Source organism: Haliotis cracherodii, unplaced genomic scaffold, assembly GCF_022045235.1.
Source record: "Haliotis cracherodii isolate W230 unplaced genomic scaffold, xgHalCrac1.p SCAF_12, whole genome shotgun sequence".
NCBI classification, from domain to species: domain Eukaryota; kingdom Metazoa; phylum Mollusca; class Gastropoda; order Lepetellida; family Haliotidae; genus Haliotis; species Haliotis cracherodii.
Window position 1 is genome coordinate 29,113,388 of NW_027266267.1, and position 72,089 is coordinate 29,185,476.

General features: G+C 38.4%; 1 protein-coding gene and 1 pseudogene across 1 annotated transcript; one reads left to right on the top strand and one right to left on the bottom strand.

Moving 5' to 3' along the window:
- Positions 1–887: 887 nt before the first annotated feature.
- On the top strand, positions 888–47,195 carry LOC139457267 (uncharacterized). Its single transcript, XM_071238672.1, has 10 exons — positions 888–944; positions 36,474–36,949; positions 40,882–40,976; positions 41,190–41,348; positions 43,055–43,192; positions 43,518–43,631; positions 44,159–44,179; positions 45,057–45,194; positions 45,475–45,588; positions 46,862–47,195. Exons 1-10 carry the CDS (start codon positions 888–890, stop codon positions 46,984–46,986), a joined length of 1,437 nt encoding a protein of 478 aa, XP_071094773.1. The 3' UTR covers positions 46,987–47,195.
- A 17,768-nt stretch (positions 47,196–64,963) lies between these two features.
- LOC139457753 (uncharacterized) overlaps positions 64,964–72,089 on the bottom strand; it is an 8,694-nt pseudogene continuing 1,568 nt past the window's right edge.

A 72,089-nucleotide genomic window follows, 5' to 3' on the forward strand; every position in this document is an offset into this window, starting at 1 on the left:
GTTTAGTATGTATGGGTTTGTGGTGTGTGTGTGTGTGTGTGGTGAGCGTGCGGGTGTATGTATGTGTTTGTGTGATATGTGTATTAGTGTGTGTGTTTGTGGTGTGTGTGGTTTAGTGTAAGGTTGAGTAGTTGTATCGGGTGTAAGGTATATTGGGTGTATCGGGTGTAGGGTGTATTCGGTGTTGGGTGCACTTATACACGGGTGATGCAAATAAAAGGTAGATATTTTAAAACATTGAGGACCCCAGTTATAGTTGGTTTCAACAAGGGCGAGGAGTCATGTTCGCAACCCATGCGCAGCAAGCACTGGATACCACTGAACTGACATCGTGATAGCCGATAATCTCTATGAAAATTGTTTTGTCGCGTCATCAAAGTGGTAAGGGGTATCCATTTTGTCCCGAGTGAGAATTAACATAGGAACTATCCATCTTCACGATCTTTACCTGATGTAGGTGATAATTACAAAGGAAAACTGCTTTAAAACAGATTATTATGCCATAGTAATCCTCGTACATCGTGACGTGACCGCCGGAGAGCGGAAGGTCGGTGCTTCAATCCCAGGCTGCGTCTTATGGAAAGGCGTTAAAAGATGATATTTGTTGTTACACTGCCTGGCGTTCGGCATTAAGGGGCTGCAACAGCGACTGGCCGGCTTGGAGTCAGTATACTGTGTCTGAGTGGGGTATTCATGCTCAACTGCGGCGTGGTATCTCAGTGGTCGAGCACTATCATGTCGGCAGTACGGACTTGTACAGTGCTAACGAAAATGGGGTGGCACCTGCTTGTACTTCACTGGAATCTCCAGTATGACGAGATTAAGACTAAAGCCTTTTCCCTCATATGTATGATGCTGGCAGCTGAAGGATGCTTATCGAGACGAATATGGAGTTCGAACAGGCCAGCGGATCCTTCAGTCTTAAGGAAGAGATTCTGCAGACCGTATACCACTGAGCCCCTGTACCGCTAAGTTGGGATGAGAAAGTGACCGAATTGTGTTCGTGTTAGCAATGAGTGAGTGAGTGAGTACTCTTTGAGGCCACCGTCAGCAATATCCCAGCAATATCACGGCGGGGGACACAGGAAATGGGCTACACACGCTGTATGGAGAATCGAACCCTGTCTTTGGGAGTTCGAGCGCAGTATCTCACCGCTGATAATTAGCCAGATGCTCTGGTAGGTGTCTTCCCATTATGACTACTTCCATTATGACTGCTTCCCATTATGACTGCTTCCTATTATGACTGTTTCCCATTATGACTGTTTTCCATTATGACTGCTTCCTATTATGACTGCTTCCCATTATGACTGCTTCCCATTATGACTAATTCCCTTTATGTCTACTTCCCATTATGACTGTTATGACTGCTTATGACTACAACTGCTTATTATTCATATTCAGGACACACTAGCAGAACATACTATTCACCTTCGGTTGCATCTACATTATGTTGCTGACAGTAATCACAATATCTACAATTTGTTTCAAATTTTAGCTTATGACAAAATATTCCGAGGGGCAAAAGAAACTAAACCCCTCAGATGAATTTATCATATGTTTGATTTTCAATTATAAATATATCTTAAGCGATATTATGTTAAAAAATGAAAAGTACTGGCGCTTTGCACTCAAAGAATTTTTTAACGTGGTTTTATGTTTTAAAATATAATTGGATTTAAAAATAAATAAAAAATATGAATTTCGCATAATACACTACTGTTTTACACCATTTCAAACATCTTACCCCGTCTTCATTGAACCAATTCATGTTTACACAAATTTACCAGCCACAGAATGCCTTTTACAAATTGTTGCAGGAATGGGTTAGCATATGATAAGCATATGTTGATACCAGTGTGCGTATGAGCTGTTATGATAAGCATATGTTGATATCAGTGTATGAGCTGTTTGAATTACCATATGTTGATATCAGTGTTTGTATGAGCTGTTATGATAAGCATATGTTGATATTAGTGTGTGTGTATGAGCTGTTATGATAATCATATGTTGATATTAGTGTGTATATGAGCTGTTATGATAAACATATGTTGATATTAGTGTGTGTATGAGGTGTTATGATAAGCAGATATTGATATTAGTGTGTGTATGACATGTTATGATAAGCAAATGTTGATATTAGTGTGTGTGTATGAGCTGTTATGATAAGCATAATTTATGTTAATATTAGTGTGTGTGTATGAGCTATGTTATCATAAGCATATGTTCATATCGGTGTGTGTATGAGCTACGTTGTGATAAGCATATGTTGATATCAGTGGGTGTATTAACTGTTATGATAAGCATATGTTGATATTAGTGTGTGTGTTTGTATGAGCTATGTTATGATAAGCTTATGTTGATATCAGCGTGTGTATGATCTGTTACGATAAGCATATGTAGATATTAGTGTGTTTATGAGCTGTTAAGATAAGCATATGTTGATATGAGTGTGTGTACGAGCTGTTATGATAAACATATGTTGATATTAGTGTGTGTATGTACGCTGTTATGATAAGCATATGTTGATATTAGTGTGTGTGTTTGTATGAGCTATGCTGTGATAAGCATATGTTGATATTAGCGTGTGTATGATCTGTTACGATAAGTATATGTTGATATCAGCGTGTGTATGATCTGTTAAGATAAGCATATGTTGATATTAGTGTGTGTATGATCTGTTACGATAAGTATATGTTGATATTAGTGTGTTTATGAGCTGTTAAGATAAGCATATGTTGATATCAGCGTGTGTATGATCTGTTAAGATAAGCATATGTTGATATCAGTGTGTGTATGATCTGTTACGATAAGCATATGCTGATATTAGTGTGTTTACGAGCTGTTAAGATAAGCATATGTTGATATTAGTGTGTGTGTTTGTATGAGCTATGTTATGATAAGCATATGTTGATATTAGCGTGTGTATGATCTGTTACGATAAGTATATGTTGATATCAGCGTGTGTATGATCTGTTTAGATAAGCATATGTTGATATTAGCGTTTGTATGATCTGTTACGATAAGTATATGTTGATATTAGTGTGTTTATGAGCTGTTAAGATAAGCATTTGTTGATATCAGTGTCTGTGAATTGATGATAAACCATCGTTTCTGTCCACGAGATCCTACCTGACAGCCCTGTGTGTGTGTGTGTGTGTGTGTGTGTGTGTGTGTGTGTGTGTGTGTGTGTGCGTGTGTGTGTGTGTGTGTGTTGAATTTGTGTCTTATGAATGGATATTGATACTATTTACATCACCTGCTATCACTAATTGATAGTGATTCGTAAACACATGCTTTTGACTGTTTGCAGCAGAGATTTCTTATGATTCTGTCCCTTCAGTATACTATTCCCGATACTGGTATCATGAATCCTAATATAGGTTTTCCCATATTGCACGAAGGTAAATATCTAATTGTGGAAGTCATATCTCTGGTTGTAACATACAAATAGAGTGTATGATATGAACCGCTTTTGACCCACACATATAAGCATAAGCTTACCAACGGCTATTAAACGTAACAGAATAACACGACAATAGGAACTGGCATATGTTGTTAGCTTCAGCAAAACTAAGCTAAACATTTCAAAAAGGTATGTCAGAGGTGTTTGGTAGGCAAGTGTTTCCATAATGTCATGTCTTTGACTGAGCATGTCTTTGACTGAGTTTCGGGATGACAAAAGACTCCCCCCAAGGCTTGGATGACAAGTAAGATGACTTTGCCCTTCCCTTTATGTAGTGCAATAATTCAACAGCTCGAGCTTTAGGTGTACATATTTCATAACTTCTATATTTTAGGACTGACACAATCGAGCATGCTTTCAAAAGTATTTGATCATGTTTATTAAAGCTTTCAAAAAGTTTGATGATAGACAAGTGGACATTTCAAGATTTGATGCATGAGACAAACATGATGTCTGAAGCAATTTCTATTTTGACTTGTGACAGATGTTTCCGTTTCTTTCAGATGAACAGTTTATTTGCCTTTGCATGTGTTTGTGACGTTTTACCAACGATGGGGCCGGATACGCTCACCTTTTCCGCAACACCTGGTATCCTCACAATGCGATAGTGATTCATAAACACATACATTTGATGTAGTCGGAATCGTACACTGGAGATGTCTTATGATTATGGAAAGGGGTTGATCGCTTACATTTGACCTCAGCCGATTTTCTTAGGAGCTTGGGTTACGGGCTTGCTTATTTTGGGATGTTTCATTAATTTTAGCACTTGATCGCATCAGCAGTATATTCGTGCACGTGTTAAAAAAAATAGAAAACTAGTTGTTGGCTATTTTCTTATTTAAAACCAATATGTCAACATTTTCCTTTTATTAAAAAAAAGATAAGTAATATAGGAGAAATGATAAGGAATCTTTAGTAAATGTGACGGCTCATAAAATTTGAGTTATCTATGTTCCTTCTGAAGTTCCTTCTTTTATATCTACACATGAGACAGCAGATTGAATTTTGTAATTACGCTTGACAGAGACTGGCGTGTACTCATGTTATGCATCAATGACCAAAATGGTGTCCGATGCAATTCCTTATTTGGACTTGTACCACATGTTCCTGTGTTTTGTTAGGTCAACAATTGACTTGCCTTTGCATGTGGTTGTGACTGGTGTCACCGATTGGGCAGGATACATTCACCTTTTCTCGAACACCTAATATCCTCACTATTTCATGTTTCATAATTACCATAATTCATAAACACAAGCTGGTGATATTGTCAGAATCTTTCAGCAGATACTTCTTATAATTATGGAAATGGAATATATTTGTGAATAAGGTGAATCATAAACTTGCCATCATTACGTCATATGGCGGCGGATGGCCATGTGGTTACAGCATTCACTAGAAAACGCTAAAGGTTCGGTTCGACTCCCTGCCTGAACTTAATCCTATCTTCTGTGATTGGGCTGTCATGAGAAATCTTCACACTGACTGTCGTGCTTACTACATTAATATGAAAATTCCCAACAATCTAACAATAATAATATTAAAAGGAGCAATACATTATTTGTTTTTGTCTCAGTTACGAATATTCTTTCTTGTAAATATTAACATACCTTTACCATGAATAGAAAATAATATTATCAAAATACTCCAATCTGAAAGGTGCATAATTTATTTTCCTCATCGTGATGAAGAATTAACGGAGTGCAAGATGGTCTCCAGCATACATCGTGTGTCCCACATTTGTTTGACACGACAGCAGACTACCGTAAGGTAATCTCAGCGCCGTGTCAACAGATCTGTTACCCGAGGCAACAACATATTAAACCGATTGTAGCATCAAATAATTTAAAGCAATATTGTCCCCCTGGGTAGAAGGTTTAAAGACAACCTAACATGCACATTTGATCTCTACCAGGGACTTCTTGGCGGAGTAGCTACCCGTGTTGTTGAGTTCGCGTCTATTGTGTGTGTGTGTGTTTGTCTCTCTCTCTCTCTCTTTCTCTCTCTCTCTCTCTCTCTACCTAACATGAACGAGAACATGAAACCTTTGAAATGTTTAAATGTAAAGTAAAGCAGCGCTGTTGACGGAGAGTAGTTGGATGGGTGACCGTGTTCAGCATCTTGTCTCCTGTGAGTTTGAGGGCTCAGATCTTGTCCCATACTGAAGCACATGTAACACATGTGGTGCTAGCCACCGTAGGTAAGTGACTTTGTTCAAAATATACCTCTGTTCATCCAGCAGGGAGTGAGTGAGTGAGTGAGTGAGTGAGTTGGGTTTACCATCGCTTTTAACAGTATTCCAGTTATATCACGGCGTGTCAGCTTAATGTGGGAGGAAAGCCCGGAGTGATGCAGGTCTCAGACGTTTACCACTTCGGTGAAACCCACGAGCACGGGTATGGTGCTGACAAACCTAGAAACATAATCGGGACGAACCGGGATTCGAACCCACGATCATAGGTTTCTGGCGTGCCCAAGGGACGCAACTCTGCACAGCGAATCGCGGCGCCTTAGACGACTGGGCCACCCATGCCCCCCACCCAGCAGGGAACGGGTACCAGGTAGGATGAGATGGTAATGTTGAATTGTATATTCCAAAGGGAGCTGAGAATGCACACTGAACCATTGACCGGGGTAAGATTAATGTAGCGCCATAAGCATGCACTTGCTTAGAAATGTAAATGGACATATTATCAATGTCCGTTAAGTAACCGTTGGAATGTCGGATGTCCGTACTAACGATGTACAGGGTTTCGCCGTACAGAGTAAAAGAACAAGCGCGTGAGCTTGGTTTACAGAAAATAGTAGAATGTGATAAATAGTTCAAATAATAAATAGTTGGATATTACGAACAGTGACAAATAACGGAAAAAATATATTGATAAAATTAAGGCGAATAATTTGAAATGATCAATAGTCGGATATAAAAGATATAACGAGTAGTCGGGTAGTGAATTGTCGAATATAGCTATATTGTCGGATATAACTTGTTGCCGAATATAACGAGCAATTGGATATTATAGGATCTATCTATCTATCTATCTATCTATCTATCTATCTATCTATCTATCTATCTATCTATCTATCTATCTATCTATCTATCTATCTATGTGTAATGATAAGTAAACTATCCACAAGTATATTTATGTGCATCGCCGTGACATGTATTTGACATGTAATACTAGTAATATATGAAAAGGAAAAAATACAGAACAGTCTCATTACATCATGTGTGAATTATTCTTCTTCTTCTTCTTTTTGAAATAATAACCAATCTATACTACCAATAAGCACTCATTGTACAAAGCATATTTAAATGCCAATCAACACCTTCGTAATTTTGTTTGAAAATGCTATTAAGTAGTTAAGTCTTAAGAATATGATAAAATAGTGTTCAATATATATTGGCAGTACCTTATACGTATGACATAATGTTGCATCTGACGAAATACACATACGCTGCAGTAATACATACTGTCGACATACTATAACGACGTACTAACACAACGGTCAACACTGCATGCATATGCATCAATGTTAATATACACGTTAAGTTGCTATCTAGATTATAAACGATAACGTCAGCACGAAGGAGGTTGAAGCTATCGACACACATCATTCTTTTAAACAATATAAGTACGAAACAAAGCAGAAAATCAGTGTTGTGTAGGTTGAAACTCTATATACCATGTAGGTTAAAATGCACATAAAAAAGTCCATTTCTTAATTCTGTCTAGCTTGTTTAGTGATGAGTCAAATATGTCGCGTATGAATACAGCTGCAGACGTCACGTGATAAATGCCCTTCCGTTGATTGGCCGTTGATGTGATCATACTTTATGCAGCGGTCGCCTATTGGCTGTTCATTCATGAGGAGATTCTGTCTGCTACGCTAGCTCCGCCTTCGTACATTTTTGCAAGGGCCATGAGAAGGCGTGTATATTTATAGGAAGCTATGTGAATGTTTCGTACTTACGAAACGACAGACAGTGGTATCCAGTTTCTTGGAAAACGTACAAAAGCAAACAAATTTATGACATTGTTTCGTAAAGTTCCAGGAAAGAAGATTGCCTTTCACATGACTCATTAGCCCGTCGATTTATTTGTCGTTAACTGTACCATGTCTGCATATAGGTATGCATATATAGAATATTCTTTCAACACTGCTCATGGGGACTTGAAATGTACCGTATGCCTCCTTTTGGAAACCACTAACGGCAAACGGCGAAGGGGAAATGGCTTCAAGCTCAGAACAATACAAACAAAGCCATTGTAACTCTCACGTATATTTGTCTGCAACCGTTATAGATTTTTTATCCGTTTCGGGGCTTTTGGTGTAAAGTAATTTAATGCTATGTTGTAAATGTATAGTCGTAACGAAGATAGTATCTACATATACGTTGCCATCCAACGTCACGTATGGTCATGTGGGTATAGCATAAACGCATAAACACCTTGTTTATTTATATTTTCTCCGTTCCGTTTTAGCACCTAAAAATGCCTGCCCCATCACATCAGTGAACCTTCCCCAAGTTTCATGTACATGTCGTATTTTGGTGGCTTGGATGAGCCCGTTGAAGGACTTTGCATGCTAATTATCCGACTACACACCACTAAATACTGAATATATGTGGTCAAAGGCTTGTTGGACATGCATTAGTTTACATCTGGTATCATGACTATTTGAAAAAAAATTAAAAACACATGCTTATGACAGTGCTGGAATTGTAATGGACAATCGATATTTCTTAAGCTAATGGAAAGAGTTATGTTGTTTTACTGTCAAACAAGCCGATTTCTCTTTGGCGATGTCGATATTTGGTGAAACATTGATCTTGGGTCACGGGCTTGATTATTGTTAGATATTTTCACTCATTTCAGTACTTTATGAAATAATATTGTTATTGACATACTGACCACTAACAACCAATAATGATCTGATAAACATGAAAAGAACATATGCATTTATATGATCAAATGAAAGCATTTTTAAATTATGCATGTCGACATGTGAGAATATTGGCTTGCATTTGACAGACAGATGCGTTACACAACGAAGTAGACAAGCAACAATGAAATATTTCTTAACTGTATATAATTAGACACAAGTATAATTTACGTTAGAATAGGGGAGCTAACTCTGATCAGTGTACTATTTGATTCACATATCCAGTAATTCATAACGGGGCGATTCGTTGAATACTCAAGTTTCCGGATAAGCGGGCGTATACTGTATTTCCATCCAAGTTTTTATATTGCAAACATAACTGTGAGATATCTCTCGCCACCCATCCTAGAACTAGTAAACAAAAATGTGAGGGGGAAGCAAAGACCCAAATGTTGACATTTTATCATAAATTGGTAAAATGGTACCATAGCATTTTCTAAATCCAGTTGTCAACCATTTCTTTTTTTATATTTCCTTTCAAGTGATATGTTACAGATGTGTATCTTTATTTCACATGTGTGTACCTCTAATGATAAAGTTTGAAATGACATGGTGTGAACTTTTCATGACACTGTCTGCACATGTAATGAAACCGTCTGTACCTCGATGATACAGTGTGTACCTCAAACGATACTGTTTATATCACCACACACACTATATATCTATAACGATAGTGTCTGTACCACCATACGACATGAAAATACACTCAATGATATACTATCTTTACCACCACACCGCATTTCTATTCATTTAATGATACTGTCTCAACCACCATACTGCATGTCTATAATTTAATGATACTGTCTGTACCACCACACTGCATGTCTATAATTTAATGATACTGTCTGTACCACCACACAGCATGTCTATACATTAAATGATACTGTCTCAACCACCATACTACACGTCTATAATTTACTGATACTGTCTGTACCACCATACTGCATGTCAATACATATACTGATACTGTCTGTCCCACAATACTGCATGTCAACACATTGAATGATACTGTCTGTACCACCATACTGCATGCCTATACATTTAATGATATTGTCTGTACCACCATACTGCATGTCTATACATTTAATGATACTGTCTCAACCACCATACTGCATGTCTATACATTTAATGATACTGTCTCAACCACCATACTGCATGTCAACACATTGAATGATACTGTCTCAACCACCATACTGCATGTCTATACATTTAATGATACTGTCTCAACCACCATACTGCATGTCAACACATTGAATGATACTGTCTCAACCACCATACTGCATGTCTATACATTTAATGATACTGTCTCAACCACCATACTGCATGTCTATACATTTAATGATACTGTCTCAACCACCATACTGCATGTCTATACATTTAATGATACTGTCTCAACCACCATACTGCATGTCTATACATTTAATGATACTGTCTCAACCACCATACTGCATGTCAATACATTTAATGATACTGTCTCAACCACCATACAGCATGTCTATACATTTAATGATACTGTCTCAACCACCATACTGCATGTCTATACATTTAATGATACTGTCTCAACCACCATACTGCATGTCTATACATTTAATGATACTGTCTCAACCACCATACTGCATGTCTATACATTTAATGATACTGTCTCAACCACCATACTGCATGTCTATACATTTAATGATACTGTCTGTACCATCACACTGCATGTCAATACATTTAATGATACTGTCTGTACCATCACACTGCATGTCAATACATTTAATGATACTGTCTGTACCATCACACTGCATGTCAATACATTTAATGATACTGTCTGTACCATCACACTGCATGTCTAAACATTTAATGATACTGTCTGTACCATCATACTGCATATCTATACATTTAATGATATCGTCTCTGCCACAATACAACATGTCCATACTTTAATGGCACTTCTATCTGCCAACATTATTTCTATATTTCTAAAATGCTTCGGTGTACCAACATATTTCTCTTGACTCTCCCTATGAACGTGTTAAAGCTGTGCACGTAAACACTAAATTCTATGCACATTCGCATAAGATTAAGGACAAGCAGACAAAGCAATCAAGAAAAATACACATGAAATATGCTTCTAAGGATATTAATTTTACACACTCGATTTAAAAAACATTCATCATCAAGATGGGATGAAATAGGGTTTAACGCCGTCTTCAAGATTGTTGAACTTATTTTGAGACAATTTCTCAAAAAGGCTACATTGTACGCAGTAAGAGTACCTTCACATATCCATGTGGGAATTCCAGAAGAGAGTAGAGCAAGGGTATCTCACGTCTGTCACATGCATAGAGGCAGCCTAGTTGATAAAGCGTTCGCTCGTCACGCCGAAGACCCGGGTTCTATTCCCCACATGGGTACAATGTGTGAACCTCATTTCTGGTGTTCATCGCCGTGATATTGCTGGAATATTGCTAAAAGTGGCGTAAAAAAATACTCACATGAATTGACGGGAATGGGCATCCGATGGTCAGACTCAGTGATCATGTCATTGTACTCCGACGACGCTGCTCATGCTATCAGTCACTGGTTTGTACTCGACTATCTATAAACCACGGTCGCGTAGCTGGATTAGTAGTGACTGTTCTGTGAAACGTTTTCATTTTCATTCACTCACAATATAGTATGTAGTATAAATATTTTTCTTCCCGTATTCAATGTGTGATGTTACACCATGAAGAAAACATCCTACATACCATACCTGTAACCGACCCGAAACTAAAATAAACAGTTTATTGTTTCTCTTTCAATATATAATTGTGAATAATGTTAATATAAATGGCGACATTCCACATTAATAAGAACAAAATGTGATACCAAAAGAATTTTACTAAACGCAAACTCAATGCAACATTCCTAGGTGTTTTAGGCACGACCCGAAGGAAATCTCGTTAGCGCGATAAGTTACGAGATGTCTTATGAACATGGTCGGCCATCTTTAAATTATAGGTTGGCCCTCCTGGGAGGACGCATTAACATTTAATGAGTGGTTTCGCCTAACAGAGATAGGGCTAACAATAATTATTATTCACTTTCTGACGGGATCAGATGTACAATTGCAACCATTATCGTCTAAGCTTGATTTTGGACGGTGATACAATTCTTAAGATTTCTGCAGGCAGTTATACATGATTACAAGTATGATTTATAATCAGACTCAGAAAATATTGATGTTGGTTTTATATTTCCCTGAGTTTTACTCTTCCAGGCACATACACCTCTGTCAATCAGATGTATGACCATCTGTACACTTGCTTCGTGCTGTCTGATATCATATTCTTGATAATTGCAAAAAAAGAAATTTAGTGTTTAGAGTAAAGATAGTGAACATTACTTCCAGATATGCATTTACCTCCGTTTCTGTTGTTCTTGAATAATGTACTTGAATTAATCGGATGAGTTATGCAAATAATAGATAATATGAAGGACAGTACTGTCGAAATGAAGATCGAACATTAGGAAGTAGCCAAGGAGTAAAATTATTGACTGATTGTTTTATGCTTTAATTGAGGTGGTCAGCCTTCTAACGACGTCGGACATAAATTACATCATTTTCGATAATAGAACCCTCATTATATAGACAACCACTGGATTGTCCGGTCCAGAGTTGATGGTCAAAGGCCGCCGTCATATAGCTTGAACATTGCCAACTGATGCATTAAAGCGATGCGGTAAAGACAAAAAGTTGATGTTGTGAATCTTCAACTCTTAATATGAATACTTATACGTGTACATATGTGGTATGTGGTATATGGTATTTTCAGACTATTACTTACATTACTATACATCTGGTCGGTGCGACCTCATGACAAGTACACACTTACTCGCCAATGATTATGTTAAATCTGCTTCATCAAAATATTACAAAAAGTATCACCGCCCAACAAAAAAGAATAACTCGTACCACCCCAATTTTGACAAATACAGAGTTAATACGGAAAATATAAACATAGCAGGCTTTAACTATAAACACTGGAAGTGCGGTCAGTATGAAATTAAATGTCAGCACCTAGATAGTTTCCCAATATATGATTACTACTTAAAGATTCAATCCTACCTTTCATGTTCCCTTTGGTTGCAACTGCTGCTGCTGTTACCTGCCCTGTTTGTGACGGGTATCATCATTATTTGACAGTAATTCATAGACACATTGTCATTATTCACTCGAGACACAATAGACTCGATACACAATAGACTCTGCTTTCAGCAGAGATTTTTTATCACTGCGAAAAAGGTTTTGTCGCCTTAATATATAATTTATGTGATGTTAGTCAGTGAGTGAGTGAGTATGGTTTTACGCCGATTTTAGCAATATTCCATCAATATCACGACGGGGGACACCAGAAATGGGCTTCACACATTGTACCCATGTAGGGAATCGAACCTGGGTCTTTGGCGTGACGAGCGCACGCTAACCCATTAGGCTGACCGACCGCCCCTTATGTAATGTTAACACGAAGGTTTACACGAAGGTAAATAAAGTACACAAAGCCAATTGCATAACATTATTATTATTATTATTATTATTATTATTATTATTATTATTATTACGTCAGTAGTATGTAACACCAATGCTTAATTTAACTCTGTTGTTAATTATATTTTTATGGGAATTTTCCAAGTGCTAGCCAGACTCAAAGTCCCAGTGTGCCCTCAGAACCAGTGATTAGCATCAGGACCAGCTGCGTGTCTAAAATGGTGCTCTCCTCACGACTTATAATCATCCTGATCACTATTAACCATTACTTTACCGCAGAAAATGTCCATACGGTTTAGTTGTTGCATCTGCTTCTATCGGAGGTCCTTAATTGCCAGTCTTGTTCAACTGACAAGGAGTTGTAAAGTTTATTTGTTGTATATTGCCTGTATTCGTTGTCACGTGATGCAGTCTGGTTGAGTAACGGGGCCACTTAAACATAACTTAAAGAAACAAAGACCCTTTGGGAGTTTAATTAAAAAAAGTTTACTTTTGTATAATTGATTTAATCAAAGAAGATATGTCGGTAAATATATTAGTAATATTTATTTTAATATTCCATGTCTATGCATGTTATATTACAGTATGTACAACCAACTACATGTCAATACATTTAATTTGATGTCTTTACCATTATACTACATGTCTATAGACTTAACTATACAGTCCTTAAGTGACTTAAGTGATGATAATAAATAATAGTTATTTTTGTAAAGTATGTATTTTGTGATCATCCCATTCATTCCAGATATATTGCATTTGAGCATATCATAAGAAATACATTTGTTCCTTCGCTTTTAGTTCGTGATTTTTAATTCAATGCCAACATATATGGTTGTACGATTCTTTCTGCATGTCAGTTTTGGTTAGGGGGTCTATTTTGGGTAACCAGTACTCTATCAACATTACACATTGTTTAAACCCACAACCACACACTCTAACATAGATCAACACAGTCGGCACTGCAGTACAGTGTTACAGGCTGTAGACTTTCTACGAGCATTGATGTAACTGAATCCTGCAGATAGTTATCTCCTCACACCAGGCTATAAAAGCAACAACCTTTTATTTGAAAGAAACAATACAAGCATGTAATTTAATTGTCAAATGTTCTTGTCCAAAATGTCTCTTATACTAATTGCCACATGGTGGAATAAGCACCCACGTCCTTGATCCATGCAAGAAATGCTCACACTCTTTGTGGCAGACATGTACAGTGAAACCTGACAGATCGGATCAGTGGTACTCTGGACTATAGTTAATTCTCCTTGTTTCATGTTAATGAGCGACAGCTTGCTTCAGCAGAATTTCATGAAATTGATGTTGCAATTTTTGACTGACAATTATTGTTTGATACTCTGTGGTAAGGAATTGTAACCTAAGTGTCCATATATTAATTTTTTAGTTTCTTTAATTAATGAAGGGGTAAAATGAAATGATAAAAAGCAACTAAAAACTGAATCACATGTTTGGATGAAACAAGGGTTATATAAACATATTATCGGCGGAATTAGGAGTGCATGTGTACGTTTCTCCTTTGTATGCAGCATTTTAATGGCGAGCTAAGTAATAGTTCTTGCTTGATAAACTTTGAAATTAACACATCAATTTCTTTGACAATGACAATAAACATACATCTTATGGTTTGGATCATTTCAAAACATTCAGTTTAATGGGGAAATGCATAAGAATCACTTTTATAACTGATGCGTCAAATTTGAAATATAAACAATAATTATTCGCAATGATTATCTTGTAGGAGCAAAGTTAAACAAATACCCATCTAACATAATATTTTTTCTTTCTTTCAAAGTGTATCCTTACTCAACTCCAAGTAACCCAAATAATTGCTGTACCAAAAATGAATTGAGAAAACAATCCTTATATATTTCCTATTAATCATTCACGCAAACATAGTTATCATTGAGACCACGCTTTTTAAACTCATAAATTATTCATGAATTCTCATAACAAACTATGTTTAGATACTACGGAAACTCATGAATACAGACACCCTTCAATCCATACAAATAAAAAGTATTCAGAGAACAAGCTTCCACTATCCCACTATTGATGTTTGTATCAGGGTTTGTATTTGGGATTATTTAGATAGTTAATCCACCAGTGCCATGGGTATACATTTGTGATGGAAAAACATATTTTCTCATATTAATACCATTTATATTTGATTAGCCATGTACATATAGTCATTTAGGCGATCCTTACTTATAAAAAACCCATAGAAAATCTAACGTTTTCGTTTCATCTTTATGATTGGTAGTAAATGTTTAGACAATAGTAATGCCCACATTTTGAAATGCATATGAACGTATTTTTTCCATGTAATTCAGTTGGATTCTTATATGCATACTACCATACGACACACCAATTACTTTATGGATCCAAAAATTGACGTTAATAGATAAACACTACTTTTGAAAATGTGTATAACAGGAAGGAAGATCTCGGGTTTCTTTGTTAAATATACTCACGTATTTGTTAACAACTGGCATGTTTTTTAATGATTACACCTAGACAGACACTCTACACGTGGTTAATTCTATACATTTTGATATACTAAAATTCTTATTGATCGAATTTGTTTTAATCATATACTTACCATGTTTTTGTTGTTGATAGTGATGTGTTTCAATGCATTGGACATCATGCTATTTACTGCAGTTTTTTCATAACGTACTACCCAATAATTTTCATTACTTCCAAATACATGTTTAATTATTGGGCATAATTATTTATGATACACTGCATTTTTACATCTAGATCATGTATTATGCTTTGTATTTGTATTTTTCTTAGGATAGTGACTTGTGCCTTATATTTCCTCATTGTATAATGTCATGTATTTACCTTTTGTATAATGCCTTGTATACCCAATTGTATAATGCCTTGTATTTTCCCTTGTACAAAACGTCGTCACCCTTGTAAAATGCCTTTTATATCACCTTATAAAATGCCCTGTGGTTCCCCCTTGTATAAAGCCTTGTATTTCCCCTTGCTTAATTACCTTGTAAATCACCCTTCTATTTCCACTTCTATAACGCCTTGTACTCTCCCCTTGTGTAATGCTTCGTATATCCCCTTGAGGAATGCCTTGTATTTCCTCTTCATATAATGATTCGTTCATCCCCCTTGTGTACTGCCTTGAGTAATCCTTTGTTTTTCCCCTTACATAATGCCTTGTAGACCCTTGTTAAATGCCTTGAATCACATCTATCATAATACCTTGTATATGACTCTTATAAGATGCCTTAAATTTCCCCTTGCATAATACCTTGTACATCACTCTTGTAAAATGCCTTGAATTTCCCCTTGCATAATATCTTATATATGACTCTTATAAAATGCCTTGAATTTCCCCTTGCATAATACCTCGTATATGACTCTTTATAAAAGGCCTTGACTTTCCCCTTGCATAATACCTTGTGTATGACTCTTTATAAAATGCCTTGAATTTCCCCTTACATGATATCTTGTGTAAATGCCTTGTATATCACCCCTGTTAAATTACTTGTATTTCTCCTTTTGTAATGCCTCGTATGGCTCCACTGTAAGACGAGAAAGCTCCAAACGCGTTGGTGTTATCGGTACACTTGATTTGCCTTAGCGCTGCAGTTAAAATATATTCATTGACAAGCAATTCTGTACAATAGAACTGCGATAAGTTGACATGCATTTTTGTGAGATCAGTTTTGATGTTTTAAGTTGCAGATGTTATGTGCATGTCACACACACACACGCACGCACGCACGCATGCACGCACGCACGCATGCACACACGCACACACACATATTCGCTGTCTTGATTCCCCTCTACACACACACACTAACGCACGCACGCACGCACGCACGCACGCACGCAAGCACACACGCACGCACACGCGCGCGCGCACACACACACACACACACACACATACTCGCTGTCTTGATTCCCCTCTACACACACACACTCCTAGCTCACCATCCACAATTATATATATGGATATAACATAATTGTATTTTGATTCTTGTATATACACATCTCACAACGTTAATTGGACATTTGAAAACACCATGCCAGACATGAAACCCAACTATAAGACACATACATCGTATATTTATCGACTGATTGTAAATACAATTATATGTTGCCTTAATTTGCAATGAACCTGTTGATACATGGTTTAACAAGATCACAAATCAAGCGTAGAAAATGAAAAAAAAAAGTTTGATATAAATCCTTTCGCTAAATACAGATATCGATTAAGGTTGGTCTGATTAAGGTAGAGAAATAATGAAGTTATATGCCCCAAAATCGACATCGAATTTATGAGAAACTGTTCCTTATGTGATCGGGGTATAGTGGATTAATATCATTTTTCCAAGAATGTGTTATTTTTTATGCTATAAGAATTATTTACCAGAGACATGGATCACTAATGTACATGTGCACACTTTTAGGTGTATAATAACAACAAACGACCCTGAACAAATCAAATCATTATATTTGCTTACTTATTATGCTTATGAAAGATGAAAGTATCTGTAAAACAATGTTTAAAATTATGCACATTTAGTTATCAGTTTATTAATTAATTGTTTCCCCGTTATCGCCTAGAGTTTATCTACCTTATTGAAGGTTAAGGGTGATTGTGGAATTCGATGAGTAATATTTCATTTTTAGCAGAATGTGAACAAATAAGGTAGGATGTGCATGTATCAATAACTCAGTCATACATTTATGTGAAAAATAATATTTTGTTTATATTCGCCATCGTCCATAACAACAGTGTCAAAAGGAAGATATTTACACAGCCTACTCGGGCGCTGCCTCATCTAATCAACACACAAGCCCCCCATTTGTATATTTAAAGAAAATAAAAATAAATTTCTTTGTCTGAAACGGGAAATGAATATCTCTTAATTCTTGTCATTTCATAAAGCCACAAGGAGTGTTTTCACAAGTTAACTGAAAGTTTCAGGGCTTTCATGAGCGGCCTTCTTTCGTGATTTACTTACACAGTTGTACATATACGCTTTTTACAAGTTCATGATGTGTGGCGATTGGCTGCGGACTCTATTTGATAAATATAAGCATTCATTTTAAAATGTAGAGAATTCATTTTGTAGCTTAAATAAAGACAGCATGTATGTTTGAAAGTGTAAATCAATCACATGTTTAAAATATGAAATAAGTATAATTTATGAACCATAGTTTTACTAATTGACGTGTGTGCGTGATATTTTGACAACAGAACATGAACATTTGGAACTTACATCCTTTTATACATTATATTATTGAAAAGCCAAATTAAGCTGAAGTCAAAGTTCAGCAGACCTTTATAAAAAATATATTTCCACGGACAAGTTTCAGACTGTGAGAATATAGACAGACTCTCATTTGCATAACCTCGTTTTAAAAAGTCCCACGACTACAATGCAGTACCCGTCTGGGGCACAGACACAGCCATCTATCTCAAACTATTATTGTTTATTTTTGGAAATAAAAAGTGCATGTGACGGAAAAGGATCACTGGTGACAAGCCTAATAGCGTGACTGCAGACGATGCCACGCCCATTTGAAAGATGGCGGCAAAAGGCTATCATTTACCTATGTAACCGTCGTAGGTCAACGTGTTCATAGACTCCATATAATTTCTCCCCTACGAAGTAAATGATTGGCAATCTCACAGTCTAAAGCGAAAAGTAGTCTCGCCTCCGGTTTAATTTCAACCAATCAGGCGCGAGATCGGGTGTCGTCTGCCTGCTCGGATCGCGTGAGCTTCTAGGTCATGGTGACCTAGACCACGGCTTCGTCTCGTCACGTACGGGGCTAGAGGTTAGCGCCGACTGTAAGTCCCACAGCTCGGCAAATAGACTTGGGCAGGTCACGTGACCTGGCATGCGCGTTCAATACGCGGGGTTTTTAACATAGCGTGTTTCCATGTCATATTAATTCATAATTAACGAAATAAACTTACAAATGCGATACTAAAGAGGAACTTCGTTGAAGAAAATTATCAAAAAGCTTATTTTTGCTCGTATAACTGGTTCAGTGCTTACGTTATAAATATTTCGTTTGGCATAAATTAATTGTTACAGTGACATTTTCTTGAATAGTTACTGATATATGACATAGGTATTTTGAAGTTTGGATCCAGAGAGATAAAATCATTATTAACAAGAATAAGCAATTCGCAACTGGAAATACTTCAGGAGTGTGTTTAATGAATTTATGATGATGTAATTTTCGTTTGGTGACCTACACCGACAAGATTGGCATTATGTATTATACAGATACACACTATTTACTGTTTACACCATTAACCCCCACACCTATAACAGTTCACAAGACTCCAACATCGAATGCATCTGTTGTCAATTACTGGATTGTCTGTACCAGACTAGATTATTTACAGACCGCCGAAATATAGCTGGAATATTGCTGAGTTTCATATCACAACCTAAAGATAAATATTGTCTTTATAAATAGTATTCAACACTTAGGAAAACCCTTATGAAGATGAGAGAAAAGTTTCAAAAGCTGTAAACGGTGCATGACTTAGAAACTGGCATTACTGTCAAACAAATATATCGATAACCACCTCAACAAATGTACAATAGGTAAATAAATTGAAACGTACATTAAAACCAATTACATATTTATAATCCGTTTAATTGTGTAATACAAAAACAAATTAACTTTACCCTTACAATTGTTTGATTTTAAATATATAGAATCGACGTGTATCATACTACTGTATAACAACGATGGATGCAGACTTTTACTTCATGTAATGACCACACACACGTGTATTTTCATAAATATAAAGAATTAATTAGATAGACTAGACTAGTGTATGCATAACAACGCAAACCTGTTCAAACTTTAAGCACTTAGTGAGCATTTTGAATTCCGTGGTATTGAAGTTTTATAAAAATATGTAGTTGGGATTTTGCATTGGGATCGGATATTTGTTCATAAAAAGATATTGCAACAATTTATTTTTCGTGTCAAACCAAACGGAGTAAACATAATAATTTTCTTCACGAATTTTCGGGAACAATTTATTTTTGGGGGATAAAATCACAGGACCGCCAGAGAATCAAATGGCCGGTCCCAGGGACAGTTACCTGCGGTTGTCTGAGAGTTCTAATGTCGTTACAGCATCGTGTTGGTGTGGACATATTTGAGTACATATCATATATCATTGATATCTTTTCCGAATCGTACAATAGACTATGCTGTTAGCAGAGATTTCTTGTGAATGAAAATGTTGTCGCATTTATTTACCCAGATATGGAAAATAATTAATACACGCTCAATATATGAGCTTAAGCACATAACTTATAGTTCATGGTAGATTTGGCAATTCTGAATGATATTTAATTGCACGTTTTAAACGAGTGGAGATTGTTATCAACAGCTAAATCATATGTATAAGCATATTACGATTTGTGTGTATGCTAAATCATGCTGCGATATGTATAACGATTGAACATTTAAATCCTTACCCGAAAACACTCGCAAACCATAAAGTTACATTTTCTAAATGAATTTTAAATGCAACGCATATAACCTGTGCTTGAAATACTCTTGAAAAGCACTCAGCTTCACCAAGTTTGGGTTAGATAATCCATTTCGTCAAAAGGAAATACTTATATGGATATTGATAACACGTCTATGAATTGTTAATACGTCAACCTATAATACCTTGCTAGCACATTGAAATAAAAGGAAAAAAAACAAGGCATAACGTTTCTTAATGACGCACAAATGTTGTTGTAAATGTTAAATATTTGATAAAGTTGTATTTGGTTATTTGTCTTACAATGTCAAAACTGTCAGGAAAAGAAAAACAAATTAGACTGAGGTTGTTTCGGTTTCGTAACCTTGTAATGGAAAGAAAAGATCAGAAAGGGTTGTCCCGGAAGGCCGACCTCTCCCCATTGTGTTCAGTGATGAGGTGACACTGAAAATAAAATTGTTTATAAAAAAAATCGTTGAAGTTATTATTGATATTATTTTAGAAAGAAAGATAGATGGTTTTCTCAATTTTCAAGAGTACATGAATACCGCTACGCTACTTTGACGTCACAGTGCACTCTCTCTGTATATAAAAGATACAACAACAACAATAACAGTTAAATTCTTCTTATGAAATTAGTTCAATTAAGCCAACAGAGGCAAATACAATCCGCCCACTCAACATTTGAGTCGGATCTTGTCTACACGTATTGTTCAAAATAGCTATTTCATGTGATGGAGAATAATCATAAACTATTATTATTATGATTATGATTATTATGATTATTATTATTATTATTAAGCCATGAAGGTGTAATGTAGATTACAAAAATAAAATAAAATAAAATAGAATAAAATAAAATAAAATAAAATAAAATAAAATAAAATAAAATAAAATAAAATAAAATTATTACATTGAAATCATTTTCAAAGAAAACCCAAGTCTCTCAGAAAACAGCTCTTTTCAGACATGTGGGTTTTAAACATCACGTTTAAACGTTCCTGTATGCGACAAAATGCATTCAAGAAGTAGTTTAATGTATCGAGACCATATGCATCTGCATACTTTGTGTGTTTAGTCACACATTTCATGGCATCGTGGCCATCACTGTTTCCATGGTAACCAGACACCACGATGTAATAAAATATCTGAATGCTACACTTTGTGAGGGGGTAGTGACTTTAAAGCTACACAACACATTTTCACATTTACAGTCAAAACTCACACGCCAAATATAAAAGCAGTTGATACGAATGAATGGTTATCAAAACTGGACACAATATGTGACAGTCAGGTGTAAGTTTGCGATGATACGTGAATACTTGCAAAGACTGTTCCATTACTTACGTGACAATACTTGGCGATTGCAAAACATCATTAGCAAAGAGGATGGGACAGCCTCGTGGTAAAATAATTATCATATCATGTCAGATACCAAGGTTCGATTCCAAACATTCTCGCTGGGATATTGTGAACCTGATGAAATCCAAACGGCTTAACCTAGTGTCTTGGATTGTCCCCTTTATACTGTCATTCAACCACGCACCATTCGGTACGCATTCAATCAAGGCAATCCTATAGTATCATCCTCATCCAGTCTGGGGCATTGAAGGCAGCAGTAGAAGTGTTGATAGTAGTAGTAGTAATGGTGGTAGAAGTGGCAGTAGTAGAAGTGGTAGTGGTGTTAGTAGTGGTAGTAGTCGAAGAAGTGGAAGTAGTCATAGTTGTGGGGGTGGCAGTAGTAGAAGTAGTAGTAATAGTAGTAGTGGTAGTGGTAGTAGTGGCAGTAGTGGTAGTGGCAGTAGTTGTTATAACAGTAGTAGGTGTGGTAGTAGTGATAGGAGTAAAAGTAGTAGTAGTGGTGGCAGTAGTGGTAGTAGTAGAAGTAGTAGTAGTATTGGTAGTAGCAGTAGTAGTAGTAGTGGTAGTAGTTGTTGTAGGAGGGGTGGTGGTAGTAGTAGCAACACTAGTACTGATGGCACTGGTAGAAGTGGTAGTAGTAGTAGTAGTAGCAGTGGCAGTGGCATTTGTGGTAGTGGTAGTAGAAGTAGTAGTAGTTGCGGTAGTAGTAGTGGTAGTAGTAGAAGTAGTAGTAGTGGTGGCAGTAGTGGAAGGAGTAGAAGTAGTAGTAGTAGTAGTAGTAGTAGTAGTAGTAGTAGTAGTAGTAGTGATAGTTGTAGTAGTAGAAGTAGAACTAGTAGTAGTAGCAGTGGCAGTGGCAGTAGTGGTAGTGGTAATGGTAGTGGGAATTGTAGTAGTAGTAGTAATAGTAGTAGTGGTAGTGGTAGTAGTTGTTGTAACAGTAGTAGTGGTGGTAGTAATGGTAGTAGTAGTAGTAGTAACGGGGGCAGTAGAGGTAGTAGAAGTAGTAGTGGCAGTAGAGTAATCAAAATAGGAGTAGTGGTAGTAGTAGTGGTAGTGCCAGTAGTGGTAGTGGTTTGAAGAAAAGAGAAACGTACGATCAGACAAGGACAATGCAATATAACCTGCTAGAAGACTACCAGGAGAAATGACGATCATGAAGTCAATAATACTAATAAAAAATCTGACCAAATTATACAAAAGATTTAGCATCGCAATGTATAACTTAACTGCCGGGCAAAAGAAAGCATACTTCCATGGTTGACAGTGGATGAAACAAATGCAACAAACACGGAATGGGTATGCTGAACCGAGAGTTAGGGGAATCATCTCGCTGATCATGGTACCACTGTACACGACCAACCCACAAGTGAATAAACACTCAGTTTATTAGACAGCCACAGAACGATTTGTGAATGTCTTTCGTCCGTATTTATACCTAGTTGTTATTGCGAACTTTAGTGGCGGTTTCTAGACAGAATTGTTTAATTTAGTTTGACCGAGGCATTGAACGATAAAGGTGTGAATGAGTGAAGTTTAGTAGCTTACCAGTTGCTAGTATGAAACAAATGTATACGTGTTATGGGTGATTTGATAAGGTTGGATGATAAAGATACTAATGTCTTATATTTGCTTGCCTAACTTTATCTGACCAGCAGCATGAGAGATGCGGGTCCTGTCCGACATGCCCTATCCTTGACAGTCTAAAGATAATGGAACGTGACCGTTTGTTGTAATATTCCCTTATTTCACAATTTCCTATTCTTAATATGTGGCATTTAACGTGGAAGCATATTTGTCAAACTTTGTTCAATTTCCCGATGTTAATAGTTATTCCAATTGCACGTCTCTTACAAGGCTAGCACAGTTGTGTTTCGGCTATTATTTTCAGCCCAGTATCGTTTTGTTAACTTCAATCTGTATTTTATTGTTCAAATCCAATGTTCAAATGTATACTTTCTTTTCCCGGCAGCCTAGCATGTCCGGGGCACTATCCCTGGATCAATAACTAGACACAAGTTGTTTAGGAGATGAACACGAGTATGTGCTTTTAGTGTTACTGGGTATCTGGGCTACCAGGTGTTCGTGAAAAGGTGTCACCATACACAAAGACATGCAAAGGCTAGTCAATTGTTCATCAAAAGAGGGAATTGCATCAGGCATACATTTTGTCACTGATTCGTCAAATTTGTAAATATCTTCATCGTGTCTGCCGAAAATCTTTGAAAGCTTTACTGAAGTCTTGTATGTTGTAACCTTGATGAAACAACTTCTGATAAAGAGTCTTGTGACGCTCTTTGAAGTCTTGATAAAAAGAGCATGTTGTTAAACACATGACTTCACAGTGGAATGTATTAACGTCATCACATATGCACCCATGACAACCGAACATCTTCTTGGTGATTTTTCTGTCAAATATTTATCAAAGTGAATATTTAGTGACTGCAACATTCATGTCGCCATGCCAAATTTCATGTTTATTTTTTCAAATTTGAGAAAGAAAACAAACTGATGCATACACAGAGAGAGACTTTTTTTTGGCTGGTGCTGCCGGTAGAGCAGGGGATGCTTAACATTTTCGCTAACACCTGGTGTCATCACTGATTTCCACTGGTCCTTTCATGTAATGTGCACAGCTATTTTGCCCTTAACGCCAGAAGGAATTTTGACTGGTTATTCTCTTGCATTTACAATTTGTACATAATTATAAAAAAAATTTCATATTTCAAAATTTGCCTGTCAACATGAGTGCTCTCAACACGATTTAACATGAGCTGCATTAATATGTGTATCACTAAGTACAGATCGATGTACATCAAATAGAAAGAGAACTGGGAGTTCTTATATTCTCGTTTCCCAATACGTATGAATACGACATCAACCAATTAATGGATAACGTGTTGATTCGTTGTGTATACAGTTAAAAATTGAGTATTTAATAAAGCCAAGTAGCCTACATCAACAGAGTGATTGTGCATTTCCATTCATCAGTAACAACCTATCCGTGTCGTAAGAGGTGACTAACGGGATCGGGTTGTCATGCTCACGGTTGGTGCATGTCATCGCATCCCAATTGCGAAGATCGATGCTCATGATGTCAATCACTGGAGTGTCTGGTCCAGACTCGATTATTTACAGACAGCCGTCATATAGCTGTAATATAGCAAAGTGTGGCGTTAAACAACTAACAAACAAAACACTCATAAATAAACTTGTCGTTGAGTATGAGGCCGTGTGATGATGGTAATCCATACTATTGTCATGGTTATAACATAGTGTAATGTTTTAAAATACACACGTTGGGGTACCGCGAAGTGACACTGTTTTATGCACGCGTCTGTAGTTCTGCTAATCTGTGTACCATCCTCGATTACCCAGGGTGTTAATTATATCACCATTGTATTATCGTGATAATAGCTCTGGACATGTTGTCATAGTTTCGAGGTAAGTCCAATTCGAATAACACGACGCTAACATACTCTTACGAGCGAGAGAAAGTCGGTGCTAAGTCAGAGATAGAAGCGATAAATGTTGTGATGTCACTTCCGAAACGAAGTTAGGTGGCGAATGGATTCATGGTATTTCTCAATGTAGGTATAACATACTGGCTAATCAAGGATTTCTGTGTGCAGGAAAAGGTTGTCTGATGACATCTGTTGAATGCGACACATAGATTACTTAACCTCTTTTCAGTTGTGACACTGAGTGAGTGAGTATGGGTTGAACCCCTTTGAACAGTCTGTCAGTTATTCACCACCTAGTCCCCACTGTGCACGAGAGATCTTTTATGTATATAATATTTAAACATGAACATTGCACTTTCTGTGTCCACTGGGTTGTTGCTGCTGCGGCCGTGTACCAGAATTGTCTTGAAGATTAAACAACAGCAACCGGTTACGGAAACATCAATGATATAAGAATACATTGTTTATATGTATGTTGCAGTAAAAAGCTGAGAGTTAAACTTTTTTACCCAGAGGGCATTTGTTACTAAACGCGTTGACCAGAGATATTCTCCCCACAAGACTGTAGGACAAGAATGATGACTGCCACTTTCCAAAGGTCAATTTACCTCTGTGTCGAGCACTATTCCAGCAGCTCCAGCCTTTGGTGTCCACATTTCACAACTTTTGAGGTACAAACGAGCATGCTTTTTACCACGAAGATTTGGAGAGCGTCATACAACTCTTGCTCGAAAGTTGTTTGATCATTGATACGTGTACAACAGGTCGAGATACAGTTTTCAATATGTATTTTATGGTAGACAAGATAGTGGAGGACAAATGTGCCAATTCAGTGACATAACTCATGTCTGATTCAATTCCCTATTTTGACTTTAATCATATGTTCCTATGTTTTGCCAGGTGAACAATTGACTTGCCTTTGCATGTGTTTGTGACAGGTGCCACAGTGGGACAGGAAACGCTCATTTTTTCGCGAACACCTGTTATGCTTATGATTTTGTTGGAATCGTACAATGAACTCTACTTTTAATAGAGCTACCTTATGGTTATATTTTTATCACATGCAATAAAAGGCGAGATAAGGTAAGAACCTTTCTGGCCTTTTGTGGAAATTTGGATTAATAGAATCGCGTGCAGTACTATGGGTACATGGTGATATGAGGTCTTTGAAAAGCATTTAGAAGTGACACACATATGGAAGAGAATATATGGATGTCAACTTCTTTATTATGAGGAGGAGCGGTCGGGTAGCCTAGTGGTTAAAGCGTTCGCTCGTCACGCCGAAGACCCAGGTGCCATCTCCCGACATGGGTACAATGTGTGAAGCCCATTTGTGGTGTCACCCGCCGTGATATTGCTGGAATATTGCTAAAAGCGGCGTAAAACCTGACTCACTCACTTATTATGAGGAACACAACGTTTCGGAGACAGCGAGTATATGTAGGTTGGTAGACAGGACTTTGGTGGCTTCCCACATAATGGCATGGTTTAGGTCCTTCAGGATGTGTTCGTAAATAGCGGATTTCAGGTCGAGTTTGCAAGCAGAGGTCCGATGTTCTTTGAGTCTGATATGGAGGGGTCTGAGGGGCCAACAACAACTGGCGACAAAGACTACAAGAAGCCATTGACATCAGGAGACACCAGCCAGCCATGAACCGTGACCAGGGAACCTATCTGCCGAGTGCTTGGGACTTATTACTTTGATCTTTGTCGGGACTAATTACATTGCTGGCTTCTATTTGCCATTCTTTCATCTGTCAGTGCCAGTTACCCCCGGCCTCCCGTTTTCCCAGTGTCCATAACCTACTACTTATCTATGATAACTTAAGTACTGGCTTCCATACCATCAGCACTAATTACTGCAAAGTGTTGGCTTTCATTGTCTATTGCTATTCACCTATCAGCGCCAACCATCTCTTGGCTTTTTTTGTTAGTTTCTACCCTGTGTTATTTTCCACCTTTTGTAACTTATTAATTTTGTTGTCCTTACATGTACATATATTTGCTCTCTGCCTCATGGCATGCATTCTCCCAATCAATCCAAAACTTAATAAACCAAAATATCAGACAAAAAACCAAGCTCTAGCTCGTAAACACCCCTTACTTACCCCAATATCCCAAAGAATAACAAACTACCTAAATGAACACCAAATTAAAAATCTTAAACAAAACTGCAAACAATCAAATATCTTCACTCCTAAAATTAAAATACCCAAAATAGACACAACACTAGCTAACCAAATAAATAAACAAACCGACCCAAACATAGCTAAAACCACCACACTAGCAGACATACACGAAAATTGGCCAAGTTGGTGTCACATTTACACGGACGGATCCTCAGATCCGACCTCCAAACACACAGGTTTCGGAGTCCATACCACACAACCAACTAAAACCACACAATCCTTCCGACTCCCAAACAACCAATCAATATTCACGGCAGAACTAATGGGCATGGCCTCAGCCCTCCATAATCAAGAATACAAAAAACACAAACAAATCCTAATACTTACCGACTCCCTCAGTGGACTGCATGCCCTCCAAAACAAAAATACCAAAAACCAACCTAAATTAATAAATCAAATACTTAAAAGCTCCAACGACCTAACAAAGGTAGGCAAACAAATAACCTTTTTGTGGATACCCGCCCACGTAGGAATATACGTTAATGAAATCGCCGATAAGGCAGCTGAACAATTCCTCAAAATCCCAGAAATAAGCTTAAACTTACCCATCTCAAAATCAGAAATTAAAAGCGTAAACAAGCAAAAAATCACCAAAAATGGCATAACCTTTATCTAAACTCAAATAGCCAAATCAAAAGAGTACTCAGCAAACCACTAACCAAACCAAATATTTTCCATCCATCAAAAAAAATCGACAGAGTAATCACTAAACTCCAAACAGGACACACCAACCTAAATAACCACCAAAAAAAAAAACAAAAAAAAAACATACTACAGGTAACTGCCCACACTGCAAACAACTAGAAACCCCAGAACACGCACTCATCCACTGCACACACTACCTAACACATCGAACCGCATTACAAACCTCCCTCAATCTAATCAAGGCTCTCACTCTAGAAGCAATACTAAACCCACAAAATAAACTAGAAAACTTCAAGGCCTTAGGCGTATTCTTAATCAAAACGGAACTAATAAAACGCATCTAAAAAAACTATAATCTACCAAATAAAAATTACATAAACAAACAAACATCCACCATACCCAGCTCCCTTAGTTCTCCTCCCCAACCCCATCGGCATCTATTCCAAATATCAAAATTCCCAAATTCTATATAAGCAACCCCTAAAGCCCCCTCTTGGGTTGCACACACCACTTTCGCCCCTTTCGGAAACACATTAAATGGCCTGGCCGGGCCCGTGTGCGAATTACGCATCAGTCGGAAAGCGCACGTTAAATCTCCAAAGTCAGTAAGGCATTCATTCACCTGATGAAGGAGTAAGCATATACTCCGAAACGTTGTGTTCCTCATGATACAGAAGTTGACATCCATATATTCTCTTCTCATGGTGGTATTGTCTATTTTTCGGGAAAGTTCTGATTAAAACCTAAGAACAAGTCAGTTACCTGAGATGGAGCAGTCACTATTTGTAGTTATTATAGACTTCACTGCGTTTTCTGAAGTTGAGAAAAGTGTTATTTTCATTGCAGCGAAGATAACACTTGATGTTTCATTGCAATGAAGATAACACTTGATAGTTTATTGCACTGTAAGAAACACTTGATATTTCATTGCAGTGAACATAACACTTGATATTAGACTGCAGTGAACATAACACTTGATATTTCACTGCAGTTAACATAACACTTGATGTGCCACTGCAGTGAACATAAACACTTGATATTTCATTGCAGTGAACATAACACTTGATATTTCACTGCAGTGAACATAACACTTGATATTTCACTGCAGTTAACATAACACTTGATATTGGACTGCAGTGAACATAACACTTGATATTTCACTGCAGTTAACATAACACTTGATATTTCACTGCAGTGAATATAACACTTGATGTGTCACTGCAGTGAACATAAACACTTGATATTTCACTGCAGTTAACATAACACTTGATGTGTCACTGCAGTGAACACAAACACTTGATATTTCATTGCAGTGAAGATAGCACTTGATATTTCATTGCACTGAAGATAACACTTGATATTTCATTGCACAGAAGATAACACTTGATATTTCATTGCAGTGAACATAACACTTGATATTAGACTGCAGTGAACATAACACTTGATATTTCACTGCAGTTAACATAACACTTGATGTGCCACTGCAGTGAACATAAACACTTGATATTTCATTGCAGTGAACATAACACTTGATATTTCACTGCAGTGAACATAACACTTGATATGTCACTGCAGTTAACATAACACTTGATATTGGACTGCAGTGAACATAACACTTGATATTTCACTGCAGTTAACATAACACTTGATATTTCACTGCAGTGAATATAACACTTGATGTGTCACTGCAGTGAACACAAACACTTGATATTTCATTGCAGTGAAGATAACACTTGATATTAGACTGCAGTGAAGATAACACTTGATATTTCATTGCACAGAAGATAACACTTGATATTTCATTGCAGTTAACATAACACTTGATGTGTCACTGCAGTGAACACAAACACTTGATATTTCATTGCAGTGAAGATAACACTTGATATTTCATTGCACAGAAGATAACACTTGATATTTCATTGCAGTGAACATAACACTTGATATTAGACTGCAGTGAACATAACACTTGATATTTCATTGCACAGAAGATAACACTTGATATTTCATTGCAGTGAACATAACACTTGATATTAGACTGCAGTGAACATAACACTTGATATTTCACTGCAGTTAACATAACACTTGATGTGCCACTGCAGTGAACATAAACACTTGATATTTCATTGCAGTGAACATAACACTTGATATTTCACTGCAGTGAACATAACACTTGATATTGGACTGCAGTGAACACAAACACTTGATATTTCATTGCAGTGAAGATAGCACTTGATATTTCATTGCAGTGAACATAACACTTGATATTTCATTGCACAGAAGATAACACTTGATATTTCATTGCAGTGAACATAACACTTGATATTTCATTGCAGTGAACATAACACTTGATATTTCACTGCAGTGAACATAACACTTGATATTTCATTGCAGTGAACACAAACACTTGATATTTCATTGCACTGAAGATAACACTTAATATTTCATTGCAGTGAACATAACACTTGATATTTCATTGCACTGAAGATAACACTTGATATTTCACTGCAGTGAACATAACACTTGATGTGTCACTGCAGTGAACATAAACACTTGATATTTCACTGCAGTTAACATAACACTTGATATTTCACTGCAGTGATCATAACACTTGATATTTCATTGCACTGAACATAACAGTTGATATTTCATTGAAGTGAACATAACACTTGATATTTCACTGCAGTGAACATAACACTTGATATTTCACTGCAGTGAACATTACACTTGATGTTTCACTGCAGTGAATATAACACTTTATGTGTCACTGCAGTGAACACAACACTCGATATTTCACTGCAGTGAACATAACACTTGATGTGTCACTTCAGAACACAAACTTTTGGATGGTTGGTTGGTTCTTTAACGCCGCACTCAGCAATAATCCAGCTATATGACGGCGGTCTGTAAATAATTGAGTCTGGACCAGACAATCCAGTGATCGATATCATGAGCATCGATCCACGCAGTTGAGATCGATGACATGCATAAACCAAGTCAGCGAGGCTGACCACCCGATCCCGTTAGTCGCCTTTTACGACAAGCATAGTCACCTTTTACGGCAAGCATGGGTTTCTGAAGACCTATTCTACCCATGAATCTTCACGGGTGACACAAACTGTTGACTTCTTTTTTATGTTATTTCTAAATTGACAGGGCAAACCAATTACAAATTTATGGAGTTAATAACTGTTCTTGCCGTTTGTTCTTCTAATGAAAATGTTTCGTTATAAACTGTAAATTGCTCTTTTTACTCGTCAATCGAAACTGTTCGTTTCGCAAAGCGCCGGGTTTTTTTTACTTGACCAGCGCGTATTGCTTCTCGCCCAACAGCGGTCTCGTAGATTTCAAGAATATCTTTTGTTGAAGTTGATTTTGTATACATTCATGTCTAAATGTTTGATAAAGAATGTTCGTGACCCTAAATATTTCCTTATTACTTTTGTTTATATTTTTAAGATTTTACAAACACGAAACTACCTTCTAAGACGCAAACACAAGGGGTGATGAAAAGTGAATTTACGTTTCAAGGTTTCATATTTTTAATGAAATAATTATAAACAAAAAGTATATGATAAAAAGGATATTTCAGAAACTAATTATTGTGGGTTCGAATCCCGGTTCGCCCCGATGATGTTTCTTGATATAGCAGCATCATACCCACGCTTGTGGGTTTTACAAAAGTGGTATACGTCTGAGACCTGCATCGCATCTGACTTTCCTCCCACATCAAGCTCACACGCCGTGATAACCTAGATGGCATTTCGTCAACGGCAACGCGTGACACACAGCGTGGTCAAAGGGTGACAACTCTTGTTTTCTTTCACTCACTCATATAGTCCTCTCGTTAAGCTGAGAATCATCATCTTCTAGTCTTTCGTATCCTCTTTAAGTTACCCCGAAAACTATATTCTCTTCCTCCATTCCTTCCTCCCATTTTCCTAACAACCACATTTTCACCCACTATTGCTTCCTTAAATTACCCGCACTCAGCAATATTCCGACTGCATGACGGCTGTCTGTAAATAATCGAGTCTGGACCAGACAATCCAGTGATTGACATCATGAGCATCGACCCACGCAATTGGGATACGATGGCATGCATCAACCAAGTCAGCGAGCCTGACCAACCGAACCCGTTAGTCGCCTCTTACGACAAGCATAGAGATAGATTCGCGAACAGTCAACGATGTCCGACATAAGACTGGGAGAGACTTGTCAACAGTCACGAATGTCAGACATCAGATGCTAGGATAGACTTGTCAGCAATCAAGAATGTCAGATGTAAGATTAGGAAAGACTTGTCAACAGTCACGAATGTCCGATATAAGATGGAAAATCAGACAAATCTAGATGTAACAACTTGTGGTTCTCCTTTTACTACTACTACTACTACTACTACTACTACTACTACTACTACAAAAGCGAAAATGATACATATACATGTACTTCCCCTTCTATTACTTATGCAATTGAAGACCCGTGCCCATTTCTGGTATCCTCCGCCGTGATATATCTGGAATATTGCTAAAAGCGGCGTAAAACTACACTCACTCTCTCAGTTGTGCTATGCTACTACTACTACTACTACTACTACTACTTTTTTCCACTGCAACGTTGGGATTTGTCAACTACGACATGTTCCTTGTTGAGATCGCTTTGAGGAAAGAGGCCCATGGATCAACGTTGGTGGCAATTATACCCGGATTTTATGAACGCTTCTTTGATAATGAAACTCGTAAATTTGTCAACATTAATCTGTATCACTTCGGGCTTTTCTCACAAATCAAGATGACACGATAATTGAAACACTGTTCAAAGCAGCGTTAATCGCAACTGTTTATACTTCAACGAAACATGGCTATCTTCCTCACTGTAGCATCGTTGCCACCATTGTGATTTTCCCCCTTGAAACCCAAATGTGGAGACATGTAAATACGGCGAGGAGCTTTGACTGGCGGCGGCTGCAGTATACAGGGCTTCCCGGGTGGGTTCTCGCCGCTGTAACCTACATTAATTATGACGAATTGTTTAACTCTATTTTCAGATCCCGGGTTAAAATTGGTCCCCAGCAACCTATGCTCGCCGTAAGAAGGCGACGAAATGGGTCGGATGGTCAGGCTCGCTGACTTGGTTGATACATGTCCTCGTGTCCCAATCGCGCGGACCGATGCTTAAGCTGTTTAATTATCACTTGATTGTCTGGTCCAGACTCGATTATTTACAGGCCGCCGTCATATAGTTGGAATATTGAGGCGTTAAACCACAAGCAAACAAACAAACAATATTTTAATTAAGAAAAACTATTGATTTCAGTCATTATTTTTAATCCACCTTCTGGTACAATATAACGACAACATATAACGCCATCCATTGCTTGCTGACATCATAGTAATTTAAAGTGACGTTATCGTTTCTGACGTGGGATTCGCAATACAAGACATGAATGGCAGGCTTGACATTATACAAGCGGCAGTCATATGGCAAAAGTAAGAGGTGACCAGTTAATGTCATATATTTTCTTGCTCTAGATTACCTAAATCTCCACAGAAGAAACAGATATGATCAGATAAAACTACTCCCACATCAACCTAACACGCCGGGATCTAACTGGAATATCGTTCAAATCAGCGTTAAAACCAACTCACTTATTCGCAAAAACTAAATAGATACACAAAAAATGACATTGCGTCCGCTCATTACTTCAACGGCGGCATTTGGCTCTGAGAGCTCAGCGTGGTCAAAGGGGGATAACTCTTGTTTTCTTTCGTTTTCTTTTGTTTTCTTTCGTACCTGAACCGACGACAAACCATCAAGTCGATGTTAATCTGTCCTAGTTAACGTGAGTCGCGTCTCTTGTACTCATTATTAATCAACCACTTCTCAAACGTATACTCACACCAGTCGAGAAAATTTTGCGATCTTTATTGGTCGCAACTGCTAATATAACTGAAGCGTACATAAAATACTCACAATAACATTCAAAACTCCAGCGCTGGTTTCCAAGTGCTTTCTCCATTCTGCCCCCGTGACAGACCAGTACAACTTTCTTTATTCAGACTTGACATGCAAATGGTGGCTTATTCAATAAGGCGGATACATTAAAGCACTCCGAGACCTGCGATGATGTTTCTGATGTTAATAGACTCTAATGATCGCTGTCACCAGATCCGGGATTCTTGGTAAGGCTATATACTACTCAAAAAGGTAATGTACACGAATGTTGTATATTATTACAGGACATGTATAAATGTCACTTGATGTGTTATTCAACTCCTTAAATCAGTGTAGCTGCGCAATAACGTAGGTCGGGTTGTTGGAGGCGACAAATTGGATCGGGGGGTCCGGTTCGGTGACTTGGTTGATTGCGTGTCATCGCATCTCGAATGCGTGGAACGATGTCAGTCACTGGATTGTGTGGTCCAGATTCGATTACATACCGCCGTCATGTAGCTGATGTTAAACAAACAAACAAACAAACAAACAAAAAACATCGCCTCGTAAATCAGAAAAAAATGTATCATTATGTCGATAGCCAGTATTAACATTAATGCAAAGCAAAGATGGCGCAAACACGAAAGTATCCTAAAAACGCTACACTTTGTCTATACTATGAAAGTCTTTTGGGGCCATTTGCATATTTACCTTTCTCTTGAAATTTCAAAACCCTGAGTTGAAGTTGAAGGTACATTAGTTGAATGTATTCAGCTCACTGAACCTTGCTGGGCCAGCTGTTTTTTATTTTATTCTTGAATTTTAACATACGAAGCTAAAATTTAGTCTACTTAGCATCTTGAAATTTCAACTTAGCATCTTAAAATCACAGGATACATACGTTGAAATTGTAAGTTAGAATCCTAAAATTTAAACTTATTATCTTGACATTTTCAGGATCATTTAGTTGAAATTTCAGCTCAGTATGTATCTTGTCATTTCAATAAAAAAAATAAACAAATAGCCCTCAAAGGCTTCAATAGAAATTTCAAGATGCTATGTTGAAATTCCAAATAAGTATCTTGAAATTTAAATATAGCATCTTGAAATTACAACTTAATGCTCAATTGAATGTATTGTGGGTAGTTAATACCAGACAAAAAAAAATCAAACTATTTTAAGTATTTTGAGAAATTGGAGAAAAAGAAATCTAACATAAATCGATAAAATAAAAATGATGAAAAAAACATTAACACTTTCTACTCCTGTGCATATCTTCACGGCCATGTCTTTCACTGATAAACTAGAGAGAATCGTATGCAATTCCCTTTGGAATAACAAACCTGACAAGATTTAGAGTGTACATCGCAAATAGGAATCTTATTGACTCAATGAAGATTTCAACTATTAATAATATTGTGGAAACAGATTTACAGTTACCCGAGGATTTTGCCTTATTGGGGACCAATATTGAAAACATATCTCACTGTTATTAACCCAGTTGGGAAAATGCTTTCTTTTCGTGGAAGAGATGGAGATCTCGCCAGAAAACTGACCAACTACATTTAGAAAAGATATCATTTGAACCACTCTGGCAAAACCACCAGGGGAAGAGAATATAATTATGGATATCAACTACTTTATTATGAGGAACACAACGTTTCGGACTATATACCTACAACTTCATCATATGTGCCTGTAAGTACAACAAAAGTAATAAAATAACAAAGGTGGAAACTTAACAAGGGAAGTCAACAGTTATTTGTCTCTGAAAGGTGATTTGCAATTGACAAATGAAAGCCAGCACTTGACAGTTAATTAGCGCTGATATCAGTTTTCATACCCACATTCTACTTTCCATAATTGGTACACTAAGGAGTATTTACACAATTAAAAACAATCTTTGCAATGATGAAAGTATACTTCCCTTGTTTAATTGTTCCCAGTGTTTTTAAGGAAACATTTAATGCCATGGGCACTTTTCTAAAGTATGAAAGTTCATTAATAATATCTCCCGATCCTGGAGAAATACTCTCAACGACGCAAATGCTGTAATAAAGATTATGGGAATTAATAAGGTGCCGAACATTTTGATTCCTCATGAAATATGAAACATATGCCCCAGTTTGCTATAGGGAAGATTTGGCCAATGTCATCAAGCCTTTGAATAATATATATCTTTTTATATATTTAAATATAGATTTATTCATCAAAAAGTAAAGACCAAAATGTTACTAAAACACATGAAAATAAAAGATGTAAACGCGTAAAGGAATTGAGAATGTGTTGGCATTTAGTGGTAGACAGGAAACCCTATACCCTTCGATACTAGTAGACAGGAAACCGTACACCCTCCGATACCAGTGGACAGGAGACCCTACACCCTCCGATACCGGTAGACAGGAGACCCTACACCCTCCGATACCGGTAGACAGGAAACCCTACACCCTACGATACCAGTGGACAGGAAACCCTACACCCTCCGATACCGGTAGACAGGAAACCCTACACCCTCCGATACCAGTGGACAGGTGACCCTACACCATCCGATACCAGTGGACAGGAAACCGTACACCCTCCGATACCGGTAGACAGGAGACCCTACACCCTCCCGTACCAGTGGACAGGAAACCCTACACCCTCCGATACCGGTAGACAGGAAACCCTACACCCTCCGATACCAGTGGACAGGAAACCCTACACCCTCCGGTACCGGTGGACAGGTGACCCTACACCCTCCGATACCGGTAGACAGGAAACCCTACACCCTCCGATACCAGTGGACAGGAAACCCTACACCCTCCGGTACCGGTGGACAGGTGACCCTACACCCTCCGATACCGGTAGACAGGAGACCCTACACCCTCCGATACCAGTAGACAGGAGACCCTACACCCTCCGATACCGGTAGACAGGAAGCCCTACACCCTCCGATACCGGTAGACAGGAAACCCTACACCCTCCCATACCAGTGGACAGGAGACCCTACACACTCGTATTCAGGTAGACTGGAAACCCTACACCTTCCTGTACCGAAAGACAGGAGGCCCTACACCCGCCGATATCGGTGGAAAGGAAACCTTACAGCCTCCGATACTGGTAGACAGGAGACCCTACACCATCCGATACTGGTAGACAGGAGACCCTACACCATCCGATACTGGTAGACCGGTGATCCTACAACCCTTCGATCATGGGAGACAGGGTCTCTACACCCGCAGATACCCAGTAGGTAGGGGAGTCTCCACACCAGCATGATAAGCGGGGGGTAGGGGGCCTCTACGCCTCGCCAATACCCGGTAGGTAGGGGGATCTCTACACCCGCCAATGTCCGGCAGATAGGGGGATCTCTACACCCGCCAATACCCGGTAGGTAGTGGGTCTCTACACCTGCAGATACCCGGTAGGTAGGGGTCTCTACACCCGCAGATACCCGGTAGGTAGGAAGTCTCTATACCCGCAGATGCCCAGTAGGTAGGGGGTTTCTACACCCGCAGATACCCGGTAGGTAGGGGTCTCTACACCCTCAGATACCCGGTAGGTAGGGGGATCTCTACACCCGCCAATGTCCGGCAGGTAGGGGGGGTCTCTACACCCGCCAATACCCGGTAGGTAGGAAGTCTCTATACCCGCAGATGCCCAGTAGGTAGGGGGTCTCTACACCCGCAGATACCCGGTAGGTGGGGATCTCAACCCACACAGATACATGGTAGCCAGAAGAAATTGAGAGAAAAAACACAAGCGCACAGATAAACAACTAAAAGTAAGCTGTGTTCCTTCTGAAGATGTGTATGGTGTCACCTGTCGATTCCAAGATTGAAACAATATGTTAACCCAGAAATCTGTACGTGAAAGAAATTAGTGTGAAACCAACAAACAAACAAACAAATGTATAATAAAAGTTCACTTGGTTTACAAATTAATAAAAATTACTGCACAGCAATTACAACAGCAGTACACAGTGGATTGGTTGTACACTATTTAATGACAGCAAATAATATGTCGTTATCAGGCTTTATCTGTGATAACACACTAAAGGTCGTTATCTGGTTTTATCTGTGATAACAAATCAAAAATCGTTATCAAGCTTTATCTTTGATAACAAACCAAAAAGTCGTTTCCAGACTTTATCTGTGATAACAAATCAAAGGTCATTATCATTTATGTATTTATGATAACAAACCAAAAGTCGTTATCAGGCTTTATCTGTGATAACAAACCAAAAGTCGTTATCAGGCTTTATGTATGATAACAAACTAAAGGTCATTATCAGGTTTTATATGTGATAATAAACCAAAAGTCGTTATCAGGCTTTATGTATGATAACAAACTAAAGGTCGTTATCCGGCTTTATCTGTGATAACATACCAACGGTCGTTATCGGGCTTTATCTGCCATAACACACCAACGGTCGTTATCAGGCTTTATCTGTGATAACACACTAAAGGTCGTTATCGGGCTTTATCTGAGATAACAAACTAAAGGTCGTTATCAGGTTTTATATGTGATAACAAACCAAAAGTCGTTATCGGGCTTTATGTATGATAACAAACTAAAGGTCGTTATTGGGCTTTATCTGTGATAACATACCAACGGTCGTTATTGGGCTTTATCTGTCATAACACACCAACGGTCGTTATCTGGCTTTATCTGTGATAACACACTAAAGGTCGTTATCGGGCTTTATCTGTGATAACAAACCAAAAATCGTTATCAGGCTTTATCTGTGATAACAAACTAAAGGTCGTTATCAGGCGATATCTGTGATTAGAAACCAAAAGTCAGTATCAGATTTTTATTTCGGACCAACTAGCTTTGCATTGGAGTTCAGCATGAAGCATATTATTCAAATTTTATATTGATGTACCGTAAGATAATCCGCTCATTAGGACCTACCTTACTATATATCGACAACACAGTCCAATATATCTACGTTAGACGTCGTCAAACATGTATGAAAGGTCATGGTTCCATTGGCGACAGATTGAATATAACTGGTTGTGGTCAATAAAATATTTACATACCAATTGAATGAAGTTATATTATTCGCACTCTGTCCTCAATACTCTGTGCCAACCACCCACATCCTGCAGAAGCAGGTAAGACGCCAGGCATGCAATCTTGTGCGGGTCTTACCAGGTGAGATGTTTTCCCTTGTTCTGTGACTATTTCGTATACTCCTGGCGTTGTTTAGAAGTGAATTACATACATGTATCTTTACTGTGTCTTTTATTTTTTTATCTCATATTTTACATATAATTGATTGTGTTATGGAAAGGTTCTGTTTAAACCACTATTATATTTCAGCTAGGAATGGATGTTTCGCATCGTGTCCAGTTTGGTACATTGTGATTATGACTTTATGCTGTTAACTAGGTACTAGGTACCTTTATGGTGCCTTCATTTAAGTACCTTTCATTCCAGTAGGCAATAGTGTTACTGAGTGAGGGAGTGCTTTACTTTTAGACCCTTTTAACAATATTCCAACACTATCATATGGGTTAACACCACGTGGTTAGGACTCATATGTTGGAGGAAAGTCATGAGAGAACCAAGACGTAGGGACTTGTTCTTTCAGCATGGTGCTGACAACCCAAACATCATCATTGTGGGAATCTTGGATTTGAACCTCAGATCTTCGGATCCTTGGGCGACGCAACTCTAAACATCGATTTGTTGGGCCTAGGAACACAGAGTGGATTGTCGTGTGATGGGCGACTTACATTGAACTGGTGGTCAGGCCTGATGAGCGTAGTATGAGAGGCTACTTACATTGAACTGGTGGTCAGGCTTGATGAGCGTAGTATGAGAGGCGACTTACATTGAACTGGTGGTCAGGCTTGATGAGCGTAGTATGAGAGTCTACTTACATTGAACTGGTGGTCAGACTTGATGAGTGTAGTATGAGAGGCGACTAACATTGAACTGGTGGTCAGGCTTGATGAGCGTAGTATGAGAGGCTACTTACATTGAACTGGTGGTCAGGCCTGATGAGTGTAGTATGAGAGGCGACTTCCATTGAACTGGTGGTCAGGCTTGATGAGCGTAGTATGAGAGGCGACTAACATTGAACTGGTGGTCAGGCTTGATGAGCGTAGTATGAGAGGCTACTTACATTGAACTGGTGGTCAGGCCTGATGAGTGTAGTATGAGAGGCGACTTCCATTGAACTGGTGGTCAGGCTTGATGAGCGTAGTATGAGAGGCTACTTACATTGAACTGGTGGTCAGGCTTGATGAGCGTAGTATGAGAGGCGACTAACATTGAACTGGTGGTCAGGCTTGATGAGTGTCGTATGAGAGGCTACTTACATACTTACGACTGGTTTGTTATTACACGTGTCGGACAATAAACATACTCACCAACAACTTTCAAGTCGATCCGATGAATCTTGGAGGCCATATTTGGCCCTGTCACAATGTCGAATAATGCAGGATAATCAACCTTAAAACGTTCATGACTGTTTCTGCAAACAAAGGTTTGCTTCTTTGGCTGACACAGGCTTCCTTCTTTGGTTGTTCCGTTCAAAAATAATTCTAACAATTTGTTAACTTCCATGCAAGGAAGGATGCTCAAACAAATGTTAATTGTTCGAGTTATCGAACCAAAATGATGAAAATATGAAGTGATGGGGCTGTTCTGCGGGCAATTGGAGGAGCATTCCATTTCTTTGCAACAGTTACTTGGAAAGTCCGGGTACCAAAGGACAACTAATGACGTATTTCTTTCAATGAGTACTTCGATTACGTAATAAAATCTGTTTGGCTGCTCTGCGTTTAACACCTTTATCTCTATGGAGGTTAAGTCTTGTTATTTTTCTATTTTTTTCTCTGTTTCAGAATGAGCGCGACCACCTTGTGCGCAGCTGTGTTCATTGCCGTCATGGCAACTTGTGTGATCTGCCAGCATCCATCTGAACTGACCCGCTTGGATGGTGAGTTTCACTGCCTGTTTCTTGTTTCCTTTTTTAAAATGTTGGTTGATATACTCAAAAGGGGATACTGACATGGGGATTAGAATGTCCTTGCTCTGGGGCCCTTATGTTCTACTTCCCATCGTTGATGTGAATCAATGCCCACAAGCTGTATATGATCCTTACCTTTCCTGTGGATTGAAAAGTTATCTATTGCCAGCATGTATGTTACAGTTTTCGTTCGGGCCACTCTGAGTGATGACAAACAGACGTGTTACCTAGCTGATGGGACACCGCACGCCCGTCATCTCCAGTTCTCAATCCCCAATATACAGCCCTGTGTGTTCCTCAAGTGTACCATCCGGGGACTGCAGGTGTTCTGGAGACACAGCGGTAGGTGTCACATTCCCGATGAGGTCATTATGATAATATTTATATACAGCCAGGTGTTCTAAAAACAGATTGGTAGATATTACACATACGAGTGTGTCATTATGATATATACCAGCTAGGTGTTCTGAAGAGAGTGGTAGATATTACACATACGAGTGTGTCATTATGATGTATACCAGCTAGGTGTTCTGAAGAGAGTGGTTGATATTACAAATACGAGTGTGTTATTATGATATATTCCAGCTAGGTGTTCTGAAGAGAGTGGTAGATATTACACATACGAGTGTGTCAGTATGATGTATACCAGCTAGGTGTTCTGAAGAGAGTGGTAGATATTACACATACGAGTGTGTCATTATGATATATACCAGCTAGGTGTTCTGAAGAGAGTGGTAGATATTACACATACGAGTGTGTCATTATGATATATACACTCAGGTGCTCTGGAGACAGAGCGGTCAGGCCCAAAAAGGTTTCTTACATAGGTACAACGCGCTTCTTGAAATTGTCCATCCCCAAAGCCTTCCATGTTCACACAAAGGCGCATAGTTTTGATTAGTTAAAATTAATTAATAGCCGCCGAACACTATTGAATTCTATTTTACTAGTAGTTAACCATGTGCTTCCCCTGACAGTTACTGCCAATACAACAGCCTATACTGCGGTAGGTATCACACACAAGCCTGGAGCACCATGAGATATACAGCGCCGTGTGTTCCTGAAGTATACCACACACCATTCTTAATAAATTATTGTAATTACTAGCCTTGTGACAAAACTAAAAAGAAATCATCTCCAATCGAACTATTGGTGTAGGTATATTGCGGTTGTATGTTTGGTTATAGGTCGAACTATTGGGTATAAAACATTTGTTTAATGGGTACATGACGGGCGATTCTGTAGAAAGGATACATTGATGTCTGGATATGGAGGTACGTGGCCTTGTACCTGTGTACAGCGCACAGGTCACACATCGGGCGAAGTTGGTCGTGGAGAGTCCTCTGATGGGTGACCGTGTTTGTAGCTTGACTCTTAAGAGCTGAATCTTGGGCTTCGCTCCTGCCCATATTAAAGCCCATGACGTTTCATTAGACAGGTGACTTTGTTCACCCAGTGAATGAGCACGCGGTAAGATGAGATGGTGGTGTGGCTGTTAATGTTCTAGCGCCTCGCAGGCAGCTTGATGGAACTGAGAATGCAACATCGAGTGCAAACTAATTAATTGACGAAGTGATAATAATGCCGCACTTCCAACATACATTGTATGTGGAGTTATGCGCTTTACAAGCGGACTATCAATAGCTATCCGACAATAAAAGCCAAACAGATAAAAAGTCACACATCCTCTTCATCCAATCTTCTGTACTTAAATTTCCACTGCAAACTTCTACTGGGAGCCCTTTAAGACCTGGGGTAGAATAGGTCTTCAGCAACCGATGCTTGTAAGTGTCGATTAAGTCGATCAGATGATCAGGCTCGCTGTCTTGGCTGATGCATTTCATAATAACCCAACTGCGAAGATCAATGTTCATGACGTCAATCCCTGGATTGTCTGATCCAGACTCAGTTATTTACAGACCATCGTCATGTAGCTGTAATATTGTCGAATGAGGCGTTAAAGAATCAAACAAACTTCGACTGGATAAACTTCACAACGCAGCTAATAACATAGGAATGTTCTACTTCTATTCTTTTTGGCGTTGCAGGTTGTGAGTATGATGGGGCGTGTGTGCCCCGGCAGGGCGTGGTGACTGTGGGGTGCCGACGGTATACGTGTTCCTTACACAACTACAAGAAACCCAACGGGACAAGGGTAGTGACGTCATTCTCACCACAACCACACGGTAACATATCACATCTTAAGTTAAGGTCACACAATTTGTAATGTGTGTGTCTTTTTATAAACTGTTTGCTGCTGCCTGAGTCTACATACGGTGCATTTGATTAATTCATATGTTGAACACTAAAGTTATTTTTTATTGTGTTTACCCATGAAGCTGAAGTTGTATTATTCGCAATTCGGGCGATTAGGCAATGGAAACTTAACTTTTAGTTTCGGTGTTTAAACATATAAGAAAACACCCTGTGTACAACGTATAACTTATCTTTATCGATCCAGTGTACATCAACGTCTTTACCGATCCATTCATTCCATGTTTTCATCGACAGAGGCCTGCCCTGACAGAGACGTGTGTCGCGACCTGGGATACGAGAGACGGGTAGATCCCTGTACCACCCTAAAGTGCAAGGTACCCGGGGAACCACTCGAGGAAATCAAACAGGGTAGGCTAAACTTCTGATCCACCTGGTTTTCATTGGTTTGTTTAGGTCCGAAACTTTGGAAACATGTCGATTCGTTCGGATAGGTCGATATAAATACAAAATATTGATAAAACATTTTAAAGTAGCATAATATGCCGTTACATACGTATTAAAATTGTAATACACAACAGAAAATAGTATTAAAAAATAATTTAAAAAACATATCAATATGGATCATCGACCTACAAACATTTTTCGGTTCTGAAGTGTACAACCCATTCTTTATTACGCCGTTTTTCTAGCTTTGTCAGTACCATACCCGTGCTCGTGGGTTTGCGAGGCGTGTGAGAAATGCATCCCTTAGGGCTTTTCTCCCATAGTAAACTGACACGCCCTGATGTAACTGCAATACTGTTAAAAGCGGCGTTAACCCTATTTCCCACTCCTTAATAACACACTAGCCTCAGTTGCGATATGTGTTTCCCATACCATTCCGGTGACTGTTTAGTTTGTTAGTGGAGTCCTATTTATCCCGTTTATGGTTTCAGACTGCCAAGCGATTGTACCTGGTACGTGACTTTAAACCTTCTCCGACAAACTTTTATATGACTTGTTGTAGTAGTAGTCAGTATACTGTGTCTGAGTGGCGTATTCATGTTGAACTGCGGCATGGCACTATAAATCGGCATCAGTCCGGACTAGTATAAGCAGCCACACACACACACACACACACACACACACACACACACACGCGTGCACGCATGTCGCTATATAAGTGCAATAATCTTGGACGCGACGTTATACCCCATTTCACCTCACCTCACCTCGCCTCACGTCGCCTCACCTCGCCTTATTACAAGACGCTTTATAAGACTTCCAGCATATCCTGCGAAGAAATATATATCTTTTATTTTAATTCATAAATATTATTGATTTTATTTAATCTTATTATATTTTATTTCATCTCGTCTTATCGCATTTTTATATTATTTAATTATCTTATCTTGTCTTACCTCGACCGCCTCCATGGTATAGTGGTAGAGCGTCCGCCAGGGGAGCGGAAGATCCGGGGTTCAGTCCCTGGCCGCTTAATATCAACTGACGTTAGAAGAAGGTACTTGTTGTTACCCTGTCTGGCGCTCGGCATTTAGGGGCTATTTATGTTAAACTGCATCTCATCTCATCTCATCTCATCTCATCTCATCTCATCTCATCTCATCTCATCTCATCTCATCTCATCTCATCTCATCTCATCTCATCTCATCTCATCTCATCTCATCTCATCTCATCTTATCTTATCTTATCTTATCTTGACAGGGCAGTTGACATGCACATAACACCTCCGACATTCCTTTTATGTCGTTCTCCTTCGCTTATTCCTTTTCAAACGGACATTAAAACATTTTTCATATCCACTGACACATTCATTTTTCATATCAACTGAAGTTTGCGATTGCAAAACCGAGGACGGGACGTGCTATGCCAAGGGAGACAACTACAACAATGACTGCGGAACTGCTGTGTGTACCGGTATCGGCGGTGGCAAACATGCTTTCAAACCAGGGCCGAGCGTGAGCTTGCATGGTAACGTGACATTTCATTTTTACTACAAACTCATTGATGTTTTATCTTCCAAACGATGAAGTGTGATAATGGCTGTTATTAGCCCACCGTAACCATTAAATAGTAGCATCTAAAATAATGTATCTATTATTTTCACATGCAACTAGCCTTTGTGTGTCACATGCAAGTTTGGTATCAATGCAGGTCAAGGGTTTGCGATTAATCTCAGCACTTGTCTCTGAGAAAAGGTGAAAACTTACAATTATATTATTTTCTGTGGTTGATATTAATTTCTAATCAGATTGCACGACTCCGGAGGGCGTCTGTATACGCAGCTTCAGAGCGCCCCACCTGAACGTCCACACCTGCAAGAAGTACATGTGTATCCGAGGTTCGGTCCTGCCACCACAAACCTGTGAGTACCGATGCCTGTATGTAGCGGAATATGTCGAGTCCACCCGAATGCATGTTTTGTCACATAATGGTAAGTTAACGGAATACGTCGATTGCACCCGAATGTTTAGAGTCACGTGATGGTTGCGGAAAAGCCGAGTGCACCTTAGTAGCGGAATATACCGAGTGCACCCGAATGTATGTGGACATTCCCCACAACTTTTATCATTCCTTGGCAAGCCGAAAGGTGAATCCGGTCTACAACTTGGTTTCGTCCTCGCACAAAGGGACAGAGCGAATGAAGTAGTAAACTACCACACCTGTGCTTTATAAGTATACATGGATATTCTCTCCCTCAGCGCCGATGTTGTATTTGATGTTACTGAGGCTGATATTCTCTCCCCCAGCGACTATGTTGTTGTACAGTTAGTTGCATCAATGTTGTATATGATGTTACTGAGGCTGATGTTCTCGCCCTCAGCGACCATGTTGTTGTACAGTTAGTTGCATCAATGTTGTATTTGATGTTACTGAGGCTGATATTCTCTCCCCCAGCGACTATATTGTTGTACAGTTAGTTGCATCAATGTTGTATATGATGTTACTGAGGCTGATGTTCTCGCCCTCAGCGACCATGTTGTTGTACAGTTAGTTGCATCAATGTTGTATTTGATGTTACTGAGGCTGATATTCTCTCCCCCAGCGACTATGTTGTTGTACAGTTAGTTGCATCAATGTTGTATATGATGTTACTGAGGCTGATGTTCTCGCCCTCAGCGACTATGTTGTTGTACAGTAAATTGCATCAATGTTGTATATGATGTTACTGAGGCTGATATTCTCTCCCCCAGCGACTATGTTGTTGTACAGTAAGTTGCATCATTGTTGTATATGATGTTACTGAGGCTGATGTTCTCGCCCTCAGTGACTATGTTGTTGTACAGTTAGTTGCATCAATGTTGTATATGATGTTACTGAGGCTGATGTTCTCGCCCTCAGCGACTATGTTGTTGTACAGTAAGTTGCATCAATGTTGTATATGATGTTACTGAGGCTGATGTTCTCGCCCTCAGCAACTATGTTGTTGTACAGTAAGTTGCATCATTGTTGTATATGATGTTACTGAGGCTGATGTTCTCGCCCTCAGCAACTATGTTGTTGTGCAGTAAATTATATAAATGTTGTACCTGTTTTTAAGGAGGCTAATATTCTAGCCTGCATTAACTATGACGTTATACAGTAAGCTACAGCAATGTTGACTTTGTTATTAATGAGGCTGATCTGTTCGTCTGCAGTGTGCTACAAAGATGGCCGGTGTCAGGCTGGTGTGCGACATGAGGTTATCAATGGACAGCCTTGTTCCTGTAGAGTCAACATCCGCAGCGGCCGGGAGGAATGGGGGTGTGGACTATTTAAATAGTCATTTTGTTTGACAGTCAGGCAGGGATCACAGTTGAAGTACAACTCTAAAGTACCCATATAGCTTTAATTGAAACGAAAGCTGTGATGTCCTGCTGTAATACAACGGAAGAAAATACCTGTTTACTTAATACTGACTGAATGGTGTATTGTTTTCTCCCTTTCTTCCGCTATTTTTCGTTGCCGGAACATTATTCATAAATAAGTCAATATCACTCCATGAAAAATTTGTGTATCAAGCAAGAGCTGAACATATTCCTTTTGCTAATCAGGAGTTCTGGTTACCATTGTATTTTCAATAAAAAGAATTTATGTTTAAATGAAGGCAATGTTATATTTGGAGTATTACACATAAACCCTTCAATATCTATGCAGGAAACATTGTATACACATAAGGCAGCTCAACTGGTGGCTTATTCTGAATGGGAATTTGAGAACGTTCTACTTTCTTTGCATTTTCAAGGCAACAAATCAGACTTTTGTTCAAATAACCTCTAAAACGAATTTCCGAGCATTATTCATAAACCGTTTGTTCACGAAAGGGTCCCGCCCTTTAAGGTATTTTTGCAGTTTTTGTCCGCACGACATCAAATGGAAACAAGTTGCTGTCATAATGCAAAAAATAATGAGTGAGTTAGGTTTAACGCAGCTTTGAACAGCTTTTCAGTTATATCACGACATGTCAGCTTAATGTAAGAGGAAAGCCCGAAGTGATGCAGGTATCAGAGCAATCTCATCAAAATCAGATCTTTGTTCTCGCTCTGGCTAGACAAAGATCTGAGGACACACCATTACGGGTCACGTCAGAACGACCTTTCATCCGACCAATCAAAGCGACGCCTACCAGATCATGAAAGTGACAGTCTGAATGTGTTTTCTAATCATGCAATCTCGAAAACGTTAACACGGGGTATTCCGAACGACAGTTACGCCACTTACAACTGGTTCCGTCAAAATGATCGTCTATCTCTCGTTTCCGTCGGATAAACATTTGAACGTAGGAGGTGTTGCACGTGAAGCACTGCCATACATTCTCAACCCCATTTTAGACATTCCAGAATGTTCGTATGTTCAGTTTTCAAAATTTTTAATCGAGAACTGTGTCAACATATTTTTCAAGCGTAGTCTAAAATGGAAGACGCCACTTTGAAACGATTGCCGTAAAGCTCGTGAAAGATGCTTTCCAATTGGCTGATGGCAGCGAGAACTTAGATGTGATTTTAATGAGATTGGTCTCAGATGTTTACAACTTTGGTGTAACCCAGGAGCACGGGTATGGTGCTGACAAATCAAGAAATATAATCGGGGCGAACCGGGATTCGAACCCACTATCATTGGTTTCGGGTACGCCTAAAGGACGAAACGCTGCCCACAGAATTGCGGTGACTTCGATGACTGGGCTACCTGTGACAACACAAGAAGAGTTACAATACATATTCAAAATGGAGTTACAGCTTTCACAAGGCAAGTGCACAGACTGTTTCATCGGAGAAATTTGTAGCTTAGCGGGCTGTGAGGTCAGGGGTCAAACCATGATGTGTCGTCAGGTAGGTGACCAGCATGGATATTTTGACAATTAAATTCTGTAATCAAACACAACTCCAAACTTATTGAAAGACGGAAGACGAAATACCGCTGATGTCTTCCACCCTAGCTGATATGGAAATATGTGTGAGTAAATGTTGTTTTACAGAACAGAGAGCTATACTCCAGCTATATCATGGTGTCCTTAAATATTCGAGTCTCGTCCAGCGGTTGATGATGCACGCGGTTGATGATGCACGCGGTTGATGATGCACGCCCTCAGGATACGATGACATAAAATAAAACCACCGGTCCTCATTTTTCGGCACGTGTGACAAATAGTGAGTGCCACTACCGCCCCCCCCCCCCCCCCCCCCCTCCTCCTCTCCCCCACATCATCTCCTCTCTCTATCCCCCCCCCCCACACACACACACAACACACGCGCACACACACACACACACACAGAGTGCAGAACACTGATACGATGTATTCAGTATTGACTGATTTCATGATTTGTGTGCAAGTTCCTACAGTGTTTGCGTAAACTGAGATGACTTGGTTTTGCCGAGAATTGTTTAGTCGGTTTTCAGGTGACCAATTCACTTGCTTTTGCATGTGTTTGGGACGAGTGCTACCAGTGGGGCAGGATACACTCTCCTTTTTGTGAACACCTGTTATCATCACTATTTGTTAGTGGTTCATTAAACACTTGCCTGAAGTAAAGACGGAATCGTAAATCTCCGTTTAGAAGATATTTCTTATAATCACGGAAAAGTTGTTATTGCTTTTATTTACGACGTTTTCTCCCCAGGAATGCCCGCTTGAATTACGAGGTGAATGAATGAGAACCATATGAATAAACTATCAAATGTTTACTACGAGACATAACCACCACTTAGATCTACCTGCCACAATAACTCACGAGTACAACATGTTTGCAGAATAATTTAAACAAGTTTAAGAATAAATCCTAAATGTTTATGAGTCTGTACTTATTATTGTGTCCTTAATTTAATTTAGAGGGAAATGTCAATTATTAATATCACTGATTTAGAAGACACTAGTGGTTGTATAACATAAATACCCCCTAAAGATTTCACCTAATAAGTATAATGTTTTAACAAATACTTTTAGTTTTGAATGCCATTTATCAATATTAAAGGAATGACATTTAATTTAGATGCTGTATGCCAACTGAAGTAGGTTGATAGCAATGTATCCCACCTAATAAAATAATATGCACTTTGTGTGATTTAAAAGACATCAGTGACGAATTTCAATATATTTACATTCGTGTTATGTTTGTAGTAAATTACAATGTCTGGCGAATTTTCACGTCACAGTTCTCATGACAGAATAAACAATGATGGGATTATCCTCTTTCAATATATGCCCAAATATATGCACAATATATTTATTTGCATTTATGTCGTCAATAACTAAGTGTCATAACCTGTCAAAAGTTGTCTTGTTTTAATTATCTTAACAGAATACATGCAATTATACCACAAGATACAGTCATATCAAAGTCATGTCCATATTGAGACCCATTTGCTAAACATTTTATACACGAATGTACATTATTTTAAATGTTCAAAACTGATGCTTACTTCAATCGTGACTGTTTCAATGAATGACATTCTTTATTGTAAAATGGCAAATTATGTTAGCATTTCTTATGTTTGTTTGCTTGATATATATGAAAAGAAGTCTAAGTGATTTGTGATTAAATACGACAGGGATAAATTTATTTAGCCTGTCTTAATTATTTTTCATATAGCAACCAATCATATGGTTTTCGATATGAAATAAATGGTTACTTTGAGTACAATATGATAATAAAATAAAAATGTGTATATACAAGTATTATTGATATATCATGTTCTTTCATTATTTATTTCGAATTTCACACCCGCAACTGCTTTGAGGCTATAAAAACTTAGAACTTAAGTTTCAAAAACAGTTGTCATAGTTCGTTGCACAAGAGGATGTAATCTATCCCAGGAAGCGGATCGGCCTTGTCATAACCTTGTCTCCCTTGATACATAAGACAATGTAATTTTTGATTAGAGACAAGACAATTATTTTTACAATATTTACACATGATTACTAAAATTTAAATGGACAAAAGATGAAAACAATTCATTTTGTATTTAGACAGTTTATTAATTAATTGCAACTGTGAATTGTATCGTCACTGTGAATTGTATTGTAGGCCTCATGGCCTTTCTACGAATAAATTGCCTGTCTGTTTGATATTCAAAGACAGGGAAACACAGAGAATGAAATCAAACTTTAGCTAACTAACTACTTCTTTACAATGTGATTGTAGTCGTGTGTCGGAATTTTGGATAACCAACCTGTGTTCACTAACTTTGATAGGGATATAGTTGAAATTGCATGTATATGTATTCATTATGTAAGGTAATCGTTTCCCATATAATCCCCAACAGATATGCATCTGAGTGTTTGCACTAGAAATCGGGACCTAACAGCAATGGTGCGGCGCTGTGTCCAAATATTAGTATGTGTGTTTACAAGTACCGTGCGTTATTAAAAGGAAAGCATGACTGAAGCAAATGGATCTGCTGAGTTCATGCTTTGATACAAATCCACTGTAACAACTTACATAAACAAGAAATCACAGCTGTTGACATGGATTAAACTGTTCGTCTTTTTTGATAAATATCTGCGGTCTCCTACAATTTATAACTACAACGTATTACAATACGTAAATTATGTCAGTGGTATTGTTTCAACAAAAAGAGAGTTATTTTGCATGTCGTTTAACAATTGCATCTTGCCGGAATACAGACTACCTCGTAAAGTGTATTATAACTGGTCAGTTGCAAGAAATAAATCATGGGACAGTAAAATCATAAAACTTCCGCATAATTATAATGCTGGGTGGATTCTGACGGAAGATTGGAGCATTAAGATGAAAACAAGGTTTCTAAAAGAATTTCTGACATATGAAGATCAACTGAAATGGTTTCAAGATGTCTGGGATGATTCAAGAACAGAAAATGGAAATGAATTAAGAACCTATGGAACTTTTAAGCATAATTGTAATCTTAGCTCTTATGTAAAGAGCGTGAAACGGCGAGAAGACAGAAATATCTTGCTAAGTTCAGATATGGATCACTCCTTATATCCATAGAGACTGGTCGGTACTCCAAGCCTCCCATTCTACTACAAGATAGAATATTGCTTGACACTTGCTTGATAACGGTGTTAGAACCTACACCGAAACGTCGCTCTTAATTGTAATAAAGAAGTTGTTCATCCATAAATTCTTATCCTTACTAAGATAGAATATGTAAATGTTGTGCCGATAATAATACTACTTTAGTTATAGAAGAAGAATTGCATTTCCTAATTGAATGTAATCAGTATCATGACATAATGTTTGATTTATTCAGTGATGTCACTTTAATAAATCCCTGTTTTGTAAATTTAGATAAAGAACAGAAGTTAGCATTCCTTGCTCAGTGGGACATTATACAGACGCATCTTGCAATATCACTGCGACTGTGTTTCAAATGGAGAACCCGCTAGATTTTATGTAACTCATAAGTCTTGTTGGCTGGGCATCATATTTTATTTATTGTGTTTTTAAATGATCCTGATAATGTAACATATGATGTGTGACACTCAAATTCATACATACATTTCTTCTTCTCTGTAAATTTTAGTGACTTAATAATGCTACTTCATAGGAGAAACACATTTAAACAATAAGTTCACAGCTAGATGAGATAATATCACGATGCAATATTTTTCTGTTCGTACTGTGGTCAGTAAGTCCACAGCAAGCTCATGTTTCATCAGTTCTTCTCACAATGTGGAGTACATAAGAAAACTGATAATACATGTTTTCAGAGTCGCGATCTGGTAGAACTAGAATATGTGTACAAACTTAGGGAGCAGAAGTAAACGATAACGTTTGTGGCCGTGGTAATTTTCCTTTACTTTGAATTGCCAATGTGAAGACAAAAACTGTTTGAACGTATACACGATTATTGATACCAAGAACGTGCACGTAACGAATATCCATGGCCATTAGGACCTTTGAACACCTGCCTGTACTAACCTATTCCTGTTGTCTTAATCCCTGATAATGGCAACCTTTACATCAACAATGTGTTAATTCAGTTTGTTTTGAAGAGAAACTTTATAATATTATACTAATATTGTCAGACCCTAACACTAAGAGTGTGTATTTGACTACTGTAAACACTAAAGCTGATAGAGATATCTTCAGAGCAAATACCCTAGTGCATCTTAGTTTTCTAATACCTATACTGATATCCCAGGCGTAGGGGTGATCAGACCGCAATATCTATGATGTGCACAAATAGTTTTTGATATCAGCAGTTATCACAGCTGTGCTATATGCCACCGTTGAAAACACATTAAAATGATTCGTTTAAGAATGATCATTTCCAACTTGTGTGGTAGTACCACTTCTGTTGACTTGATGGACGACTGGCTTGGAGGGATACTATTCTTCATGACGTTTTCGTTGATGTACTGGGTTTTGTTTGCCGAAGCACAGTGGCATCAACGAATTATTATGCCACTCTTGTGAAAGCGTTTGCAAACAACGTCTATGAAAAAGATGACCCTGCAATATCAATGACTGTTCAGAGAATCAAAGCAAAGTGTGTTGCTGCATCATTCACAAACAAGCGAGAGACAGTACTTGTTGTAACGCCTCTTGTTCGCAGGGCCTTTTGCTAATGCATCTAACACGTATGTCAATGTCTATACCAATGTACCTACGTATATTGAATAGCTGTTGTGACTACATGTAACTTATATTATTACTGGTGGACAATTGATTTTGTTAACAATTCTCGATGTACGTGACAACTTATTTGCATTGGCCGTCTAGCATTTCCAATTTGCGCTGTTATTATTTTGTGTTATGAAATTTCAGCATTCGGAATTGTATACAATCATACACGTGGCTCGATTTCATGAGACTGACTATGCTGACTATGGTATATATCTACTAACCTACCAAGCAGTTTCACAAATACGTTGCAACAAAATATAAAGCTAGATGTACAGTTAGATTAACAAATATCACACAGGTAATGAGGCCAGATGTACTGTAAGGATAAGGATTAAAATGATTAACATGTTGTGACAAGCTGATTGGTTACTTACTACTAAGGTCTATTGCTTGATTAGTACTTCATTGGCAGACGAGATGTAATACCCTTGATCTGGTTACAGGCCGGCAAAGCCACATTTCGAAAATAGATAGCCCAAATTGATGTGGCTCTCGCGGCAATGGTTATGGTTGCGTGATTGTATAATGTGGCTCTCGCGGTTATGCAGTCAAAACATGCTTTGTGATTCTAACAGGTTACCGTATATAACAAAACAAGTCTTGTTTTCTCATTTTCTATTCAACAAGGATAACATATTCATCAAAACTTTACATTGATGAATATGAATAGCATATGAATATCATAATGCAGATGAAGGAGGTCGCCCACGTGGTCAGCAAATTCCATCTCACTCAGGTGTGGGTTCAGGAGCTGGATCTTGAGGGACGCAATACGTGCATCGATTGCCTTGTACTTCTTTCTTCGTGAAGGTTCTGATCACTGGTGTGAGAGTCTCAGGACTGCAACCTCTTTGAGTGACTGCTCTCGCTGAAATAGCTTCACTACCTCGTAGATGTCCGGGGGGCACTTCTTGGCAAGTTTCTTTATCTTGTTGTGCAACCCTTCCAGGTGATTGTTGGTACGGTGGCCTTGGTTTTCGAAATGGTTCCAAATCTCTGGCATGAAGGCCCCCCCTTGAACCCAACAGGTTGTCACGTAGTCCATGAAGGCAGTCACTTTAGGGCCAGCAGGAGAGTCAGCAATGGCATCAAGCCACACATCATCCACTTTGTCACGAGGTACTAGAGGGAGGGCAGCAGCTCTTGTCACCAGCTTATTCACCTCCTCATCTTCCTTATAGTTCAACACCAGACCTTCTTTCTGCACCCTCCTTCAGATGCATTGGGTGAAGTGAAAGAAACACCCTCTAACTAATGTCCCAGGAAATACCTCAGTCACGGCATTGTGAGCTGCACGTTCAAAGTCCAACTGAATTGTAAGTGGGGCAAACTCTAGACCTCCTCTACTAGCAAAATCGCATAGGTACTGAAACATGTTGACATAACTTTTGTTCGATTGGACAACAAACAGTAAACTAATGGAAACATATGGCCAAACACCTCAGCATGTAAACAATAAATCTGATCAAACAACTTGGGACAGGCATAAGATGTACCATCACAAAATACAATGTCTGCAGTACACAAATGTTCAATGTTCTTGTCTGTTGTGAAGATGATGATGTCGTCACTAACACGGTGTAGGAACTGGTCGCCTCCCTCAGTCTGGGAGTACCGCGCTTAGTAATTTAAATGTGGGACACTCATATAAAGGTATCGGTAATCGGATTAATTGATTACCCGCTAGAATAGGCGAAATGCACTCAGCTGAAAATGTGGCTTTACCGGCAATAGCCATTTCTGAAATGTGGCTCTCCCGGCTAGACACCCTTGATCTCTGTTGATCAAAGATTTGTGACTGTGGTGATTTCACGCTTGAGGTTTGTTTGTATCCTCGCATTCGTTACGTTCCATGTAGTGTATGTATACAGATTCTAAGAGATCGTGATGTAATCCTGGTTTAGATGTTTATAATGTCCCACCGAGAGATTTACATATTATTAAAGAAAAACTTATTAGTATTGATGGTGAAAGGTGGCATAGTGCCTTATGGAACGATTCTGGTCAGCCTAACGGCAATAAACTCCAAACATTTCGATTATTTAAGAACACGCTTCATACTTCCTTTTATGTCTACACTAACTGGAACAGGTCAAACCGTAGGTGTTTAGCTAAACTTCGTTGTGGCACTGTTCCGTTAGAAGTTGAAGTTGGACGATTTTCTCGCCCTTTAACACCTCTGCCAGAACGTACCTGTAAGTTTTGTAACTTAGATAGAGTTGAGGACGATACGCACTTTTTAGTTACTTGTGACCTTTATTCAGACCTAAGATATAACTTATTTCATCAAGCATCTTTAATTAATCCATATTTCGTGGCTATGTCTCCCACTGACCAGCTCGCCTTTTTAATGGAATGCGATGAATTATCGGCAAGCCTTGTTGCTTTAGTGAACCAGATGTTTCAGCGTAGAAAGCATTATTATGTACTTTTTTTTCTTTTTCTTTTTTTTGCCTTCTTTTTTTTTACCCGTGTGTTTTTTGCACACTATTTTCTTTTATTTGTACTATCATGAGATATTTGGTGTCCCATAGGCCATATCGGCCGGGTGATATACAATAATTGTGTTTAACTGTGTGACCTTATGTATGTATATCATGCGACACCTTAATAAAATATTTTCTTCTTCTTCTGTAATGGTGTGACGTGTGTGGGGGGTAGGGGGTGGGGACGTAGCTTTGGGGTAACGGTGGAAAGGTATGACGTGTTACGGAGGGCTGAACCGATTGTGTCTCTGTGTGTGTGCTATTCTCAGTTGTGTCCGTTGATTTCATGGCAGACTTATTAAATCGTTGAATAAATTGTTTCATCCTGTGTACCCGGTGTAATTCCCACAATGGTGTCAGCGGAAACGTGAACTCTTCAAGATGGAATGTGTTCCTGGAAATGCGAATGTGGTCAATGGATAACAACGAGATGGAAAGACAAGAATTTCAAGACCATTTGACTTGACGGATTCTTACACAGGTAAGGGGAGGGGGGGGGGGGGGGGGGGGTAACTAGCTTGGGGATTTTAACTTATGCGGAGAAATTAATTGATGGACAAATGATTTGAAAGGAAAGATGCTTGCTTTAAATCAGTGTATGCAAGATGTTCATCAGAACAGAAAGCAGAATTCACATTGCTAATTGATCAGCTAAAACAAAATAATTCAACAAGTAGGAACTGAAGAGAAAGTCAGTAGTTCTTTAGCTCAGAGCATGTCAGATGTTAAGATACAGAAATATTTAAGTGTCTCACCTGTCATGCAAAAAAAACCCAGGCAAAATGGGAGCAGTTTATGCTGAAGTTATGGTGGAAATACACCCTTGTTATCTTTAATAGATACTGGATTATCAGTGAACGTCACCGGTAGAGGATTTTTATACTCTCTTAGTACTCATAGTTCACCGATTTTGACCGATTGCAAAGCATTTTGAAATATTTGGGAAAACCATAGGAATGGGGAAAAGGATGTATGATGTTGAGGCTATTGTGTGCAATAGTTGTACACAGTTGATGCTTGGTGCTCATTTCCTGAAAAATGTTGGCGCAACTATTGATCTTCAGAAATCTGCGTTAATTATTGGATCAGAATCATTACATCTCAAATCAAAACAGGATCAAATAAATTCAGTACAAGCATGTCGAGTTGAAGAGATGGAAAATTTTGTAATCCCAGCAGCTCATAGAATAGTTATTACTATGAGAATAAAGGCACAGCAAGAAGCAAATTTGCAGAATTAATAGACTCCCCAAACTTCCGCCGCATAATCCAACACAGACTTGACCTTACTATCAAACAACTTAAACATTAAAATTACAGGCATATCTGAAGATTTAATACACAGGTTCATTATTTTAAAGAGGGACTTGTCCCCCGACGTGATATTGCTGGAATATTGCTAAAAGCGGCGTAAAACCATACTCACTCACTCACTAAAGAGGGCCTTACTAGCTTTACTAACCAGAGCATGAGTATATTTTGTCCACGACAATCTAGTTAATAATAAACTACCCAAATAATTGTAGTAGGTTGTTGTTTTAACTGGTATACCCCACGATTTTACAATACTAATGAAAGAGATCTATCTTTCTCTGTAAACCAATGACAAATAAATTAAGATCATCAGCATGCATACAAGAGTAAAAGTAAATCCGCGAAATCAGAGGCTACAAATTAATATGCGTCTAAGGCCAGAGTTCAGCAACATGACTTGAATATTCTGTTATGTACATAGCAAAGAGAAAATGACTTAAAACACAGCCTTATCGCACACCATTAAGACATTCAACATATTCCCCAATTGATGAATCAGAAAGCCGAACTGAAGACAGAATTTTAGAATACATATTTCTTAATACTGAGATTATTCTGACCTTTACACCTTGCATCATTAATGAATACCAGACGAATGTCTTGTTAACTGAAGACGGGTAGGGTGTTTTTAATCAAGAGGCAATAAATACGACATCAACTTTTAGAAAGAACCTTCTTAAATAAACATTGTAAAGTAAATATGTTATCAGTGGTGCCATAACTTTTGTGAAATCCAGTTTGTTCCCCTGGGATACTATCATGTAAATCCACAAATCACTGAAGATGTTTATTAACAATAACACAAAATTAAAGAAAGCTTTCCTAGCTCATCCATCAACGAAATGCCACGATGATTTTCAACAGGAACGACATCTCCGTTCTTGTGAAGAGGGACAATGATACCCTGTGCCCATTCTTGTGGACAAAAACCTGTTTGTAGAAAATGATTACAAATAGTAACTAAAGAAGGTGACAATGAATGCATACCACCCTGGAACATCTCAGTCCTAATGCCATCTGGACCTGCAGCCTTCCCACGCGTCAAACCTTCCACAGCAGCTTCAATCTCCTCTTCAGGAATACCATTATTCAACATATGTCAACATCATTATAACACTCGTTATCAAATTTTAGCTGACTATCATGATCGTCAAACAAAGTTTTAGCTTAATCAAATAAGCTCAATATATACACTGACATCAGTACTGCTTAACACATCCTTGAAATAATCTATCCACTGTTCCGAGATTATAGTGAAAGTATTGGTGTGAGAACTACTATCATGGTTAGTGATACTACTATCCGCCAGAAGCCTTTACTGCCATTTTCAGAACACAAACTCACTCATTCGGCTACTTCCTTATCATCATATTCAGCTTTCTTTCTTTTCAGCACCTATTTCTATTTCTGTAGTCTAACAATGTGTCTTTGTCTTCATTTAATCTAAAATTATTTAAACATGAAAACGTCTTCTTTTTGTATTTTTATGATAATCCCATAAACAAGGTTTGGGTTGATCGGCAAAGTTCTGTTTAAGCTGTAGACCACAAACATACTGAACATGTTTGAAGAGTACATGTTTGTTAACCCACAATAATATCTATATGTATGTTTAACACTTCACGAAACTCAAATCAGTTTACAGCTGACTCTAGCGTCGGTCATGTCCCATTAGTCATACGCCCATTTGTCATACTCCCAATAGTTATACGGCAAATGAGGGGTCAGTTACAACAACAATAGGCATATACTCTTTGGTCAAAATGGATTAGTCCACTAATTAGAAAGCTTGGGATTAGTTTATTCTCTAACATAATTATCTATACACAGTATGACACAGTCTTTGATAATGAAAACATAAACGAATGTTATTAAAGTAATATACATTGAAGTTATTTGAACATAATACATGACAGTCTTTGATAATCAAAACATTCAAATTAATGTTATTTAAATGAATACCTATGATGTTTAAGGAACAAGTACAGGATTCATCTCAAACTATTTACTGTTCTTTACTGAGTTAAATTGAGTTTACTCAATTTAGTGAAAAAACACAAACTAGTACATAAAAGTGTCTATGTTTTAGACTCTAGCACATCACTCTTGTTATCATGGCAGGGTTGATTGAAGTGGAATATGTTACTTCTAGGCGAGGTAGACAACGCTCAGAGGCAGAACTAATGGGCATGGCCTCAGCCCTCCATAGTCAAGAATCCAAAAACCACAAAAAAAATCCTAATACTTACCGACTCCTTAAGCGGACTGCAAGCCCTCCAAAACAAAAATACCAAAAACCGACCTAAATCAATAAATGAAATACTTAAAAGCTCCAACGACCTAACTAAGGCAGGCAAACAAATAACCTTCTTGTGGATACCCGCCCACGTAGGAATATACGGTAATGAAAACGCCGATAAGGCAGCTAAACTATCCCTCAAAATCCCAGAAATAAGCTTAGACTTACCCATCTCAAAATCAGAAAATAAAAGCGTAAACAAGCAAAAAATCACCAAAAAATGGCATAACCTATATCTAAACTCAAATAGCCAAATCAAAAAAGTACTCAGCAAACCACTAACCACTAACCAAACCAAATATTTTCCATCCATCAAAAAAAATCGACAGAGTAATCACTAAACTCCAAACAGGACACACCGCATTACAAACCACCCTTAATCTAAACAAGGCTCTCACTCTAGAAGCAATACGAAAAACCCACAAAATAAACTAGAAAACTTCAAGGCCTTAGGCGTATTCTTAATCAAAACGGAACTAATAAAACGCATCTAAAAACACTATAATCTACCAAATAAAAATCACATAAACAAACAAACATCCACCATACCCAGCTCCCTTAGTTCTCCTCCCCAACCCCATCGGCATCTATTCCAAATCTCAAAATTCCCAAATTCTATATAAGCAACCCCTAAAGCCCCCTCTTGGGTTGCACACACCACTTTCGCCCATTTCGGAAACACATTAAATGGCCTGACCGGGCCCGTGTGGGAAATACGCATCAGTCGGAAAGCGCACGTTAAATCTCCAAAGTAAGTAAGTAAGTAAGTAAGTAACGCTCAGAGATTTAATGATTATATTGTAACAACTTGGGTTGATGATGATGCTAGATTCCCCCATCCCTCTATGGAATCACCACCAAAACATTGGACCTCGCACGAACAATAATCTGGAGGGCTTCCACTACCGACTGAACAAGTCTCTATCACATCATCAATCCAAACATTTATCGTTTTGTTGAACTGATCAAACAGATTGAGACGTCTAAATCTGCCAAGATGCGTCAAATTGACTTTGGTGCTGCTCCCCAAGGCAGAAAACGAGTGTATCGCGAGAAGGAAAATCGACTCATCAGATTGTGGGACCAACTCCAAGTAGGTTAGAAAAACTGTGTTCAGTTTCTGGATGCTGCTGGTCATCTGTATCCAACTGACCACTAAATGTGAAACTACAAACTCAAAATGTTAATATGTGATCCTGCGTTAATGATCATTTAATTTACAGTGATTACTTAATGTTGGGCCTTACCATCTGAAATATGTCTTGGTTAGTGGTGAGTGAGTGAGGTTTAACTCCGCTTTAAACATTAACTCAGTTATATCACGACGTGCCAGCTGCATGTCTGAGGTAATCATTAAGTTACGCAGGACAAGTACTATCCATAAGAAAATATGACAAGAGGGACTTTCCCTTCTCGTCGAGCAATATCCCAGCAGCTCAACCATTGTGCCTACATTTCATATGTTTTGAGGTACAACCAATCATCCTCTTTCTAAGAGGATTCCAAAGAACGTCATACGACCCTTGTGCAAAGGCTGTTTGCTCTAGGCAACAATATGTAAAGTAATGATGTCTAAAAGGCTTCATGTTATAAAAAAAGTATAAAGTCCGATGTTAGAAACAACGTGCAAGGGCGTGGTGCTGACAAACCTAAATACTTAATCTGAGATACAAACTCAAGATCACATGTTTTTGAAAAACTAATTGAGGTTGGACATTCCACAAACATCACATTAACTGTTTAATTTATCTATGATAATTCTAACCATTCATTTTACTTTCCAGGTTTGCCCTACCATCAACATGACAGACACGAACTGGAAGGTGAACTGCCACCCAAGATAACACATCAAATCAAGACACGGGGATTGGTGGCAAATTGACCATCCCGTGTTACGTATTTCCTTAATTTCATCTCTCAGAATTCCATGAATCTAACTACATGTTGTTAATTATGAATCTGAATGGTATTCAAAACACCTCCTTTAAACTAAATTGATTACTATTGCTTAGCTTCGTTCAGTCATCTTGTTGCTTTAAAGTTGCTTAAATGAATACAATTTATTCAAAAGTGTTACTTCTTTTTTTATAGGTGGAATTTAATTAATAGTTGTATTCTAGAAATATGCCTTCAGTCCTGTGCAGCACTGTTTAAACTTCAGGGCATAAGAAAATATACATCCATGTTTGATCGTGGCTAAAAATGAAACAAACAAGACATGGTAATTCGATGGTGATGTATTTGATTAGGGTATCTTAGTAGTGTTTTCATACTGTGTTCGGCCAAGTAGTTTCGATAAACTTTTTAATATTTTAGTCCAATCCAATTTTCAAGTGTAGACTTTCTTTTTCTCACCAGTTCAGTGTACTATTGTGTGACACTCATTTCTGGGATAATTGTTCAGCGGCTATGGGCTGCATGTCGTTCTTTGTGATCCGCACACCATGCCATGTACATATTACTTGAAACGTGGCGGTAGTGGGGAGGTTAAACAAAAATGACACTTTGGGTTAAAAGCGCCAGACATGGCACACTTATCCATTAAAACATTCGGAACTTTTCTGGACACGGATAATGCTCATCAGCGCTACCTGGTGGCAGAAAATCCACGTTGGCCACCAACATGGCTGAAATCTCTAATAATATAAAAAAATACTCGATATATCATAATTATCAGGGGTCACGGGTGGCCCAGTCATCTAAGGCGACTCTGTGCAGAGTTGCGTCCCTTGGGCACGCCAGAAACCTATGATTGTGGGTTCGAATCCCGATGAGGCCCGATTATGTTTCTAGGTTTGTCAGCACCATACCGGTGATCGTGGGTTTCACAGCAGTGGTAAACGTCTGAGACCTACATCACTTTGGGCTTTCCTCCCACATTAAGCTGACACGCCGTGATAAAACTGGAATACTGTTAAACGCGGCGTTAGCCCTAATTCACTCACTCATAATTATCAGGTCAATTTAATCATATTCTCATAGTAATTTATTCAGAATTAAAAATTGCAACAATGCTGCATATAATTCATGTATCGATCAAAATCATTTGCACAGCACTAGAGTGGCAAAAATGGTTTTTCACGTGTTTTCAGCCATACTTGTTAGCAGTCATTAACAAAAAAAGAAAAAAAAGAAAGAAAACAAAAGTCTTTACGGCCATTTGTCATGCAACGCCTTTCAAATGTGCAACGTGAACGTGCCATCGGCATGTTGAAGGATCGAACGTCCGTAACTGAAGTCGCAAGGACGATGGGTTGTAGTCGACGGACTGTTTATGATTTACAGACGCGTCTACAGCAAACGGGTACCACCGCTGATCGCCCTCGGCCAGGTCGACCACGCGTGACGTCACATGCAGAGGATCGTCAGATTGTCTGACGTCACCTCCGTAACCGATTTTTGACGGCTACATCAACCAGAAATGAACTGTTTAGGGGTAGACTGAGTGCGCAAACTGTTCGAAACCGTCTGAGAACTGCTTATCTTCAAGCACGACGGCCATACTGCGGGCCGATTCTGACTCAATTACACAGACGTCAATGTCAATTGTGGGCACAGCGACACTTACGATGGACTCAGATGAATTGGAATCAAGTCGTCTTCAGTGATAAATCCTGAATGAATCTTCGATTTGCTGATGGTAGGGCTAGGGTGTGGAGGCGCCGTCATGAACGTTACGACCAGTTTTGTGTACAGGAAGTTGACAGATTTCGAGGCGGAAGTGTCATGGTGTGGGGTGCTTTCTGTGGCAATGCACGTTCTAGGTTTCTTGTCATCCGTGGCAACCTCAACGCTGCTGCTTACCGCGACCAGATACTGGCACTAGAACTACTGCCTTTTAAGGCAGCACACGGACCCGGTTTGATCTTCCAACTCGACAATGCCAGACCTCACACAGCAATTTTGACAAGGCATTTCCTTCAGAATGCGGGAGTCAACGTCATGGACTGGCCGTCAAGGTCTCCCGACCTCAATCCCATCGAACACGTCTGGGATGCTCTTGGCAGAAGTCTGCGCACTCTCCAGAACCAACCAAAGAATTTGCAAGATCTTGGCACCATTTTGCAGCAACAATGGCGTCGTCTTCCCAATCATGTGTTCACAAGCATCACAAGGTCCATGCGGAGGCGTTGTGTAGCAGTTGTCAACACACATGGTGGCCATACACGCTACTGAACTTGTGTGCCATCAGATTCTCGTGCTTGGGACTTATGATTTAAACTGTTGATGTTATTACCGAATTCCTTAGGTGCTTGGACCAAATTATGGTTACCACTGTAAATTAAAATCCTTCTTTGGACATTAATGATTAAAAATGTCCTTCTCTGATAAATTTGTCCGTTGTTTATCATATGTGGGATTACTTTAAAAAATGTGAAGTTTTTAATTTGACTCAGTATATATGATGAACAAAACATCTTGCCACAATTATATTGTATAAATCATGTATATGTATTGTGTTTGATCTATCAGTCTCATGGCTCGTTACATGTGTGTGGCGCGCGCGTGCGTGTGTGTATGTGTGTGTTTGTGTGTGTGTGTGTGTGTGTGTACGCGTGTATTTATGCTTTTAACGTCCAGTGGATCCGATCGTTATGTGAGATACCAGGTGCAGTGCATGCCTTATGCCCACCATAATTAATTGTTTAATCAGTAATTAAGTGTTGCAAACATAGAGGTTTTACATTGTGGAAGAAAGTCCAACCCCTGTTTTTCCACCTGTCTTTGACTCCGTAGTACGTCGGGCAATATCGAAAGAGCAAAACTTTGTTTCAAATCAAGTGAGAGGAGATGTGTACATTCTATCCAAATATGAAATGATATTATCGCCATTAATAAATTTTAATATCTAAGCTTTATTCGGTTCTGGCATGGGGAAACAACATTCAATTATAGTATGAATACATATGCTGTTTTACAGCGAGTTGTGCCAAAGGTAACCGTCTGTTTATTATTATAAATCATAGCGTCCAAATCTTTTGCATAATCATATGAAATATCTGCTGAAACAGACTCGAGTGTACGATTCCGACTGTATCATGAGCTTCTGTTTATGAATCACTATCACATGCAAAGGCAAGTCAATTGGTCAACTTAAGAATACACGGGAACATATAGCATAAGTCAGAATAAGGAATTACATTGGACACATTTTAGCAACCCTGACTTCCACGGGATTTGTATATAAGCTTTTTCTTTGTATAGAGGATCTTACACAAGTGCTGTAATGCGACCCGAAATTGCCACAGAAACACAAAAAGAGAGTACAGCTTTTTGATGGTAAGGGAACTTGTTTTAGTTCAGATTTAGAGACAATCGCGTTCCCATGTGTACCATCGAGAACTGGTACCCCATTATAAGCAGTTGTTGCTATTGGTTTGATAATTCTGTGTGTAAATACAACGTTCAATTTGGTACAATCCAATTTAGACATGTTAGCATTCTGCGCTTTTGTATGGAAACGTGATGTGTTATATCGTGGACAATTCCATCAGAATGACATTAAAGTTAACAAGGCGATCATACTACGTGCTTTATTTATTAGCGACACAACAGTCATGAAAAATGAATTCATATTACAAACACATGGACTGCTGTTGGCAATAGGACAGTTCCGGAAAGACATCAAGTTTTCTGATGGACTGTGGAAACCTTGGTGCTCACCATTGCTTCGCCTTCATGTCTTTTTAACCTCAGTGTAGACATCATCTGTGTCCATTATTTGCACTGCAACAGAAGTTGTGACAGGTAATTGTGTTTAAAGGACTGCCTGGTAACTGGCATCTCATCTTCGTACAAAGTTTGATGAATGTCTCTCTTAGTCAGTTTCCCAGATTGCCCAGAGTGAGTTTACGGCGGAAACGCTATGTGACGGTTAGAAGATTTCTGGGTATTTTATTGCTTTCAACAATTATTCTCGTCAGCGAAATTTCAGTCGTTTTGAGGAACTGATATTAAGATTTTCGGGATGTTGAGTGAACTTACTTGTTTGAAGTTCTTCGCTCTTTTCGTACAGCTCGTTTTCCTGCATGACTGAAAAACACAAACAATCATAAGCTTCATCTTAAACTGTTCGAATTTACCCCTAGAGGTCTATGTTAAAGTCTTACTTACATGGACGATACGTAAAATATTATAAAATGTAAGCTCGTTCTCCTACATGACTGAATCAGGAAAGGTGATTTTGGAAAGATTAAGTTTTATATCAATGTGATGGATACATCACAAGCGGTAAGCATCGTTGTCAGTGATTGAGTCGTAATTAATTTATTTACCACTTTTTTTTAGTATTTATTGACGCAGTCACTTCAGGATTCATCCATTGACATTTTGTAATTATTATTGTGTTTTTGATGTATCAGATGACTTCGGATATAACTGACAATGATATATAACGGACCTACTATTATCACCAGGGAGTAAATCAACTTTATTGTTGATGTTACAGAAGACTTATGATATGACGAACTGATCGTTTATGTCTCGGGCTTTGCCACATTCGGAATAAATTGCCATTTCAAGACGCGAATCTGTTTTAGGATAACAAGTTTTCTGTTGTTTCTCGTTTGGTGTAAGGATTGCCCGAAGGCGTCGTGAGAATTCGGCGCCCTATTGATATAACCAAGCTAATACTGATATCCCGAACGCATATCCTACATATTATAAATACTGTTTTGACCTTAATAAACTGGTTAAACTACATCCGATTCATTATTTATCATGCTTCAAAAAATTTTATATATACCTGGTGATTTTTGTAATTACTTTTAAATATGTAAATACTTGATCTTACCTAAACTTGAAGCCTTTCCTCTTGGTTTCCTGTCATCGGTTAGAACAAAAAGTCATAATTATTCAGGGCAATATGGTTATTATCTCGTTCTAAGCACGCGTGAACAGGCTGACATTGAATACCACATTGACAGTGTCTCAGCTCCTCAGCGTGATAGGGGCGGACGGGTAGCCTGGTGGTTAAAGCTTTCGCGCGTCACACCGAAGACCCCAGTTCGATTCCCCATGTGTGCAGCCCACTTCTAATGTCCCCCACCGTGATATTGGTGGAAGATTGCTAAAGGCATACTCACTTACTCACTCTACGCATGGTATCCTGATTTGAGTGATTGTCATTTACTTACTTTATTTGTGTTACTATTCATGTTATACACGTCCTGGAAATATAAATGCACTTTTTGCAACCCTACATTCATTTACCCTCATGTTTAGGGATTCGTTTAAATGTAAAATGATTCTTTAAATGTGTCTGACACACATGTAATATGCTATACATCGGAGACATAACGAAAGTTTTTATACCTGTCGTTAGGTGTTGCTGTTCCTGAAACACACACAAATATACATCCTATCGATTACTTTAGTTACTTATTTCTTCATTTTGACTCACTAATGCATGCATACAAATTGGAACAAAATGTTTTATTTGTCGTAAAAAAAGCTTTGATACTTCGAAGTGAACAATAGTTGATTAAGTTTTCAAATAGTGACCGATATCAGTTGTACAGAAAACTACGGTTATACCGAACCCCATAGGAGCATTAGTTCTAGCTCATTATAACCATAGTTCGTTATAAGCATGTATACAGCATATATACAGCACATTGTTGGGACAAAAAGACAGTTCGTTAGATTCGTAAGTTCGTTAAAAGCGTGTTCGTTATATACGTAGTTTACTGTATATACGGTTTACAGCAGTTTTAGAAAGTTGAAAAAAAGACAATTCGGAACTTCTGCAAACTGTATTATAATTGTTTGTGTTGAAGTGTCGACCTGACCTGTTTCAATGTAATCAAAAATTCTCGAGCACTAAGTGAAATAATTTCTTGGAAAACAAGAATTCTACACGAATTTGTTTTGAAATGTGATAAACATGTCACCGTTCACACACGACCTCCGACGACTGCGTTTTCTGAGTGTCATGATGAGACCAGCCATCGCTCCAGCCAACAGGACACATCCCACGCTTACACTCAAGGAAATCAGGAAGTTGAATGTCGATGAGTTAGCTGGGTCTGCAGAGTAAGTGACATCAATATCATATACATGTCGTAACCTAAAACAGAGATATGGTTTGTAGACAGAGACTTGAATTTCTTACACATCTGTGGGTGAGAAATCCATTTGGGATAACTGGCATCAAACATATGTGTGAGATCAAATTCCAGGCCAGTGATTGGCTACTCCATGGTGATGACTGAGCTTAAGAAACATTCGCTTATCACAAGAACCGTAAAACATCTCATTCACTTATCAAACACAGCTTTACCTAAAAATCAAGCCATCATCTCAGTATTTACAATGTCTGTTGACACCACAACTCTCGTTATAGCGGGAATAATTCGCGATAATCATGGCCGTATGTCCGAAAACATATGATCCGACGATATATATGTCTCTCCCCTTCAACTCTCACTTCGAAGTCGACTAAAATTCAAAGTGCATCACGCACACTAAAAGTTTTGAATTCTGTTGGAAATACCCTCTTCTGTGATATCATCCACTGTCATTTAGGCATAGCAAAATTACTGTGTGTTTAGAAATCTAAATATCGGATATTTAGTCGAAGAATTGAATTTCAAAAATAGCACATTAGTGATTACGGGGATCTGTTTTTCACCAAAACACCAATGATAATTCTGAAACGTCGCCCAGGAACATGGAATCATTTAGAATGTTTTGGAAAATACCCAAACACGAACGCCGAATTGTACTTTCCGCCATGGTGGATAGTGTTGAGAAAAATCACGTTTCACGTATGCGGGTTATGATACGCCTATTAGATCACGATTTCAAACTCAGCTGCGATACAAGCATCCCTGAATTCCGCCTACATTTTAGAATCAAGTGACAATGGTCTTTGTCACCAATGCAAATTTTCGAGATGACATCAAGCGAAAAAAATTAGGCGTGGAAACGAACACTGTGCTCGGAAAACTGTCTTTGTTGAAATGTAAACAAAGCAAATTTCAGATTTTACACTCTCCCATTTTGAGAGATCAATTCGTCTTATTGTTGCATACATTGGCTGGCGCGTTTGAGAATATTGGTTGGAAGAGTACCATAGCACGAATGCTAATGGAATAAAAATTATATACATTACAATGATCAGGGAAATTCAACAGAAATCGTAAAAGTTTCCGACCTGTATGACGCCATGACCGACGCAAAGTCATGCACAACGACGACCTCAGTTATCTGCATTTCTGACAAATTCTTTTGGTTACATTGTCTAAAATAAAACAAATAACAGTATGCAGATTAGCTAATTACTTACATGACATGACACATTTATGTGTCTATACAAGCCCTCTGATCACGAAAATCCTCCTCTGAAAATCTCGCGTATGTTATCAGTGAACACGCGGCACCGGCAGTGATGTCATACGGTTGTAAACATTGTTGTATATATTTGGTAATTTCTTTGAGGTGAATTTTTTTAACTCGGCACCATGCGGGTTCTTTGAGGTTATCTAGTTTGTACTATCAACATCGCCTCTATAATCCGAAGATGGCGGAAACATTTTAGGTTCAGGTGTAGGGTAACATTATTTATTGATAGTAAGCAGTACGTCTCTCATGACCGTTGTGTTATGTTTTAATGCGCCACTGCGATCATGAGAACAGACAAAATGCATAGATTCGATGCTAAAAAGGTGCGATTTTTAGGGTGTGTAAGATTAATCAGATGACTGCACTCGTGCCTGTCAGATACCATTTATCCTACAATTCGTTGTTTCAAAGCGCATCTAACTCGCTTTCGCTCGTTAGATACGTTTTGAAATAGCTCGTTGTAAAATAAATGGTATCTGACAGGCTCTCTGACAGTAGTAATCTCTATGTGTCAAGCACGTATCAAGACTTACATTGAAACATTGATCCATAAGTCATTCTGTCTTCATTGATATTGCAGATACCGCAGTGTATAAATGCTACTTACAAGAATTGTGTATCAGCTACAACTTGGCATGCTTTCATCTCCATTACGTTTAGGAATGTTTCTACTTGTGTGCCATTGCTCCTCTTTTTCTTAATATTAAATATACATGTAGTAAAACAATGTTACTTATCACATACTTATTACAATGGGATGGCAGACACGACTATGGACATCTGCGCTGATGAGTGAAATATTAAATGTGAGTAGATGTAAACGTTGAGAGCTTTTGAGTTTACAATTGTTGAGTTGAGAGTTATCGAGTAAATAGGTGTTTTAACATTGTTCATGGTTTCCGACAGCTTACGTTGGGAAGAATGCCAAAAGAGACAGTGGCCGTAGAGACAGTGACGCACAAGTACGCCAGCCACTTTGGTGAAATCCACGATCATTATAACAGCGAACCATCTGAATTATGTCACGTTAAAGAAGCTTATAGCAGAAGATCGGCATGTTTGTTTATACAACGAGTGCGGGCGTCATGTCAGTGTCACGCATGTACTATCACTAAATTCGTATTCATCACCTTTGGTATATGATAAAACTTACCTGAAACAACTTGCAGTTGTATTGAGTAGGATGTAGTACAACCCAAATCATTGCAAGCCTTGACGGAATAGTTCCCCCTCTCGAGGTAGGTTACATTGTTGAGAGTAAAGTTGAACATGAATCCCTCTCTCATCAACGTGACAGAGTACATGTGCATCAGGAGAGTAAGGTCAACACTGTTGTTACAGCTGGGGATGTTCTGAGGAACGTTGTTGTGGAAAATTGTGTGATTTTCAACAATGGAACTGGAGAGATATTGGAATGTGAGCGTGACATCTTGACCTGGGGAGACGGTTTTAAGCCTTTGACCTTGTGACTTGAATACTGGTTGGCCTGTGAGATAAATAGTGATTGGTACACGAGCTTCCCTCAGATATAAATATGTATGCACAATTATATTGAAAATCAATGGTGGTGATTTGTATGTTAAACCGTGAAGTAAAATAAAGAATACAACATGGTGAGTGAAAGTGGACATCGCCTCTATGTGAGGCTATATGGTAAAAAATAAGATTCAAAGCCACTTCTCTTACAAAGGTGCATAGAGTTGGTAAGGTTCTGCATGGCGTTAACGGACACAGCGTCCAATTTCATTTCAAATATATGCTTAATGCTTAATCCCTGTAGTAACTGATCCGAATCATTCATTATCCGGTCGCATATATGTTTATAAGTAACTTTTTAATAAATAAACATTTAAGTATTTTTTAAGCTTGTTCCCCAAGTCAATAGATATAATCGAGTGACTTGAACAACAAAGCATGTATGACTCGACGCTGGAATCTATTTAAGTCCCAAAAGGAGACGAAAGTGTCTACCATGTATTAGTATCTCCATAGATCCAGATAGGAACACCTTCCCTTCACCTGGAACCACGGCTGTCACGTTGCAGGTGTAGGTGCCCTCATCTTCGTACGTTATCCCAGTCACGTTATATTGGTGCAGTGCAGAAAAAAGACCCTTGACTTTCCTTATGAACTTGGCCTTCCAGTGCTGATTTCAGGTCATTTCCGTGACGTTAGCTTCATCACTAACCCTACATACTATGGACATATTATCACCATACAGTAGGTTGGTGTTTTTCACATAGACTTTTGCATTTGGTTGAGCTGGAAAATGTAGAAGAAGTGTTGTTTAAAGATATGGTCAAATATTAAACATGCTATTTGAATCTGATTATCGAACCCTTAAATTTATATTTCTGACTTAACACACAAGGAATGGACTTCTATATTTAATTCGCTGAGATGTGTAACGTTAATGGTTAATGTATATGAAAACATTGTTCCTGTGTAGTATGAAAACAATACAGTTCCCTTTCATCTCCTTTGATAAGATGATTATAACCTCTCTACTGCTATATTTCCAGTCAACATTGTAGTCTTAGTCGGAAATGCCCACTATTAAAGTAGACCAACGATTGTCATGCTATTACAATACAGTAAGAACTATACTCTTAAACAAAAGTGAAATATACATAGCCGTACCAAATACTGGAGCAAAGATAACTGTTGACAAAAATCCTATTTATTCAAGAACGTTTATACCAAATAGTTTGCACGTGCCTCACGCAGTAGCGCCGTAAAACGTGCGTAGGGTGTCATTACTGATTTTAACACTTCCAAGAAAGGTCGATTAATCTCTGTCGACTATTATTTCTATCAATCTTATTAATTCTGTTCATCATATAGTTAGGATTTACTTGATTTCATGCATTGTTTGTGTATGAACGAGCGATGAGGCCTCTGCAACGCGCGTCTGCGGGCTATTGGCATGCTTGAAACAAAAGACAGCGTTCAATACGTTCAATGTTTCTAGTCTGTGATTAGCAGATTATGGAACAGTTACCAACAAACCCAGAATGTTGACGATCAACCCCGTTGATGGCTCCCCAGATCAACGACAAATGAACGATCACACAATGTCACAATTTGATACGTCGAAATGAACGTCGAGGCAATGTCAAGTCTAGACCTCGTGACAGATTTGGCGGTGGATCGGTTATGGTGAGGAGTGAATCACTATGACAGAGCGAACCCCACTTCATATGGTGCCAGGAAGGGTCACTGGACAGTCCTATCGGAACAACATACTGACACCCTTAAAGCTTTCTTGTAATCGCCCTTCAAGATAACATATACTGTCATACCTCACTAGGGGTTAGTATGTGCCCATTTCGTT

Coding starts and splice junctions, on each gene's coding strand:
- LOC139457267 (XM_071238672.1), top strand. CDS start 888: ATGGAGTTCGAACAGGCCAGCGGATCCTTCAGTCTTAAGGAAGAGATT. Junction 36,950..40,881: donor CCCTACACCCTCCGATACCG/GTAGACAGGAAG, acceptor TCTCTGTTTCAG/AATGAGCGCGACCACCTTGT. Junction 40,977..41,189: donor TGAACTGACCCGCTTGGATG/GTGAGTTTCACT, acceptor TGTATGTTACAG/TTTTCGTTCGGGCCACTCTG.